This window comes from Dermacentor variabilis, chromosome 4, assembly GCF_050947875.1.
Source record: "Dermacentor variabilis isolate Ectoservices chromosome 4, ASM5094787v1, whole genome shotgun sequence".
In the NCBI taxonomy this organism is placed as follows: domain Eukaryota; kingdom Metazoa; phylum Arthropoda; class Arachnida; order Ixodida; family Ixodidae; genus Dermacentor; species Dermacentor variabilis.
Window position 1 is genome coordinate 64,164,126 of NC_134571.1, and position 72,089 is coordinate 64,236,214.

The 72,089-nt window shown below is 44.7% G+C and overlaps 1 protein-coding gene across 1 annotated transcript; it reads right to left on the reverse strand.

Annotated features, from left to right (window-relative positions):
- Window positions 1-5,880: 5,880 nt before the first annotated feature.
- Window positions 5,881-20,973, reverse strand: LOC142577791 (cholinesterase-like). Its single transcript, XM_075687243.1, has 5 exons — window positions 20,826-20,973; window positions 17,629-18,136; window positions 10,692-11,270; window positions 7,267-7,900; window positions 5,881-6,082 (listed from the first exon to the last, which is right to left on the reverse strand). The coding sequence occupies exons 2-5, from the start codon at window positions 18,125-18,127 to the stop codon at window positions 5,914-5,916; spliced, it is 1,881 nt and encodes a 626-aa protein (XP_075543358.1). The 5' UTR covers window positions 18,128-18,136; window positions 20,826-20,973; the 3' UTR covers window positions 5,881-5,913.
- Window positions 20,974-72,089: the final 51,116 nt, after the last annotated feature.

The window sequence follows — 72,089 nt, forward strand, 5'->3', positions numbered from 1 at the left end:
AAGTTGGTGGACACGCCTGTAACGCGAGCATTTAGATACGTTGACGACTACTTAATTGGTATGCAGAAATATAGCTGTATGCATTTTCATGACGCGGTCGAAGAAATTTTGGACTTGTTCATTAACTCATCGGGAGGACTTCAGTTCACGTATGAATTGCCAATTAACAGCCGCATTCAGTTTCTCGATATTAATCTCTGTTTTTCTTTGGTCGAGCATGTATGCGGGAGATACCATCCCAGATCTAAGAAAACCTTTGTGCGCTACGACAGCGCACACTCTAAATTGATTAAAAGACGCATAGCAACCACGTGCATTAAGGCAGCGCTGAGTAAGTCATGCGAGCGTGACGGCGATCAAAGTTTCTTTAAATCAGATAGCGCGATTATAGAACGCAGGCTTTCCCAGTTCTGTGATCACTTCAGTATGTGAAGCCATCTTGCAGCGAGAGAAAATAATAGGTTTCGAAACATCACAAGAATAAAAGAATAAAGACAAAGAGACAAGCTCAGGTGGTGCAATACCTGCACAAGTTGTCACACAATCTAGCGAAAATTTCCAATAGACATAATATTAATTTGCTTTTCAGTGCCCCGTGTAATCTGTCCTCGATATGTAATCGTATGAAAGCGCGCGAAAGGCTCCTGTGCACCACAAATCATAAATCCCGTTTCACTGACTGCAGGCGCAACGTTGTCTGTCAGATACCGCTGACCTGTGTAAAAACTTAAATAGGTCAAACGGGACAGTGTTTCTATGAAAGAGCTCGTCAGCACAGCAATAACCTAAAGAATGACTGTGGGAGTCATTTAGTCGGACATTGCAACAAGTGTCACTGCACTCCCATATTTGCAAAAACAAAATTCATAGCGAAAGGGAAACTTAAGAGGGAAAGGGAAATAATAGAGGCTTACTACATTAGAAAGCAAGGAGATGAATGTCTAAGCGCTCCCTCTCTTGACTTGTCGGGAAAAGAAATAGGTTTTTCGGATGAAAGGCTATGATGCTGTTGATTTGCAGATGTTTTTGCGACTGGTGTACACACTCCTATGCTGAAAATGGTATACATGGCAGGAGAATTTCAAATAAACTTCCAGCTGGCAGTCAGCGCTTGTCCGTGGTATTTGTTTCCTCGTGTCCTTGTTTTATTCGCGCTGGTTTACCTCAGTTCTACATTATGTAAGGGCATAATAATTATAAGAAATCTGATAGTGAGGAAGACGCATGGTCTTCGAAATGACATCGATTTCAAAGGCAATAATTTTTGAAATATATTCGGCAGTTGTGAGAAGGATGCAATTAATATTAGGGAAAATTAACCTGGTACAAAATCGGTACTTATTACGAATTGTGTGTCGCGGTAAAAGCCGCTTTTCTATCTCTATACTTCTTTGTTTCTGAAATTGTTTAAAATGTTTGCCTAAGAACCTCGGATAGGTTGCCTCACTGCGGAACAATAATACCATTTAATGAGACTTACTAATAATGGTTTATTAATAATACGCGTTGTGTCTCTCTCGACCTTCTTGTGTGACTTCTTTGTGTTAGTGATATTGACAGTTGTGCATGAACAACTCCAGCCGGAAGAAGAGGGTTTTCATTCGAAGCAACCATTCAACCATTCCATATTTTCATCCGATATACAAAAAAACGTGAATTTTTATGAGATCGCAAATGTTTCATAACGGATTACAAGGTGTGGGATAATGGGGGAATGTAGGATAACTACACAGAGTTGTCTTACACAGACAAGATGTATGCACATGGAGAGCAAGAAACGTACGCCACTTTGTGCGTCGCGATGCCCAGTGAAGTGTTCTGCAGCATGCAAGTGAAATTTCTAGCCATACAAAGTCAGTGACTGATCAAAATACATCGATATTATTCATGACGCTCGACATATGCCCGTGCAGGTGATACAAGAAGAAATACGCAACATAATTGAAACCTGATAGTGTGTCGTTTCGCCTAAACAAATTTTGTGAGGAAACCGCATTTGCATTGCAATGTCCTTTTATGTATTCTCCCCAGTTGCTTAAGTGGAGCAAAACCAAGAATAATTTTACAGCTTTACCTGGCTATGATGCAGTCCGGAAGGTAGGTGAGGCACCGAGCCGGTCCTTCACCCTTTTCCGCCTTCATTCGAGAGCCGTGACTTGTTCATTGGAGGTGCTGCACCTTCGTTAATTGTACCCAATAACAAATGCACCTCCGGTCTCACTCGCGGCACGACGAGGCATTCGTGAACTATAACCGCTAGGTGAAAGAAGGGGTACTTACAGCCATTAAATATGATGATGACAACAGCTGTTTGATCTCCATTAATAATCATCATCAGCAGCAGCAGCCTATTTTGATGTAGTAATTCTGCGGAAACCCGCAAGGTGGAGAGAAGTAATTAATAGGAGGAAATAAGACGTCCACCCAAGCGTAGCGAAGTGCTACAAAGAAAACACATACCGGTTCCTCGAAACAAAAGCCTTGCAGATGAAGAAAAATTCGTCCTGGTCTGGTAGTCGAACCCGGGACCACCGCCTTTCTGGAGCAGCCGCTCTACCATCTGAGCTAACCAGGGGGCTAGCAGATGGAAGGGCGAAGTCGAATTTGTCGACAACTCGAAGCAAATGCAAGAGTTTGGCGTAAAAGTTTTGCGGAAACCCGCAAGGTGGAGAGAAGTAATTAATAAGGGGAAATGATACGTCCACCCAAGCGTAGCTAAGTGCTACAAAGGTACACTGTATGCAGGACGAATGCTTATACCAGCGGTCTCCAATTACGCTTGTCTTGCGCTAGCCAATTGCAACACCACCCTGTGAATTTCCTAATTTCACCACCACACCTAATTCTCCGCCGCCCATGACTGCGCTTCTCTTTCCTTGGCACTCATTCTGTAACTCTAATGGTCAATCTACCTTACGCATTGCATGGTCGGCTCAGTCTCATTTTTCCCCCTTACTGGCAACCAGAATATCGGTTGCCCATAGATATTATTACGGACCGCGAAATGTCCATCCTTTGCGTACTTGTGACTTATATTAACTTGGGTAGCTTTTGTTGCCAGCTTCATCTTGCTTTAACTTTCCTTTTCTTTTAACCTCCCTGCCTTTCCTCTTCATTCTCTCTCTCTTTCCTTTTCTTATTATACTCCGCTTCATGCATAGCAAGCAAAGCGGCGGATGTTACGTAAGCAGTGCATTCATAGTAGTCTGACTGCGCACGCGTTTGGCGGTGTTGTTATTTTGAATACGCCCCGCTTTCTACGTAATAACTAATTCCCATAATACAACAGCAAAATGCGGACATACTTTCGTGCCAATTTACTCGATTTCAGCACCTATGTGCTCGCCGCATGTGTTGAAGCTAACCCAGTTTGTTAGCGCCAAAACATAAGGCGAGCCGCCAGACTGCCGTCTGTATACACACGGACAAACTGGGACAAGTTGCGTCAGCTGATCTCAAAGATGCCATTACTAGACTGTTTGTTAAAACTGGTGAGCGAGTATCGAGGACATCGACGGTGGAGCATAGACAGGTGATCTGTGGCCACCTTTTTCAAAATAAATTTGCTCTCTCTCTCTCTTGCGGATCCATGCATGTCGACGTCGTGGTTACAAAACGGCACACCGGTAGAAATGACTCAGTGACTGGGCGCTGTATACCCGCTTTGATGCAGCCATACGGTCGCATATTAAACGGGTTCTTCCCAAGAGATGGGCAGCCCTATGTGGTTTGTTGGATGCTGTAACTGGTTTTGGAAGCGTATGGTTCATGCCGAAGGCGCTCTGCGCTCCCGAAATCAGCAACGATCCAACTGTGGCATTGCGCATGGTCACTGGCCAGTTTACAAAAATTCTGGTGGAGGAACTTGCCAAACCTCCTATTTCCAGTCACACCACAAACGGCGGCCTTAATTTTAGGAGAAGTCAGAGTATCATACCTGCTTGCAACGGTCCTGCCATCGAGATAGACGAAGCAGATGGACGTTGCGCAGCTCCTCAAGAGCTGTGCCACGTCTTTAACAAAAATCTTAACAAATTTACTGTGCAGTCTAATTCACCGCCCGAGCCGTGTGTGAACCTTTCCTACAAGCGTGGGCCGATCGCATCTAACCAGAATCCCATTGGTCTTTACTGGTAGCGTAAATCACTTTGAACCGAAGATTGAATGTGCCATTCTTATATTGAAGGGAGCTACGTACATACCCACCAAAGCGGGCAATGCGTTTTGTTTGCTCGGGAAATGTTCGATGGTGTTCGCTGAACCTATTTAACATCATTTATCGTGGTCTTTATTTAGCCCGTCCTATTTACCCACCATGCTTCAGGGTCATCTGTTTGCGAGTGCGAAGCCGCATTGTCTTCTCTGTGGAGAGCTCGCAGTTGATGATGAACAAACTAAGCTAAATATGCGGATTTATAATTAATGATTATGCGAACTTCCTGAACGGCGTGTACTCGAAGCGACGCCTGCTGAAACGAGTGTGCGCTCTCTGTCAAAAATTTCACGTTACGATTGGATGCTTCGCTCTAGCCAATAAATATTGACACAACCAGTTCAGTGATATGCAGATACTGTATGGTTTCAAAACACGGACACAAGACTCAACTACAGGCGTCGTTTCATAGGTATTGTGAATGTCACTATATACAAAGCCCTGTACGTTGTTCAGGAAAAAACGCATTACCGTTCACCGTCACCGCCCGCTGCAGTCTTTGCGAGTACTGCGCAATTTGCGCTGCAAACGTACCGGCTGTTGGTTGAAGACCGAAAGGTGAGGGTAAGCGATCAATGTTAAACCAAATCACACAAGTTTGATATAACGGCGCGGCCATCTTGAGATAAGACATATTAAGCAACAGGTGTATTGTTTTCAGCCGTGCTTTACGATATCAGCACCTGTCAGTGAACCAAACTGAAAGAATGTGACAAACCTCGGAATGCATGCCGCTCAAGCAATTGTATCAATTTGTAGAGTTCCCAACAAGACGGCGTGCCGCCTCCGCTACAATTTTGGGTTCTCCCTTTTTCACTCTGCCTCATCAGTGACCGCGATGCTGTTGCAGCAAATATATCATGCGTCCAGCCACAAAACAATTTTGTGCTCAGCGAGAAATATATGATCTTTATAAGGGTGGCCGCACCTTTATCAATAATGGCCTAGGAGACAGAGAAAACCGTGGACCACGAGTGCGATAAGGACACTGCTGAACAAAAGGCGCAGCTTATTTTTTAAATACCTTCACAGCAAGAATTACTTCACTGACGAATTAGAAATCGTTAATGAAATTAAAATTATAATAAAGCAGCTCAAGTTTCCTTCTCTGGCTTTGGGGGAAAAAAACTAGGGACAATCACACATATTGCTGCAAGACCTAAGGGACAATCACAAACACATATTGCTGCAAGACCTATGCGTTACCATATGGTGCGCGGTAAAAATGCAGCATCTCGAACAGAAGACTCATGGAAAGGGAAAATGCAGGACGTGCGCTTGTTTGTGATGCTGTTACTTTTTTTTTTACAATGTACAACATGAACCAACTCGTCCGGTTTCACTCCGACTTACACTTCACGTAGAGCCACTTGCGTGCCAGATATTTGTTGCAACAATGCTGCTAACGGCAAAGGCACACATTGCCCGACTGACAATTTATGAACGCTTTGCGGTGTTGCAAAGTTTAGCCGCTATGTATACATACACATCAGTAGGCAGGGCCTTACCGAGCGCCTCACGGATCCGCCACTTCCAGAACACGTACTAAGACTGCTGCAGACCGGAGCACTTGCTGACTTGTGCACGTACACCCGTGGCGCTTTCGCCACCCTCTCGGTATCCTGAGCTAAACTATACAGCTGCCGCAGTAAGGAGAAAAGCCAGGAGACGAGAAGGAATTGATTTTTATAACGGTGCGCTTACAAACCGCCAGACAAAATCAGGGACACTATTTGCATCAGCATCCTGCAGGGTTCTGCGCGCCACTGGGCCTCAGCCCACACCACTGAACTGTTCAGCAGGACAACCTTCTTTTCGGCTTCCGTGAATGGAGGCCACTCTTCTGTAGCGGAAATGTGCCCCGGATTCCTGGAAACAGAATAAGGTAGTCCATCGTCACGTGTTTGCAGGTGGAAACATTGTATGCCTCCCCTGGCAGAATGACGGAATCTCGAAAAGAAAAATATATTATGAATTTTATTGCCGACCTTCAGCCGATCCTATATCCGCGAGCCGTTTCAGTTTATCGACAATGGCCGCATTTTAAAAGGTATCGGGCGCATTATGGGTCTTAAGCCCGCGCATTAGACAGGCAAATGCGACAACAACAGCTTTAGCAGTACTTTGGCTGCAGAGCTTCACTGTGCTAGAAAGCAGTCTTGATACCAAACTCATCGTCCATGTTTATCTCTACAAAAAAAAAAAAAACGTGCCTGAAGGTAGCCACGAGTTCTCGGGAAGCAATAACTGCCCTAGCTCGGGCTATATCAAGCAAAACCGGACAGATCAGATTATGGGGTTTTACCTACCAAAACAAAGATATATTTGTGAGCAACGCCATAGTGGGGGACTCCGGATTAATTTTTATCACTTGGGGTTCTTTAACGTGTAACTAAATATATAGTATACGTAACTAAAAAGCATAGTAGGGTGTGCATCCTTTCGCACAAACTCAGTTCTACACTCTTTCATACGAACACCTCACGTGACTGGAACCACCTTCCTGCCAATCTTGTTTCCATCACGGATCAAGCTTTGCTCAGACAATCCTTATTCCTATTTTTTCATTGTAACTAAGTGTGCCATACTGAGGGTCATTTTGTTTGTATCACGCTGTTTGTTTCTGGTTTTGTCGTTATTTCTTGTATTCTGGCTTAGTTTTTGTGTTACCGTTTCTCTTGTACAACTTTGTATAACTTACCGTTCCTTTGTAACCACTCCCCTCTACTATGCATTCGCGTTTGAAGGTATTCGGAATAAAATAAATAAATAGCTAGACTGTGCTACAAGCTGTGGGGAAAAAAGGGCCGTGTTCGCGCTGTAGTTACTTCGCAGTCAACACACGCGCGAACGTAGCTGCTCCCGCCCCGCGTTACTACATTTATGTGGCATTCTCGCTGCTGCGATGTCTTGGAAAGACTGGTGCACCAAGGATGTAAGCGAAATTTATCATGCAATGCACGATAAGTCACGGTGGTCGATAACGGCGGTCCCGGCACAGACGCGGGGCGTAAAGCGAACAGAACAAATGTTGGCAGCGCGTTCCGTCTTACCCTGAGCTCGCAAACGCCGCCACGTGACCCATCATGGTGTGGGACAGGCTGCTCTGGGCCGTCGTTAAACTCTGGTACGTCGGGTCACCCGACAGTAAGCGAAGGTCGTCCCCGTACGTGGCGACCCCGTCGCTGGCGGCGCGATCAGCAGCGTCCATCTTCTCCTCCGCCAAAACCATGAAGCGGACGTTCGCACCACCCTTCGTCGCTTCTGTAGCGTACTGCAGCATGGGGCACTGGAACGCCCCCTTCGTGAAGAGATCGTTCAGCCTCTCCAATTTCTCGAACCGCGATGCGCTTTCGTCGTCGAGGCCCAGGTAGGGGCCTAAATATTTCAGTACCTTCTCTTCCGGAAAGCCCATTTGGCGCGCCAGGAACTTGACGATGTCGCGCACCCCAATGTCCGTCAGGTTCTGCAATGCTATGCCGAGCGCCAGCACGCGGTCCGCCTCGTGAATAGTGTTCCCGAGCAACAGATCTTTGCCGGCGAAGAAGCTCCGGTCCTCCGGAAGTTTCCTGGCGTCGGCGAAAAAGAAAGGTCCGCCGTCAAGGTTTATCTGCGCCAACGAAAATCTTAACTTCAACATGTTCACCAGCTCCGCCGCTGGAAGGAGGGCCAGGCACCGGACGTATTCTGCAACGATAACGAAAGAGAATCACTGCATCAGCATTTCATGGACAGTGGCTGTGGTTTCTCGCGTGCCACACAGTAATTCAATAATTGTTCAACTACCATTTTCCATCTTCCGCGCCCGAAATTTCTCTTAGCTTGAACGTGTCCCCTTGCACGCGTTCTTGCGCTTTTCCCAAGGCAATTGAGTTTAAAAGACAGTCATTCCGAAGTCAGCTCGAAACTTCTTGTCTCAAATATCTCGAGTGGGCGACTCGCCGCGGCAGCGCAGTGGCTATGGCGCGGCGTTGCTGAGATAGAGGTCGCGGGTTCGATCCCAGACACGGCGGCCGCATTCCGAAGGGAGCGGACTGCGAAAAACGTTCGTGCACTATGTATTGGATGCACGTTAAGGAATCCAATCTGGTGGCTCAAATTAGTCCGCGACCACCGACTACGGCGTGCCTCGTAATTAGATCATGTTTGTGGCACAAAAACCTCGAAATTTCTTCAGCTAAAGCTGGCAGCAACAAAAGACTATCTGCCACGTGTTGTAGACGAGTAAATTGAAAGCATAGGGCACAGAGTAAGATAGACGACACTGATGCGCGTCCTCTTGTGAAAAAAAAAAAGAACTGAGTTCAATTCATATGCCCGATTCTTGTGGCCAAGCACTAATTGCGCACGCAACTGCTAACTCTGGGGGATGCCACAGGACTACTTAAATGTATTAAATGTGACGCTTCAGACTACGGTCGTGTTTACAAAATCTACATTGTCCAATATTCGTTATCGTGCTCTCTCCTTTCTTTGTTCCCACAAAAATAAAAATTGAATTTTTTGTTGCAGGGCATTTGTCGAAATGTATATTGTGCATTGTCGCATGACAGATTTGTTGACTTATTTATGCATGATGTGCATTCGTAATTACCATTCTTTCTTTTTCTTTCTGTTACAATTGTACCATACAACGTGTATCTTATATGTGCTATATGTGCATTGTTTCCCTTGTATGTATACTATATCTGTGTATTACGTTTGCCGATCATATTATTAGGACTATGACGACTCTACTGAACATGTAACACCTCACCTTATACTCGGCCAACAGCCTGTCACTGAGGGCCGCGGACTACGTCAAGTCATCAGAACGTTTTTCGAGGTCTTCAACAATATGGTGTTGAAATAAAGTGAATACATTTAAATAAACAGGAGCGCCTACTCGCAGGATAAGGCCTTCCAACTCGTGTCCCAACGAGCCAGCTGTCTTGTGGCGCAAATCATTGATGGCGTTGAAACTTGTTACTATGTATAGGGAAGACTACAAACAAAGCTGCGCAGGGTGATACGGGCTGCACTAGTTTTGAAGTGAGGGAAGCTTCGAGTAAAATTGAGTCTGAAGAATGACTGAGCAATATGAAAGAAAGTAAGTGGGTTGCGAGAGTGTTGAGGTATTTGTACACAAAAGACATCGACTAACAGTGGAGGAAAAGAACCTCGAAGCTTACCAGCAATTATGTGACCGGTATCGTAAGCAACATGACAGCAAAGAACGTCAAACGCAAAGTTAGAGAAGCTCAGAAAATCTCTAGGGTGGCGGCAATGGAAAAGAAACCTACTATGAGTAACTACATAAGAGGAACAAACGAAATCAGGAAAGAAAGAACTTACGACAACTCAAAGGAAAGCTGCTTATTTTTCAAGGCGAGATCAGGATGCCTTCGAATGCGTAGTTATAAAGCGAGGTACACTAAGGAAGAAGAAGCATGTGCTTGCTGCGGCAAAACTATAGGAAACTACGAAACATGCTTTATTAGAATGTGAAGATATCTATCCCGCTGTCGGTTGAGGGTCCTGTCTTCCTTGAAGTTCCTGGGTTTATGGGTAGCAGGGGGACAGTAAAGAGGTGCCCAATAGAGTTTAGCAAGAGGCGATTGTCGGTTTGGCGGCAGTAAATAGGGAGATCACAAACAACGCAAACGCACAAAGTCACCAGAAGTGATTCAGAAAGTTTGATGCTGGGAATTCGTTGTGTGTGTATGTTTTTTATAAAAAAAAGATAGGTAGGACACTAGGAGAAATAAGCACAAGAGCGTGATGGTGCAAACAATTATCCCGTTTCAAAGGAGACGCTCACTGCATCCACCATCTATCCAGCGCCCAGGAAGCTGCGTCCCTTGCAGCGGCGCAAGCGTGGCGCTGTATGTAGCGAGGCATAGTGGGCTTTCTGTTTGTTGACTAGTTCGTTTGTTGTAGGGACATGCGCGCATTTTTCGATGTTGCTCGCAGGGCGCTATGCATCTGCGCGCGCCAGCGGGTGCCACTGTCCCCTGGGGAAATCCCTTATTAAGCGTAAATATCACACTAGTGATGCCACGCATGCGAAGCCAATCAGTGCGAATGAAGTCGTCATTAGAAATCAAAATAGATGGGTTCATCCTTCTTGCAAATTAATCCGCGGTGGGCAGTAAACTTTTGTGGCGCATTAAACCCTTCGCACTTGACACATTTATGCAATAACGGAGACTGAGCACGTGTCGCACCTAGCGCTGATGTCCGAAAACGAGGGTGCATGACCTCACTTTCGCACAGTTGTTTGATCCCTTTATAACCAGCAGTAGCGAACGAGAGACCTTCGGGTATACGCAAATTTTCCGCATTAAGCTCAGAGAATAATTTATCGTTAAAGTGCCGAGAAAGGAACATACACACGCGAATGTTGTTATTCGTTTCCTCCCATAGCGTCTGCGCTGTGAAAGTGAAAGAATGCAAATTACCAATCAACATATCGAGGGCGCGGTAGCTGATAACTTGCCTGGAATGGACCGGCCAGCGGCGCAGGACGACCTGTTGCAGCAAAGTTCTCCGAGGAACTCGGTTTTGCGCACTCCTCTTTCTCCACTGTTATCCGGAGATAGGGCAAGCATGCTCTGCGACAGGATGACCGAACGGTTCGCATCGAACAGCTCAGGTCTGGCGAGCAAGGCGGAGACCACAAAGCCGCCACTCGAGTGACCCAAGGGCACCACGTTGCTGGCGTTGCCACCGAACGACGCGATGTGCTCCTTGGTCCAATGCCAGGCGAGCAGGATGTCTTCGACGCCCACGTTGTCCGGGCCGGTTCCGTTGCGGTGCAGGAAGCCGGGAGCGCCGAGCCGGAAGTTAGGGGACACGACGATCACGCGGCCATGGCTCGCCATGTTGCTCCAATCGAAGAGACCGTTCCAGCTGGCGGCGTGAAACATCCAGCCGCCCAGGAAAAACAGTACCGGCAGTGACTCCCCTTTCTCCATCGAGCAGCGGCTGGGAGCCCAGACGTTCAGGGTGAGGCAGTTGTCTGACATGACAGTGACCGACCGCAGTACCGGGACGTGTATTGACGGCTGCAAGCACGCTGCCGGAGAAAGGACAGGTTAAAGCGTTGTAATACTGTTGCACGTTGGTAGCTTTTCCGAGTGCTTTACTTTAGGGCGATCGCAATTACGGGGACACTCGCTTGAAGTAAATGAAAAAGAAACGAGCTAGGAATGAGCGTCACGTGACAATCATGCAGCCTTGAGATAAGAAAACAAAAAAAAGGAAATGTACGCCCTGTTCACGTGATACGCAAGAGGCATCTTCTGGTTGTCTTGCTTTGATTACGTCTACTGTAGTGTGTTTCAGTTTCACGTGCCAGTTTTTAAAATTCCCAAGAACATATGCACAGCAGCTCAACGTGCAATTAGACTAATATAACGAACCTTAAGGAGTGCGTAAAAAGGTTAGACCACCTCGGGCATTCCGTACGGGCTATGAGGCGAGCGCGCGGGCAGCTGCACTAACCGTGGTAGTAAGCGCAAGTGGCGCCTTGAAAATTGTGTGGTCGGGCGCCAGGGAATCTAGCCATCCTTCATACATGAAGACAACAGACTTGAAGCAGAGTGAGAAGCGTTTGGCCTTAAAAACCTTATGTTCCTTCTAGCATACTGGTAACTGTGATGGTATAGGCACCCCAAGGTTACCCTAAGCCCTAAGGGTTACCGTGTACTGAACAACACCCATGAATGGCCCGGCAGCAATGAAAGACCAAGTTCCCAAGAGCTTCACCCCGACAGGCCGTAGAAAAGGGACGGCGTAAGAGGAGGTTGACTGGCGGAGGCGAGTTGCCTGGCGTCACCCTCAGTTGTCAAGTTAAATCTAGTTTTCTGGGACTACTGTTTGGCGACTAACTGACCGCTTGCCTGGGTCGTTATCGAAGTCGACCAATCCCGACAATGCGGGCAAATCCTGAAGATTGTGAAGTCTGAAAAAGTGGCAGTTTTGCACGGAAAACAAGGCATTCTTAGCGAAAACAAATTATTAGTCATATCAGCAAGTAACGTTCGTAGTTTTGTACGCCATATAAAACGCATCGAATATAATATTACGTGACCTCCAGCACTAGAGCACTAGGCGGCCGTGAAAGCCGCACACGTGAAGCCACTAGCCATCTCGTCTCGCCCAAGTTTGCTCCAGCCGCACATGGTCTCCAAGACGCGCGCTCATCAGCGCACCGCCAAGTTCCCGTGGGGCAGAACTAGGCGGTGAGTCCTGTTTGTCGAAGTTCTGGCGTTCTCAAAGCAAATAAGTGTGTGTTACTGTTCGCTGAGAAAGTGCGGGAGAGAGAAGATGCACACAGTTTCAGCTCGCTCTACTCAAACCGGTGACTGTCTCGCACTCGTTATGTGGCTTTGGAACAACATGGGAGTCTACGCCATGTTGCCGCCGCGCGTGTTGCTGTTACTCTCGCAGGGACAAACTGCTGTCAGCGCGACACACCATCCGTCGCCCTCAGGTTTATGCAACCCCAAGATAGTGCAGTATAAAAATATGTTCCAGTCCATAAGGAAGTGCCCCATTGGCTACAGGGCACGTGGCACTCGTTATGTGCCGCTCTTCTGTGAAGCTGTTTGACGGCAACTTGGGCCACTGGATATCACAAGCACAAACAACACCATCCTCTTCACTCCGCATCAGTTCACAACAGGTCCCAAAATCAGTGATATGGTAGGAGATGGGAGAGCGTAGATGAGCGTGTATATATATATATATATATATATATATATATATATATATATATATATATATATATATATATATATATATATATATATATATATATATATATATATATATACGCCCACTGCGGGGCAAAGCCCTCTCCCATACTTCTCCAACTACCCCGGTCGTGTACTAATTGTAGCCATGTTGTCCCTCCAAACGTCTTAATGACATCCGCCCACCTAACTTTCTGCCGCCCCCTGCTACACTTCCCTTTCCTTGGAATCCACTCCGTAACCCTTAATGACCATCGGTTATCTTCCCTCCTCATTACATGTCCGGCCCATGCCCCCCCCCCCCATTTCTTTTTCTTGATTTCAACTAAGACGTCATTTACCCGCGTTTGTTCCCTCACCCAATCTGCTCTTTTCTTATCCCTTAACGTGACACCCATCATTCTTCTTTCCATAGCTCGTTGCGTCGTCCTCAATTTCAGCAGAACCCTTTTCGTAAGCCTCCAGGTTTCTGCCCCATACGTGAGTACTGGTAACACACAGCTGTTATACACTTTCCTCTTGAGGGACAGTGTCAACCTGCTGTTCATGATTTGAGAATGCCTGCTAAACGCATCCCAGCCCATTCCTTTTCTTCTGGTTATTTCAGTCTCATGATCCGGATCCGTGGTCACTACCTGCCCTAAGTAGATGTATTTCCTTACCACTTCCAGTGCCTCGCTACTTATCGTAAACTGCTGTTCTCTTCGAAGGCTGTTAAACATTAGTTTTCTGCAGATTAATTTTCAGACCCACCCTTCTGCTTTGCCTCTCCAGGTAAGTGAGCATGCATTGCAATTGGCCTCCTGAGTTACTAAGCAAGGAAATATCATCAGCGAATCGCAAGTTGCTGAGGTATTCTCCGTCAACTTTTATCCCCAATTCTTCCCACTCCAGGTCTCTGAATACCTCCTGTAAACATGCTGTGAATAGCATTAGAGAGATTGTATCTCCCTGTCTGACGCCTTTCTTTATTGGGATTTTGTTGCTTTGTGGAGTACTACGGTGGCTGTGGAGCCGCTATAGATATCTTCCAGTATTTTTACATATGGCTCATCCACACCCTGATTCCATAATGCCTTCATGACTGCTGAGGTTTCGACTGAATCAAACGCTTTTTCGTAATCAATGAAGGCTGTATATAAGGGTTGGTTATATTCCGCACATTTCTCTATCACCTCATTGATAGTGTGAATACGGTCTATTGTTGAGTAGCCTTTACGGAATCCTGCCTGGTCCTTTGGTTGACAGAAGTCTAAGGTATTCCTGATTCTATTTGCAATTACCTTAGTAAATACTTTGTAGGCAACGGACAGTAAGCTGATCGGTCTATAATTTTTCAATTCTTTGGCGTCCCCTTTCTTATGGATCAGGATTATGTTAGCGTTTTTCTAAGATTCCGGTACGCTCGAAGTCATGAGGCATTGCGTATACAGGGTGGCCAGTTTCTCTAGAACAATCTGCCCACCATCCTTCAACAAATCTGCTGTTACCTGATTCTCCCCAGCTGCCTTCCCCCTTTGCATAGCTCCCAAGGCTTTCTTTACTTCTTCCGGCGTTACCTGTGGGATTTCGAATTCTTCTAGACTATTCTCTCTTCCATTATCGTCGTGGGCACCACTGGTACTGTATAAAGCTCTATAGAACTCCTCAGCCACTTGAACTATCTCATCCATATTAGTAATGATATTGCCGGCTTTGTCTCTTAACGCATACATCTGATTCTTGCCAATTCCTAGTTTCTTCTTCACTGCTTTTAGGCTTCCTCCCTTCCTGAGAGCATGTTCAATTCTATCCATATTACACTTCCTTATGTCAGCTGTCTTACGCTTGTTGATTAACTTCGAAAGTTCGGCCAGTTCTATTCTAGCTGTAGGGTTAGGGGCTTTCATATATATATATAAATTATTTCTTATGGTGGTCGGCTACGGACCACCATCACTTGCCCTTCGCTGCTCGAAGAGGCAGGATGTGTATGGAGTGAGCTCCTGAACAGCACTTCGCATTCTGGTGAAGGCGATTTAAATCATAAATCCAGAACCTCAAAGTGGTGCTACGTAATAATCACGCATTTCTCTCGTATTATGCCCACAATCACATTCTTTGGGGGAGGGCGAGGGCTTACCCCCTCTCAGGTTGCTCCTACCACCGCCTTCACAACAGGAGCTGCTCAGAACGCCAGATTAAAGACTTACAACAAGCCCTCGTTGCCTGCGCCGAGAGGGTCGCTCGTCGTGAGAGGCCATTATATGGCTCGGGTCGGCCAGATCTTACCTGAGCAGAACTTTAATAAAGTTGTTACCAGCACCAATACCTATCGCATTTCTTCGCATTTACCGCTAAATCACCATTGATTTTTTTTCTTCCTTGGTAGATCCTCTAGGCGCGTTCATGCCGTGAGCCCAAGTGCCACCGCCGTGGTGTCAATCTATCAATACAACAATGTACGCGCGGCCCTCGCGTGGAGGGTTAGAAGCCACCCAGAGACGTGAGAGACATGCAGCGCGTTTCGCTGCGAAAACGACGAAGTGACATGAACTCATGGTGCGCTCAATCGGCTATGGAACGGATGCCAGAGCAGTGTTCTGCCTCCATTTGCTGGGATGGTCGTCGTGCGCAAAAAAATGCAATAGCGTTCGATCTCATCACCTGTGTGCACGTCACACTTTAGCATACTGTGGTCTGAGCAGAGAAAGCTACAAAACGCTGATCGTTTTTTTTCGTTCGCATCTCGTTCATCAGGGAGCTGCGAGGCCTGCCACGCCGGTGGCGGTACTCCTCATTGCGCCAGCGTTGCGAGACGCCTGGTAGTTGCCAGGGGGCCTGTTTCTGGTGCGTAGCAGAAGTTTCCTCGCGTCCTGTGTCGCGCCAGCATGTTGGCCCCGCGTATTTTTAGACCACCGTCTGAGGGGCTTTAGCGGCTACACTAATCCCTGCTGTAACTTTCAGTGCTTCGTCCTTTGGGCAACACTGTCCACTTATCTGTTTTTTTTTGTGAAGTTTGTTCTCAGATATGTACAGGTCACACGAGTGCTGCGCATATCATATAACGAAAAGGATATTCGCATGTTGCCTCATTGGCTATGTAGTTGTGCAGCTTCGCATGTGTTTGACTCCCGTCTGCCGCAGGCACATTGTTGGATAAATGCGAAAATGCTACTGGTGTACGCTGCTGGTGTACGTTGTAAGCGGCCATGGTTAACGTGGAGTGTTTGAATTCGGTGATCCTCAAGACTGTTTGTTGACCTGTGACGTAAACCACGGTTCTTTTCATTGGAAACGAAACATTTTTTTAGATATGCCGTGTTGGTGACTTCTCCCATCAATATCCGCACGAGATGGCCTGATCACGGGAGAAATAAAGAAAAGAAATATTTCGGCGCTACTGAAATTCAGCGAAGGTAACCCCACTTTCTCACTGAATCTGACACGTGCCGATTAGTAGAAGAGGATAATGAAAATCTCGATTCTCACCTGCGTGCAAAGCGCATCCTCAATGCATGGTTAGTCTATAGCGTAGAGCCTAAATTTAATGACAGTACAAAGAAGAGTCAACCATACACGTGGCTGTCCTAGCCAAGTATCGTGTCGCTCTTCTTTGTGCTCTCGCAAATTAGGCTGTAAGCTACGATATCTACGAATAAGCCAACAACCTCACACTAAACCGTTGTAGCAGCTCTATGCATTTTGTGCCAGCGAAAGATCAAGCCTTTCTGTTACGGCCAGTCGTCACAGTTTGCAAACAGCCCAAACGACGTTATTCACGCTGCTGATTCATCCAACATCCTGCGGCTGTAAGATCCCAGCGAAATATGTTTGCAGTGTGAGCTAGAGTTTTGGCACAAACTGCAAGCTCATTAAAGTTCAGAGACAGTAGCTGTGAAAAGGTAAAATGTAAATCCGGTTGAGCGTGGTCTAGTAACTCTTTGTTGTTTATGTAAAGTACGCAGCACATAATTAAAAATAACGCATGTCTTTGTTGTAATTTGCACGGCCCGAACACTCCAGTACGAGCTGAGTAGGTATAATAACTTTAGTATTGAATATGTCACCACAATTTTTTCTTTTATATTTGTCTGAAACGGTTGTAGTTTTGAGCAAGTCTGACAATAAAGAGAACACGAGTAGCTGGCATCGCTTGTAGGCGCCAGCATACCTAAGTTAATTTCATTTATGTTCCCTTTAAGAACCTCGTGGTGTTAGGTAAAACGAGGCACCGATTTATTTTTCAATAGCTCTGAAAATTAGGACAGTAAAAAAAAAAGGAAACAGTCGGAAATGCAAGATTACATGTTATCATTAATTATATGTTACTAGCCAAAGAGTTCTTTAATTCGCTATATATCATACAATGCTTACTTAACAACATTAACAAACATTAAAACTACAACATACAGCAATTTTCACAGTATTCGAGGTACGCGCACAGAGCACCTCCCGGGTGACTTTTTTTCTTTTTTTGTGTGCGATATGATGTGCTAGATTTCCCGTAATTTCTGGCCGTTTGTGGACACGACACGACTGACTGGAAGGGAGGGACATTCATATTGAGTTTCAACATTTCGTTGTGGACAGATAATAAAGAAAACGAAACGAATGGGAATATTCACGCGGGTGAGAAAAGTGCTCCTATGCGGTACTATAGCATCGATAATCGAGGAATACATTGACCGTGCGTACCAGGACCTTGCTTCACCGCCGCAAAAGGAGAGCGTAGCTTGGTGACCTTAGTGTCGAGCTCGAAGCGCCGGCCTCCCGTCGTGCCCTCGCCGAAGGGGATACCGCGAAAGACGCGCGCGCGCTGCCCATTGCTGGTCTCGACGGCGACTCCCCTGATTTCGCCCAGCGAGGTTTTCACCAACAGCTGCTCCTCGGTGTCAGAACAGGTCCCTGGCCGGTGCGCCTCTTGACCGCGCAGCAGTAGCCTGAGGACGATCAGCACGGGTAAGAATGCCGCAGCGACCAGGCAGAGTATGAGAATATGTCGAGTCCCAAACTTTGGACTATTGTCTGCTTCGGAGGCCCGGCCAGAGCCGTCGGTGGTCCTAGATTTAGCCAAGGGAGAAGCCGTCGGCGCGGAGGCAAGGGCGGCACTGGGATTTGGCATAGTGGCGGTGCGGGTGATTTCTCGCGAGTTGACTGCTGAACCGGCGTGCTTATGACCAGGTGACGGCTGCATCGCTTCAGGCTGCAAGGAAGAAATATTGGTGCAGTGATGCAGCTTAAAGGCCGCTGCAGGCGGCGCGCTGCAGCAACAGTTGTTCCCGATGAGCATAAAGTGATATCAAAAGTAACAAATTCTTGCAGAACCTGTCATAGTTAACTTTCGCAAAGTGGAGACCGCGTTACCTTTCGCAAGGATAGGTGGTAATTTACTATGAAAGTTACGCATGAAAAGCCTTTTCAGAGTGTCACCTGTGAATTCTCAAATATACAGCGCTGTAAAAATGTCAACGTAGGCCCATGCAATCGTTGCTGTCGCCAGTACACCAGTTTTCCCAGCTAACACGGACCACGTATAAAAAAAATTTCACCGACGATTACGATACTTCTTAATGCGAATTTCTAGCGCAGCTGCTTAGGTGTGTTGAATTCGCGATATATTATGGCAAAGAATTTGATTCTGAAGGAAAAGGTGCTCTCGGCAGCAGCGCTGAGCCTCAGCTCGGGCAGCTCATTTAGCAGCAGCAGCAGAGGAAGTATTGATGCCGGTTGCGTCGCTCATTTTTTCAGAAAGAATGCATGAACAGGGGAACGCGTGGCTCGTGCGGAGTGCATTTTTCATCGGCGGCATCGCGGCCGGCGAAGTAGCGCATGCGCAGTGGGTCTGAAGCCCACACCAGCGCTTTGTTTCCGCGCTGGCCGCATGCTTGGTCGTGCCGTCACTCCGCTCTCTTCCTCACCCATACCCTCCTCCACTTTCCGCCTCCTCGTTGCGCTGCATCCTCCTCTTCGCTTTTGGCCTCGCGTCTTTCACCCACCCGCTGCGCTCCACGTTCGCTTTTATCTTTCACTATGCTCGTTCGCTCGGTTACACCGCCGACGCCGCTGGTGCCGACGCTCGCTGCAGGAACGGGCGCATAAGAGCTGCTCTCAAAAAAACGCGCAGCTTTCTGTGCGAATGAAACTGCTTGTTGTTAGCGACCTCCTGAACAAACCGCCTCTAATTCTTGATTCTTGTCTGTTCTTAGTATAAGAACATTAGCTATTACTGAGAAATATTTGAAATTCGTAACTTTTGGATAACAATGCCAATGCAAGGAAACTTGTTGAGTATATATTGACAAAAGATCACATTCTGTTGTTTTTGACACGTTACCATCTGCGCAGCTCTTATTTCCGTCGTAAAAGGGAAGCCCGCAAAACCATTAAAATGTCGCTGCTTGCATGTGTACAGGCAGCAGTGGCTTACATTTAAGCACGATAAAAATCACTGCCCGAGCACTCCGTACAGATGGTTAAACAGCGAAGCTGAAACGTGCTGCAACGGTGTTTATCACTGGGGTATTCCAGACGGTTCATTAAATGACGGCTTGGTAGGCTGCCGGATCCTCGGTACGCAGTTCCTGCTTGCGCTCGGCTGCACGAGCCTGTTCTTGTGCCCGGACTGCAGCGTCGGCACGGCATAGACGAGTTTGTTCCCGGTTCTGCTCGCGGCGTTGCTGATCTAAAGCTGCCTGCTCCTCAGGAGTACTTGCAACGCGTGGCCTACCCATTTCGCAGCCGGAAAGAAACTGCTGCGCGCCGGGTCGACTGCGACTGAGAGCAACGGCTTCACTACTGACTAAGCCAATCGCGCGCTTCTCTTTTTCGAGCGTGCGCATAAAGATGCGCCGGAGGAGCTTTCGGCGTACAGACGACCGACAGACGGACGGATGGACGGACGAATCTTCTAGCCATATACAGCTTCGCTGTAAAAGAGCTAGACGATGGGTAACACATTGCAAAAGTGGTTTGTTTGAACGTGATCTACAACGTTCGCAGTTACATTTTTGGCCATAAGTTGATAATCTCAATGTTGTTAAACAAGGAGCACTAGTGTCTACCCTAATAGGAATACAAGAAATACGGCCGCGTTCTCCAGGAGCTTACTAACACCGTATGAGCGAGGGTGGCTTCTTTTTTTAAAATTTAAGACATGGTTCAAGTTTGCGGGGAGACCCTGGATAATGCGAATGGTAAGAACTCTCTAGGCACTCATATTCTATTCAATCGTGAAACCACAGTACGCCGTCGACTAACACTGACCTAACCAAACAAGTTCTGAGTGAGTGCGCACGCACTCCGCAAGCTCGCGGTTTCACTTTCGTTAACGTATTTAAGTGCGCTTCAAGCAGTTGAAACGAGAACGTAGCCACGAGTTCAATTTAGCCTACGGAAATGAGAGAATACGCACATAAAATACTAATGACATACATTCAGATGGTCCCTATCACGCCCTGACTCCAATTGCAACGATGGCGGAACCCACTCCATAGATGAGTGCCAGGGAAACCAAGCACGAGCCTTTTCCGACCAAGCGTTTGCCAGAGCGATCGGAGGCGAGAAGCGGGAACGCGTAAGCGTTTCTTCTGTTGTGAACAAACAAGTCACGCGGCTTCCAAACGCACCCTACCACTACCGCCACGGCAGGCTCCCCGGAAGCTGCAGGAGCCATGTGACCGGGACTCACAGAGATCTCGGCCGCCATCGCAGGTCGAAGGTGAGAGCCCCTGCGAGCCTCCCAACTGTAGCGCGGCGCTGTGCAATAACTATGCCACTGTGTTCCGACCGCTCAATTTTGCTAAGTCTAATGTAACGAGCGCCGCCACGAGCGTGCTAGAGCACTCGCAAACGACAACCCCAATGTCTTATAACGACGTAAAATCGTTGCTTACGCTGCTCTCGTTCCGAGCTCCGAGTCCAGGTGCTAGAAACCTTTGGCAGGTGGAAGGGCTGTTTGGTGGAGCGGACGCAGTAGTCTGGCCGAGCAGGGCGAAAAGCGGCGGACCTGCGAACAGTAGCCGTTGTGAGCGAACGTTCTTCTGTTAGGACTCGTCACGAGCGGCCGCTGACACGCGCTCCTTATGCAGCGCCCGGCGTGTCTCCACGCGATTAGTACGACGAAAAAGTTGAAGATCCGACCCATAAATATGTTGCCATCCAATACCTTTTCTTTGGATCAATAAGATTAAACTCTGAATACAAAATATTAAACCTCCTTTTCTTTCAGCAAAATTGAATTACAATTGGCTTATTTTTTTATGGTTAAGGGGGCAGAATGTTCATTTTCATAAAATCGTGCAGGCTCTCCAATCTTTATCTTTCAATTGTAACTTGCCAATTACAAAAGCTTCACCTCTTAGTTTACTAGCCCACCACCACCAAAGGTAAAATTTGGCTCGTATTTCCGTAAAGCGTTAAACGTAGTTGGCAGACAGGCACTCATCATCGTGGGCGACATTAACGCACCACGCGCGGTCTGGGGTTACATTATCGAGAACGTTCAAGGCCACAACCTGTGGAACGACGTGCACACGAGGGGCTCACGCTAATAACTAACCCGCAAGACCCTACTAGAATGGGCCTCCACAGAGGCACTACGCCGGACCTGACATTCATAAAGAACATAGCCAGCCCAAAATGGGCCAACACGAAAGTAAATCTAGGCAGCAATCACTACATTGTGAACACAATACTACAACCCGGCCTGCGTAAAAAGGAAGGCAGGAAAATAACGCTAACGGAGTGGGACACCTTTCGTAAGCTCCGCGAGGAAGATGCGACACAAACCATCGAAGACAGAAGTGGCCAGAGACACACCAGCGTAGCGTGCAGAAAGCCACCAAAAATGTTCCTGAAGATGTGGGCATGGAGGAAATGGGTAGCAAACTCCGACGCCTGTGGGGGGCCAAACACATCTTGCAAAGGAGCTGGAAAGGTCAAAAGCAGAACCGGCGCCCAGGAAAGAGAATCGTCGAGCTCGACAGAGAAATAGAAGACCACGCGAATCGGCTATCTCAGCAGCAGTGGGAAGCCATGTACACTCTCATGGACAGACGGTTCGGAATGATCAAAACTTGAAACATACTCCGAGGTTTCTTCGACCCAGAAGGTACGGAAACGACACAAGGACAAAACCTCCAACATATACTGCAAGCTATGCAGGTACAGATGCAGAGCTCCTACGAAATGTACGCTAGGTATACGTAGGAGGTGCAACAAAGACTCGACTAGCAGAGTACCAAGGGAAGGGTAACGTCGACCTCGACACCCCCATAACGGAGGAAGAGATTCCATACGAATTCGGACGACTTAATCCGAAGTCCGACCCAGGTCCCGACGGTGTAAAAAATAAAACACTTCGCAACTTAGACGACGAATCCGTCGCTGCTCTCACAAAGTAAATAAACGAATATTGGGAGAAGGGACCATACCCCAGCAATAGAAAACCGCCCAAATCATACTAATACCCAAACCGGAAAAAAAGCCACACATAAAAAAATCTCAGGCCCATCTCATTGGTGTCCTACATCGGAAAACTCATGGAAAAAGTACTTCTAACGCCTTTCGCCAGATACATGGATGACAACGGGCTAAACCCACACACCATAATCGGCTTTCTACCAAAACTCTCGACGCAACACACCATTCTGCAACTAAAGAACCAAATCTTCGGCGCTGAAGCACGCACCCTGGATACAAAAGCCACACTGTGTCTCGACCTAGAGAAGGCATTGGATAACGCCACACATGAGGCCATATTGCGCAACTTGCTAACCCTCCACGTAGGCCAAAGAGCATACGACTTCGTGAAAGATTTCCTCGCTAACCGTAACGCTATCATCATGGCAAGAGGCGCGAAACACGAACAAATAGAACTAGGCAAGAAATGAACAACTCAAGTGTCGGTGCTTTTCCCTTTCCAATTTAACGTGGCGAGGCTCGGCCTGCCCGGAGAGCTAGAACGTATCGAAGGACTTCAGCACACTATCACCCTATTGGTTACGAGTGGAAGCCACGGACACATCGAAGACAGTTTACAGCAAGCAAGTCAATACGGTAGAGAGGTACGTGAAGAAGGACCTAAAATGCTCTCCCCAAAAATCAGGGCTACTGCTCTACAGACCTACAAGCAGAGGATGCAAGCGCAATCAAGAACAACCCAACATAACAATCTCGACAGGTGGTCACCCAGTTCCCCAGGTAAAACACCTAAGAGTATTGGGACTCCGAATATCGGAGAACGGACATAACGGAGAAGCAATAAGAATATTGGATAACAGCACCCAGCAAACCATCAGATTGATTCGAAGAATCGCCAACAAGAACTATGGCATGAAAGGATACAGTCTAGTGCGGCTCATCCAAGCCTTCGTCGTCAGCCGTACAGTGTATGTGACCCCATGCTTACAAGCTGCGTATAAATAAAAGATAGACTGCATCATCGAAAAGGAATGCAAACAAGCCCTCGGCCTGTCGATCACCATGTCTAACGAGAAGTTCGAAGCGTTAGGAGTGTACAACCCACTTCACCATCCCATCGAGGCTCATACGATAACACAATACGAAAGACTCGCGCAAAGGAACACGGCAAGACACATGCTGGATATGCTCGGTATCACGTACGCTGGCTAAAGCGAGGATAAATACCACATCCCAAGAGAAACCGGAGACTGCGTCATCATATCCCCGTTATCCAGAAACATGGACCCTGAACATCACCGAGAGCGGAGGGATGCAAGAGCGTAAACGCTACACAAGAAGTGCGAAAACGACGCGGACGTGGTCTATGTAGACGCGTCGGAATATGCAGACGGTCGACACATGGCAGTTATCGCCTCAAATCAAGCGGAGCGCCAGCTTGCCAGAGACACCATTAAAACAGGAAATTCGAAAATCGTGGAAGAAGCGGCCATAACGCTGGCGCTCGCCTTCACAACGGCCAGCGTCGTAATGAGTGTCTCTAAAACCACGCTCCATAACTTCGCTAAGGGAAGGGTCTAGAAAGAAGCGCTAAAGATCCTGACTAAGTTTCGCGAGGAGCGTGACGTTCATCTCATATGGACGCCCGCCCACCCCTTCCTCCCGGGCAACGAAGCCGCCACACCCTAGTTCCACCCTAGTTCAAGAGTTTTCGAGCCGAGCAGGGGCAGGAACAACGTGGGGCACGAGTGTGGAGATAGACCGCGTAGTCAAATATAATCAAATTACAAAACATTACAGATTAGGGAGGCAGTATTATGCCCCCCCACACTCCTCATTAGCTAAACAGCAGGTGACAGGTTGGCACCTACTACAAACAAGTACCTTCCGAAACGCGATCGCTTGTTATCATAGTTACCCAGAACTCTATTGAGATATACGTAAAGACTGTAATCAGCAGGCGGACGTGATACACATAATCTGGGCTTGCGCCAACACAGTGCAAGGGCCAATCAACGCATACACGAAGGCGGAGCAGTGGAAGACCGCGCTGCTCAGCTCAGACGGCGAGGTCCACCTACTAGCCATCAGGGGCAAGCCGAAGATACCACTAGGACCCAAGGGCTCCTAGCCGCCATCTAAGGGAGGGACGATAAACACCACTGACACCAGTCGTTTTCAGTAAAAGTTATTTCATCACCTTATTTTACATTTCCTCTAACCTATCCAATTCTTGGCCAATTTCCCGGAGGGGATACATGCCATTGTAGATCACAAAGTTCCACATCTACATCTACTTCTAATAATTCTGCAATCTTGGAAAATTATCAATAGGTTGTTGCAGAAGTCTTTGTAACTCCACATAACTCCACCTGGTTAGCTTAAATAATTTGCACGCAACGTGAGGGCCGCTCACCGTATTTACGACTGTTTATATTTATAAAAAAATAAAGTATAAAAAGAAATGGATACAAAAAACGATTGTTCAGTTTTATTTGTGGTGCTTCTTCATTTTATAGGGGTTGGGGGGGGGGGGTATGTAATGAAATATTAAAATTATCACTTCCGTGAGAAAATACGAGACGGCTATGAGATCTTCGTTGACGGGATGTAACGCCCAATAATCCAGTATTCTGCGCTCTCCCTTGTACTTTTCACTAACTGGATTTACAACTGTGCACATCTAGAATACATATTTCAAGTCTGGTGGTGGCGCTGTCTCCTCAGAAGCAGATTACTTTGGTTGTTGCTGAGTCGTCTTTTGAAACCACAGCAAGCCACAAAGCATCATTTTGTTTAATAAGCATTATTATTTAATTATTTAAATAATTCATTTATTTGTGTTGTTTATGAGCGTATGGGAAAAGCATTTATTTAAAGCAAACCTGAAGAAGAAGAGCAGCAGGTGCTGCTCTTCTGTGTCCGCTTGGACGATGCATCATATACTAGGTAACGGCTTCCGCTCATCAGACCTTCTTGAAGGAGTGCTATAAATTATTTGACAGCAGTGACTCAGCAGTCAAGGTGCAGCACACGCTTCCCACACGTAAACGAGTCACACATATGCTGGAAAACATAATATTTTTTTTTAATTACTTGGTACTAAAGGTCACGATAAAATGGCAAACATGGAGTCGTCGGCATTGTCAGGGCGTCATGACACGGAACAACGTTTGCGCACGCCGTGTAGCGACTAGGCTATGTCTAATGACGTTACTCATTGAATATAATAATAATAAATTAATAAAGAAATGCACTGTGCTGGTTTATTCTGGCGGCACTCAGGTGTATCGACCGCAGCGATTGCCACAAGGGATCCAGCCAACGTATCATGACGTCATGACCCATCCACCTCTCGGGTACAAAAACCGAAACTGCGGCAGAATTCACAAATCTTCTCGTACGTAAGGACTCTTTCCCATAGGCCCGCAGATTACTAATAATACTGCTAATATTATTGCTGATGTTGCGTCCAGCATCTGGATAGGCTGGAATTTTCTCTTACGAACAATGCTAGCGTAACATATTTTCGTGGATATGGGCTCTAGTTCGTAGTATTCTAAATTATTGTGTGTGCTTCGGCATTCGTCGGTATATTTTGTTAGTGTGGGGCACTCAGACCATCAGTTAACGGAATAATATGGCCGCTCAAAAATGTGGCTTTCCATGATAATGAGCAAAATGAGAACACGGCGAAAGCAGGACCAACGTTTCGACAAGTGGACTTGTCTTCTTCAAGGCGACATATGCTTTCCTCGCTGCAGTATATATATAGGTAGGGTTCTTCTAAAGGGGAGATGTTGTAAGGCGGGTAGGTGCGTCAACGCGCGAAGGCGGTTAGCGGCGATGGTGTCGAATTGAGAATAAAGGAGTGTTGTGCACAAGGTCAGTGACGGGGCCGTCTGTGAATCACATGTCGACGGCCGCGTGTCAGCCGGTGTGTCAATGGCGTGCACAGCAGCCCTCTACTACCTGTTTCGCTGGTGGTCGTGGGCTATCGTGTCTCTAAAAGAGATAATAGAGGGAGCGGCAGAAATCGGTGTTCGTAAAAAAGAAAGAAATATAAAGCAAATACTGAAAAGGGAATAAATAAATAAACAAAAGAAAAAAGGGAGGAAAGGAAAAAGAAAAGAAAAGTAAAACACTAAGCAACCAAAGTAAGTGTTGTTGCCTAAAGCCTGAAGTTTAGCATAGCGAATAGGTGCTAAAGTTCCCTTTGAAACGTTAGGCTGTTTCTTCATTAATTCCGACTGTTTCTCCAGTCTTGAGGTTATAGACCGCCAGCTTTTATAACAAAATATTCTTATGCACTCCCAAACATGAACGACATCCTACCAAAATACCACCCAATATTATCAATTAACGAGCGTCTGAGAAAAGCATTCCCGAATGTACCAAGGGTTACCTGTCACCGCCACAGCAACATTAAAGACATCTTAGTGCACGAAAAGTCAGCCAACATCATTCCACCGTAATAAAAGTATGTTGTCGCCCCAGTTGCAAAACCTGCAGACACCTTCAAAGTGACATTAAAATTAAAAGCACCGTAAATAGTTATACACACGAAGTCAAATCTAACTTCACTTCTACAAGTTCGGATGTGATTTATATGCGTCAGTGTTCCTTGTGTCAGAAGTAATATATCGGTGAAACGGGACAATCAATGAACGTCAGATTAAACAGACATCGTGCGGGCACAGCTGAAAGCTTCCCTAAGTCGTCGCCGAGCATTACAACCAACCAGGCTATAACTTTGATGAACTGAAAGTCTACATCTTACAGTCAAATTGCCGTTCTCAACGAGAAAGAAAATACAGAGAATCATACCTTATCTATAAGTTCAAGGCATTGCAACCAATAGGCATAAACGTCTCAAAGGGAGCTTTAAGTTCACTGTGCTAAACTTCAATCTATAAGCAACAACACGTAGTTTGGTTGCTTAGTGTCTTTTTTTCTTTTTCCCCCTTTTCTCCCTTATTTATTTATTTATTTACTTATTTATCCATTTCAGTATATTATTTTAATTTTTTCTTTTCTTTCCTTTTCTTTCGCGAGCACCAGTTTCTGTGCCTCCTATATCTCAGCATTGGTATTTGTTGGGCGTGTTGGTAAACTGACTTGGAAAGCATATTTTGCGCCAGCGAACAAGAACAGAAGGGACGCGACAGCACAACAGACAGCTTTGTGGCGTCGTCTCCCTTCTGTCCTGGTTCGCTTGCACTAAATGGGCTTTCCAAGTTCTATTATCTCTTTCAGGGACACGATAGCCCACGACCACCAGCGAAACAGGTAGGAGGGGGTTGCTGTGCACGCCGTTGATACGCCGACTGACACATGACCGTTGACACGTGATTGACAGATGGCCGTGACACTGGCCTTGTGCATAGCCCTCGCCGCTAACACCCTTCACTCGTTGCCGCATCCATTCGCCTTACACCCTCTCCCCTCTAGGAGAACCCCTCCTATATATACTGTGGCGAGGAAAGCTTATGTCGCCTTGAAGAAGACAAGTCCACTTGTCGAAACGTTGGCTCTTGCTTTTACCTTGTTCTCAGTTTGCTACTTGTCTTGAATTTACATCTCCCGCCTTCCCCGTATTTTCCATGGGCTTTCCATGATGTATTACATACATCATTGTCCGCGTTCTCCTTTAACGACACTCAGTGGGGAGTGTCCATAGTAATGTGCGTATCATATTCCTGCTGCAGTAAATGTGTTCAGTACCTCAGGATCCAATAAATGAAGTCTCCTGATTCTTTTTTACAGCGTCAATTGCGCGTATTGCATAGAAGTGTAGCGGTCTACAGGCGCGGTCAACTACTTTTAGCTCACTTGTCAGGCCTTTGCTTTCTTTCTCCAGCATCCAAACCCGAAAAAAGAAAGAAACTGCGCGCACCGTGCTGATTTCATTGCATTTAAGGTATAACTACAACTCGCGGCCAAACCACATTTGTCCCAATATATGTTCTCGTTTCGTGTTCATTAATATCATTACTATTGTTATTTTGCACCCGTATTCTTATGACACCTTGGCAACGTTTTCAAACTTGAAGGATTTCACCAACGAAGTGGACGTGGCCGCCCCTTGTGAGGCAGGGCTTCAATTTGTTTCGATGGCGTTTGAGGTCATTCCGATGCCGTTAGGCAAAAATTGCTCTTCATTTGTAAACTTAAATGTATGCTTTGGTTTAGTTGGCACCTCGTATTGGTCTGATAATGTCAGAGCGTCCATATGTGACAGCTGGCTCAACAGTTATGGCCCTTTGCTGTTGAGCGCGCGGTCACGGATTCGATCCCAGACCGCTGTGGCCGTATTCTTGATGGGGGCGAAATGCAATTAATAATAATAATAATAATAATAATAATAATAATAATAATAATAATAATAATAATAATAATAATAATAATAATAATAATAATAATAATAATAATAATAATAATAATAATAATAATAATAATAATAATATGAAGAAGAACGCTCGCGTACTTGCACTAAGTTGCACGTTATTGAACCCCAGCTGGTCAAAATAAATCAGGAGTCCTTACTACAGAGCGCCTCAAATTCAGATCGTGGTTTTGGCTCGTAACACCCCAGAATTTCATTGAAATTTTTAATCGCGAACTTCATCTGCGCCCAGAGAACATAACTGTAAAAAATAAATAAATAAGAAATAAATGCAGCCTTCTAGTAGCTGAAGGCTACCAGTCTGGAATATGTGCGGGAAAGTGATTCGACGAAAAACCTGATTAGTGAACTTTTGTTAACTGGTCGAGTGTATATTTCAGTTTCTCGCGGAAGCATTGTCCCCCTATTTAGGTAATTCAGCTCAATGACTGGTACAGTGACATGTGCCGCAGGCGATCCTTGAATATCTTAATCCGATGAAGCATGTATACAGCGTGATGAAGAAAGGAAAGACATTACTCTCGCGATTCGTCTCTTTTCTTTCTTTTTTTTTTTGCCTCTATGCACGCCGCACATGAAGAGGCCCCTTGGAGAATTGACCCCCTGTTTCGATTCTCGTACAGCAAAATAACGGAAGCCGCTCGTAGCAAACCAAGAGAACGACCGTCTCTGAACCCCAGCTAAAGTTTATTACCCTCTTTTCAGCGAACTTAAGCTCTGAGCGGAAGCGGCGGGGGTAGAGGGTGAAGAAACTGCAAGAATGAGAAATACTTCATATGAAAGAACAAGAAACACTAGAAAACAAAATAAAGGCGTTTTAGCAATTCCGAAAACTGCCGTTCTGAGACTCAAGTCGTTATTCAACAAATTTACATAAGGTGGATTACGTAAAGCGTGCCCCTAAATCGTCTCTCTGTGCCTCTTAATCGACGCGTTTTGAGAACTTCGATCGCGAGGACATAGGAATTGTGCTTTCGCGTACTATATTTAAGATAAAAAGTTTTACCCTTTTCATTTTCGTCTTTCTGCCAATCAACGACCCCCCCCCCCCCCTTCCGCTTTTCCCACCCCGCAGACTGCAGTGAACATTATTCGCACGGTTTTCGCCACGTTCTTTTGGCAGTAATATATTAATTTGGGGGGGGGGAGGAGGGGATGTGCGAGGAGTAGAACCAGGCACATAATAATTATGCCCAATCTTCGCAGACTACTTATAAGGCTTTTCAAATGCAATTGCTAATATGATAACAGTAAAATTTTTGTAGCCGCAATATCAATGAGTTGACAACTTGACGCGGTCACTTCCCCGTTCAGAATGGTTCAGTACGAAAGAAACGTACATCGAAAGCAACTATTCCTAAATAGGTTCCAGTTTAGACATTATCTGTTGATACCTTGTTAGATAAAGCGCGGAAGAATACGCTTTATTATTTTCATAACTTGAGCAAAAAGAAATGCGATAACTGCATTGTGAAGTACATATTAAGGTATACCTATTTATGATGCGCCTGCGTATCAAGCAGGCTGCAGGAAGGTAATGCATTAAGAACTTTCTACAATGAAACATGCCGAGTTATTACAATTCTTGCGAGTTGTTTATGCCACATTTAGCTCAGGTAGTCACTCAGAAGTAGGCGGTAAATAAAGTGCATAGAACGGAACTTTGGGCAAATAGTTAGAAAGCCAATACGCACACCAAAATGCTAATGACAAAGTGAAACCATTCATCTTGTGTGCAAGTGTGACCGCGTCTTAAATATTGTTTTGTTCATCCCTGCTTTATCTTTTTCTTTTTTTGGAACTACCAGATAACATCAGTGCGCCAGAGGCTGCGGAAATGGCTCGAAATCAAAACTATCTTTACGAACGAAAAGAGAGGGCGAACCGCGAGCCTTCAGGCTTAACTTCTTCCTGCACTCGGCATGAATGGGAAACAGCAAATGAAAACGGAGTTGACTCATTTTTCTAAGGGGGGCAGAAGAAGAAGCCCTTGTTATTACGGTTAGTGCACGGCTACCTTTAGGCGACGGGCCATGACCGATCCAATTGCTCAGAACATTAAAAGCGTGCATCTGTTATTGAAACGCATTATTTCAGATTGTACATTTCTTATCATGCGATACTCTTGGTCCGCATTCACAAAGGGCTCTTACGCTGGAATCTCTAAGACCGAATTGCAGTCAATCCACCCAATTCAATTCCATTCAAGGGAATAATCATTACAGAGATGGCGGCGAGCCTATAGATAAGGCAAAAAGGGTTTACGAACTGAAAGGCTTTGTGAATTCGACTTCTGGAATTTTGCATGGATGTCATTTCTTGTCACTTTGGCTTACCCTTTATTTCTGTCATTTCCTGACGCTGTCCTTCAGACGCGTAACAAAGAGATGAACTCATTTTTAGCCAATGTCTCGGCTGCCATCAAACTCAACGACGCGTTCAGCCGCAGAACTGAATAGGTTGAACGATGCTTCCTCATTCGCGGTTAGTGAGTGGTTAAAAGGACTGTTAGCGCAGTCTAGTTTGTTTACTTAGGCGACGCATGGTGTCTCGCTGCTGGAAAAACATGGTTGTTTTCGAAACCAGCTAGAGGCAATACGCCGAAAACGCGATACGGCATACATTGTATGCCTAAGTTTTTACGTGGTGGGAAACGTTGTCGGGCCCATACGTATAGGTGCAGTAGATGATTCTGGCCGAGCTGGTATTTGCTACCACTAGATCATCACGCAAGAACGAGCCTTACATTCTGCCATAAGCACTTCAAGGCGTACGTGAATGGTTACTTTCTCGACCCATCTTAATGCTCAGCGCAAGCGAGACGAGTGAGATTGAAGAATGCCGATTTATGGAACACAGAAGTTGGATTCCCGTTAGAACACCTCGCTGGGGTGCAAGAGAGAAAATAATTTTCATTATTGTCCCGCGTATGACTCTGACTCACTATACCTATATTTAAGGCACTAAAAACAACACACAGAACACAAGAGAGGACAACGGGACAGAGCACTCACACGCGCTCTGTCCCGATGTCCCCTCTTCAGTGCTGTGCGTTGTTTTCTGGCGCCTTGAATATAGGTATAATGAATCGATACCAACTTGCGCAGCAAGAAGTTCTATTAAAAAAGATGACTCTGAAATGTCTATTCCTTTATTATTCTTTATTATCATTTTTTTTTTTTTACAGCGAAGCTGAATATAGCTACCCTCCGGCGGTGGTGGACATTCGTGCGCCTACGCGTAGCGTCGACACGAAAGAATGTTCATCTCCAGTCTCTCGCAAATGCTTTGTAGCTCTCAATCTAATGTAGGTATCTCAAAAAACTGCATGCTGAAATTGGCCTCTAGGGGGACCCTATCAATGCGCCGAGTTTCATTTCAATGCCGCTATTAGTTAGTCACAGGGAAGTTGTAAACCTTACAGAATTTCCGTCTGCTGTCAATGCATGGGCGTCTACGAAAGGGAGTCTGGGAACAGAAAATGGCTGTGACTCTTGTATTATCAAAAATCTCCCGAAACAAATTACTCGAAAATTAGCCCCGAGGACGAATTTAACATTACGCCGTGCATGTACTTTTCGCAATTAAACAGTTCACAGTTATGTTGTAAATATTGTGAAATTCTCGTCTGCCATGCGGCGGTACTTGCACACACTATTTAATAAACGAGTAAGAATGAATTGCTCCGCAGTCAAAATATGTAATCGTTGTCTGTGACCTTCAACAACAATAACAACAATGAAGACGACGACAACATCAATAATATAATAATAATAATGCCTATATATACATAGATGCGTAGATTGAGGTAAAACACACCACAGCTTCGCTGCTCGTCCATTTCCACAGAGCGGAAGGGCTGATGATTGTTTTTATAATATATTCTCTGACAGTCCCCGCCTATAGCGCTGCAAAACGTTTCCGTTAAGCTGAATTAACAGCGCTGTTTTACGTCTTAACACGTGTTACTCGGGTTGCATGGTCTTCTAAGCTGTCGGAAGCTACCATGAGTATAGCCTGAAGGACTCTGGTATAGCCTAGACTTGGCTAAATATGCAGCTGTTTGAAAGTCGCGATGCGCCGTTGTGCGTGAGAGGCTATGGCGCTGTGTTGCTGAGAGCAACGTGGAGAGTTCGGGCCTAAATTCATGTCTCGAATGGTTGCAATCGAATGCAGTGGAATGTTATAAGTGTGCTGCACTGAGATTACGGCTTACGTTCAAGAGCGGAAGAAAGAGAAAATAGGTGGAGTTTCAGTCGAGACGCATGGTTCAGGTGTCATAACCAAAAAAGCTACTAAACCTGAATTCACGCTGTGCCGTACACAGTTAATGAAATGCCTCCAGTCAAACAGCAAAATTAACTGTGTGCTTTAATGCAAAACCCCTAATGCTTTCTATGTGTGCATGGACGAATCTAGGCTGATGAAGTGATCACTGGAAGATCAATGCGCATGATCACTACAAATGATAACTAAACGTTTGATTTTAAAAAATTAACAATCTAATGTGGTTCGCTGGCACTTAGTGTCCCTCCCTATGCAAATTTAGCATTGTCTCCTCAACTATCGCTTACGTTAACATGAAGCAAGCAATTTCATTCCGCAGTCTTTCGAAATTGATGCATAGAAAACGTTTATAGATAAAACAAAACAAACAAAGTAAAAGCAGGTTTTGTACAGAAGGAGGGAATAAACCAACTAAAGGGAATGACTAAATAAAACAAAGGAAAGGGAATTAGACTATGGAATTTCAAAAACGCCCAATCTGGAAGCTATGGAGGCCGAGAGAAGGGCACGGTCACCTTTTGATGTCGTTGAAGCGGCTTTCACTCGAGTAGCTTCGTCACCCGTTCACGCTGGCAGTGCGTTTTTGCAGTTCATTCCTCCTAATGGCCTCAAACGAGGTTCTTTTTTGGGCTTCCTAGTTACGGCAACCTACTTCGACTCTCACGCGCGACTGCAGCTTGAGGTAGAACAAGCTGAAGGTACGTGGCGGCCGTTCTCTAAATTGAAGGTTCAGAAGTCTCATTTGGCAGGATCTTACGCCTGGATATAAGCGCCCGTACTTTGCTCGTCCGAATGCTCGGCACGTGGCTAAGAGGAAGAGCGGCTCAAGCTCAGGCAACTGATCTTTTGGTTTCTGCTGTATATTATACAGGGACCGCTGCTGTGGGATCTCGAAATCCTTGGATTAGAATGGAGTCTGCAATTGCGGAGTCATTGCGTGTGTCGTAATGGGTTCAGATTACATGTATGTCGATACGGGCGCATGGAGCATCTAACTTTTAGCCCACCACTGTTTTCTGAGCAGTACAAGTACAACGTTCAGGTGCACCTTGCTCGTCAATAAGAATTAACATCCTTGATGGTTGTGCGCGCGACGCTTGTTAGCGCTCGCTATTTAAGATGCTTGCAAAAAGTTACTTCAAGGCACCAAAGAAGACAGGTAGGTCGGCATGAGTGTTAACAGAAACTGTGGATAAGCCGTTAGCAGAGCATAGCCATCGAAGCTGTGGAAGAGATCCGAAGCCTAAAACAGCCGCTTTTGGCAAGTACGACCCACGGGCTAATAACACGAAGGCGGTCCAAAAAAATGAAAAAAAAAACATCAAAAAACAAACCGAAGGTAACATAGCACCTAAATTATAAAGAGGACATAGAGGACAAAAAACAGATCCGTTAAGATATAAAACAGATAACAAGGTCAAGATTCACAGCGGCGGATGGTTCACAGTTTGGTAACCTAGCTGTGTACGACGTTGATGAAAGTGCAAATTTTTATTCTTGTTGACGCCTCTACAGTCCCCATTAGGGTTACTCATAACTTCATCACTGATTGTGCTATGTCAACTAGCTATACATACGCTATGATAGCGGCTACAACACTCTAAGAACAGTTTACACCCTTTGGCGTGCCCCTTCTGCCACACACTAATAATCGTCATCTGCCTTGATGCGTTTCCTTTCTTTATCGCTGCGAGCCCGGAACTTTCCAGTAACGAACGGCACGCGCGTTATCAGAAGGGGCACTCCAAAGGGTGTAAACTGTTCTATGCTGATAACGCGCGTACCGTTCGTTACTGGAAAGTTCGGGCTCGCAGCGTTAAAGAAAGGAAACGCATCAAGGCAGATGACGATTATCGTTGTGTGGCAGAAGGGGCACGCCAAAGGGCGTAAACTGTTCTTAGAGTAAAGAAATCAGCGCTAACAAATTTAATTGTTCATATAGAAAACAAATATGTGTTTCTAATGGTTATTGTGCTTAACTGTATGTATTTGGAAGCTATTGCTGCATAGACTTGGCAATCTATCAATCTATATTTTGCTACAGCTGACATCCTCGGGGTGGCATGACCAGCCAAGCGGCGATGCTGCTGATGCTGCTGCTGATGAAGACGGTGCGCCCTTAAAGTATGCCCGTATTCCCAAAAGAGAATGGGCCAAAAATTGTGTGATCGTACACGTAGTTTTCAACTTAGGAAAAATAAACGTGAGAAGGTAAAAAAAAAACGATTAACACAGCATAGCGTAATTCGAAAAGTTGACCGGATGAATGGAAAGTGGAGGCGCAACGCTGCTTTTCTTTCTTTCTCGCCGCCATAAGTTCAGTAAAATCTAGAATAAATTGATAATTGATGGAGAGTTTAATGGATTGAAATCTATATTGCGGGAACGTGCACCTTTATTTTAAGCACTCACGGCAGCCGCAAATTATAAAATGAGCAAACATAACACGATTTAAAGAAAAATGAAGTCAGCACTTATATAAGCGGACGCTATCACAATTAACAAAAAAAAAATGTATTCCTCATTGTTACCGAAAACAGCGCGTAATTGGAAACACGCTTTTCATGAAGAAAAGACCTGCGTCTACATCTGCTGGGCATGTCTTATATTTATCTATTTTGACCCTTAAGACGTTTCGCGGCGTCTCTTATCTTCAGTATTTTATAAAGTTAGCCCTTCAACTACTGAATCGTTGTTCCGCAAATATATGCGCGACCGCCTTCGAAAAGTATGAACTAGATCCGATTTCGTTCAAACTTCTAAGCGCCTTGTTCGGAGCGCCAGCGAAGGGATGGTGCTGACTGCAGGCACTTATTGAGTAGAATGGTGCCACACGATAGCTATATTTATTTGTGTTGGGCGTGTCTCAGTTTCTTGAGGTTCACATGTAAACGCAATCATTTCCTTAATAAAAAGAATAATGAGACTTGTTCCGTAACGACTGGAAGCATGCACAAGCCAAATAAGCCATTTTGTAACAATTTAATTACTAGTTACAGTTTTCTAATCAGCCTGCGGTGTGGACAAAATCAATGTCAGTAAGTATACTTTTCGGCCTGTATTCGAGTCAAAAGTTCTCAGTGGTGAAGCAGGAAGAGAACGTATTGAAGCAAATAAAAGGTATGTAATTTATGCGATTTTATTTCGTCTCTGAGCATCCTCCTCAATAAAGACTCATGCCCTTGAAAGTGCAAATTTTCTTATTGAACTGTTCGGAACTTTGGTGCTAAACTTTGTCAGCTTCTCATTGCTTTCTTTTTTTAAATGGCTGTATACAGCAAAAATACTTACGCCAATCGAAGGTTTCTTAACCTTTTCTCGATTTTAACTGGTTTAGGCTGAAAATGCTAAAGCTAGTAACACGAAAGTACCATGTAAACTGCTGGACAGCATGAAAAATACCTGACAGAGGCTTTGCTTTAGGAAAAAGAGAGACATATATTTTTCTAATATCTCTTCCTGGCGTTGCGAACACATTTGTTAGCTTTATTTTATCTTTCGTGCACATCGCTGCTAACCGTTGCGAAATTCACGCTTCTTCCTTCCCTGCTGAATATATGTGGCTACCTGTGACGCACACTTTCTGCGACGCTCTTTAAAACAGTTCTAGTTTGGTGTGACAAAACAATCAGTAATAGCTCAATTATTATTTGCTCAACCCAGAAACATTACAAGTGCGCAAGTTATAAGCCACTGCTTACATGCAGAAAAAAAAAGGTTATTGGCTTCAAAGGGCCATCTCCTTTTTACCCCTTGTACAAGGTCAAGCAACATTCGACACTCGTCTAACATTTCCTCGCGCGCAACGGCACCAGCATTGCGTACCCTCTGGATGCTAGCCGGTTTACTGCAGCACATTTGTGAGCGCCACCACATCAGAAGCGCGCAAGAGTTCCATGCCCAGCCAAATGAAACTGGAAGGAACCTCGCCGTCTCCATTCTCAGAGAAGCCGCCATTTGGCGTTCTGCGTTCTGCAGTGGTGAATTCAGTGCAGCTCTTTCACCGCCCTTTATTGAGTTGCGCGTCAGGTTGTCCCCTCGGACGAAAAAGATTGCGTGAACGGATATTGTCTCTCGCGGCGAGTGACTCAGACCATGGGGGTAGGAAATGGGGATGCCGCCGCATCGACAGGCTTCCGTCGTCTGCAGGAAAAGAAAAGCAGTGCAAGCCACATCTGAATAACAGAGAAACAACATTGACGTGCCTACTGACACGGAAGGAAACAGCCGGAAATGGCTTTCGGAGCACAATGTACTGCACGTTTCTGAAGGTCCGCTAATCTGCCACGCGCGGGCCGTGCATGCACCCTCAATAGCAGGACAGCATGATTAGGCCAAAATAAATGGCGGCCCCAACGGTGACGGCGCAAACGCGCCTCGAAAGCCTGCATAACTGCTATCGCTATAATAACACGCATCAACGTGTTACGGTCGCGCAAGTTTGCAAGTTAAAAAGATGCGTCGAGGCTGATCAGTGCGGTATACGCACGCGCCTTGTACTCTTGCGTATCTGAACCGCGAACAGCAAATAACCTTATGATAGCGTGTTGTACAGAGCACATATTGCGCCAGAAATTTAAAAAAAAAATTCGTTTATTCTTCAATAAATCGCGTAAAAATACTTCGTCACTCGCACAGCCATCGTTATCATGAGGATGTCTCTATATGTGAACCTACGACCCATCACTGGGAATTAACTCCTCGGATTCAATAAGACACAATCTTCTTCGACAGCAGAAATAATGAGTCCACTGAGGGAATCCACATACGTACGCAGAGACAGGACGAAAGAAGTCTCTTCGGCGCAATGCAATGCGAAATTGAATGCCCGTATTTTAAAGACTCGTCCGTGAATCATGCGAATGGCCTTCATATCGCCTAACTATGCGTTCATCTAATTCCATAATAAAGCCGAGTGCGTATCCATGCGTTACCGACTGCTCAAACGTTACGGTAAGGTTTCGCGCTTGGTGACGCCTATGCGGGCTACATGGAGGATGCAACTCATATGTCTTCCTTATAAGCCATAAGAGCCTAAAGCTCTGCGAGTTAATCCATGAGATTCATAAGATCCTTTTCATTTGAAACCCCACTTCATTATGCAGCTTCAGTACTGTATTCATATTCCTACAATATTTTGAATATGAAGCATTGGGACTTTCGAAGTTGACAAAATCAGTCAGAAGTTTGAAATTAAATTGTGGATATGCGTGTCGACGAGGCGCAGCATTCGGGATGGCCCATGCCCAAGTTAGGCGAACACAGCAAAAGCGCGTCGCTCTCTGTCACGTGAGCAGTAAGGCGTGTTCAGCCCCTGCACTGAATAAGGCACGCACATGGTAAATATCTGCACAATGATAGATGGCTAGATTGTAGATCTGTTCAGCTAAAGCGAATGCGAATACTACGCCCTGCGTTGAAGTAAGCGTTTCTTGCCGCTACAGAACAGGAATGTTTATGTTTAGGCCCTAAACTTTTTCTTTGCTTTCAGCACTCAGGACAAAACCACTTAAGGTGGGTGTTCGAATTTCTAACTGGAGTTTTCTCATATCGATGAATGTGAGATGAAAAAAACGTTCGGCCGACGTTCACTGTGCCACACGTAACCGTAAAACTGGACAATGTCTCTGTAGATAAAAAAAGAATGGCCAAGAAGCCTCGACTCATTTCTTTGTTAGGAAGCATGTAGAGTGAGGGTTGAATAGAAGGACGCATGAATACCTTCTCATTGCTGCTATGCGTATGCTGTGAAACAAAATGTGTATATCTATATATATATATATATATATGTATTCTAGATGGCGATTTTACCCTTGCCGATGGTGAAACTTGTGGCAGACTCGAAAATGAGTACGCGCGCATGCTACCTTGATTTCAAAAGTTATCAAGCTTGTGCCCGCGTCCTGATGAAGCTCGAACAAGAAACAGCTCGCGTGAAATATCCTTTTTTCTTTTCTTCACAAATATGCCCATCAAGCATAAGAAAGATGGCGAAACCTTAAGGTGACGTGCGTAGTATCGTTTCCTAATTGGTTGTGTTTCTGAGAAAACAGGAAAGCTAATCAAAAGAGTTGGATTCGCTCAAGAAATTCCCTCGAAGGTGCCTTTATTTCTTTGCAATCGTACGAAATATCTGATCCGAGTTTTTTTATTTCGAAGCGAAGAAGAAAATAAAGATACGGTGCCCTCGATCGCAATAATAAGAAATGTAAAATATTGAATTCATTCTGCTTCAAGAGTTTTAAGCACCGGCCTCGAACAAGAAAAGTACGCCTTCTACAATAATTGTGTTTGCATAAATTATGGCTCACTGCGCTTAACGACTCATGAACAACGTAGGTATAATGCCCAAAAGGCCCATATAATATACGGAATCACGGGCGCCTTTCAATAAAGAACCAAGAAAAATTTATACTATCTGCCATGAAATACGACGTTGTGCGGGCTTTACAGCGACTATGAGTTTCAAGGTGGAATAAGTTTTTCTTGCACGATAAAAAGTCATTGATCTTGTTAACAAAACACGCGTATGAGCCCTCCAGTATCGAGGCTGAAAAAAGAAAGAAAAATGAAGAGGCGCATGTAAGACACTTCCATTGCGTCAATTTTGGAGCATATAGCACGGCCTCTTTCACCGTCAAGCGCATAAACAATGAGCGGGTTTCGTTGACTATAGAGAAGGCTATTACAATATCTCGCATATAATGTGCTGCGGCTTGCTGTAGTAGGCTATCTTAATGACCATGCGGGGACCATCGTTGATCGGTTTATCGCGGTTATGAACCATTCTCTTCCATATGCTAAAGCGATGAATGGCATTTGTTCAGCAAGTTCATTTTTCAATCGCATTTGGCAGCCTTTGTTCCAGAATAAAAGCTCTCAAGGTACTACATTTGCCGCAAACGTTGCCAGGCCAAAGCGCTCGCTGGCAGGCCAGCCTTAAAACTGCGCGTTGGCGCGGCGGTCCCTTGCAAGCGGTTGCCTTGACAATGTGCCTGTGTCCAGAGTTTTCTCTTTCGTTTGAATACAAGAAAGATAGATGAGCAAGTGCTAGAAAAGATAGCATTTTCGAATAACACTATATCGAGCCTCACACGAAAGCTCTTGCCTAAGTACTTCTTGCCCCCGGCAGGTCGTACCAATATACTTCATCCACATTTCCTGGCTCCTGTGGTTGGTGCCATCATGGCATTTTTTTTTATAACTGTTTCTTTCGCAGAAGAAGGCACTAGAAAAACACAATATATATATATATATATATATATATATATATATATATATATATATATATATATATATATATATATATATATATATATATATATATATTAGTGCAATAGGACAACTCGCTTACAAGGATAACGTTTCAGATATTCTCGCCCTTGGTTTAGAACGTGTGATCGTACAGTCGCGATCAAATTGAAGGTGATCGCTCGAGCGGCGACTGAAACTAGGAGCAGCGCCACATTACGTCATCGCCGTCAGTCGAGAGGGAAGCATCAGATAGCTCCCCTCTCTCTCTTTTGCTGTTCCCTGAGCAGCTGTCACTCCCGTCTCCCTTCACGAGACAACCTGCGAATTCATTTCGATTACCTTATCAGCTTTTGCACAGAGGCGTCATTGTTAGCCAAGATATGCATGAGACATCGACGCATACACATCATTGCCATGAAAGGGAAACAAACAAAAATGTTGCGAGTTAGTCTTGAGGGTGACGGTTGCAGCCTGGAAGAGCATAAAAGGGGAAGAAGGCAGCGAATTTTTATCTTCGCAGTTCCGAAATCGGCCGCTATGCTGCTTGGAAGGCCCGCCGGTCGATGCTCGCGCGATCACCTTCAAATTGATCGCGACTGTACGTTCTAGATTAAGCGGTGCATGTTGCATCACTTGAACAATAGTACAAGCACACCGGTGAACGAACAGCTCGCCATAGTGAGTCTGCCTTGTTAGATAAGGCTGAAACAGTCGGAAAGATTGTCACACCGATAGCGTTCCTTGAAGGCACCAACCATAGGTCGGCATACTCACTCTCGTGATTAAACGAGTGAATGCAGAGCTTGCGAAAATATTGTGGGTGAGCATGCTTTAGCAACCGCCTATATGCCGACCTATGGCGTCAACTTGACATCAAAAAATGAAGAGGAAAAACAAAAGGTTTGTGGTTCTGAAAGACATTCGTTCGAACACGGACACAATTATAACGAAAAGAGCAACATAAAGACTGTTCTTTAGTTGTGTTCCTGTTTGCGCGCCTGCCTTTCATTTCGATGAATCTTTACCAATTTGCTCAAGTGTCAGTTGTTCAAGTTTAACCTTTGATCGATACAATACGAGGGCAAATCACATCATGTTTAACAGAGAAGACGGGGAACCAAGGGGACCCATTTTTGTAAGTTACAACCATATAAAGCCAACAGATAATGAAGTCAAGGAAAGCATAGGAGATATTATTTGTAATTTCAAAAGGGCGGAAAGGATAAGGCAGCACCTCATGAAAGCGGACGAAAAAACAACTTGCCACAGTGGGGAGCCGAACCCACAACCTCCGCATCATGCATACCGCATGCCCAGTGTGTTCATAATCACTTATTTTGCACGAAACACAAATGTGATAACTGAGAATGAGTTTGCTTCGAAATGAGAAGTGGGGCTTATTAGGCATTAAAAAAATTCAGCGCTAACAGGACAAAGACAACAGAGAAGTACACGCGGGACTAATATGACTTTTATAGACTGTCGGAATAAATGCCATCAATTTCTCCCCAAAAGAGAGAGAGAGAGAAAGAGAGAAGAAGGAAAAGAAAGGAAAGGCAGGTAGAGTAACCAGAAGAAGATCTCCGGTTAGCTACCCCGCACGCGGGTTAGGGGAAGACGGTAATAAAGAGAAGGGAGGAGGAGGCGATTTTCTTCTCTTCTTCACGAGTTCTCGAAGCGAGAACATGCCAACAAATAGACAATGCGTTCTTTATGGACGGCATATGACTTTATTTGTATTGTCATTATCTAAAAAAGAAGCAAAATTTGGAGGACGCTTAAGCTTTGGCTTTAAGAGTGGAACGCAATAGCATCCAAAGATTCGTGACTCTTTCTCGCGCTTCCCGGCGACTGGAGCCTATGTAACCGTAATGTTTAACGGGAAACGCTGGCCGCGAACGCTAAGCCCGAAGGCGGGCTTTCCGAACGTCTGTTAGGGGTGTTCAAAGCGTCACGCAGGTGAACCCGCTGCTGGTCAAATTGAGTGAATGCTATGATAATATGCTCCACTGAAGCGTCGCTGTCATCCCAGGCACGTTCATCTTTTGATGCGGCACAAAAAGTGAAGGGTGTAGGCTACACCTAAGCGTAAACGATGGAGAAGCGTGTCGAAGGTACGATTAATCTTTTGTTTCGGTGAAGACCTCAGCAATATTCCAGTCTTCCGACAAGGAGCCCTAGCTGTTGACGAGTAGCCGCGTGTTGCCGCCGTATAGCGAGGCTTGGCGAGAATCTCTCCTCCTTGGAAGTCGTTCGCAATCAATTAATATGTGCCTGATTTTATTCATAGGCAGCAGTTCCCTTAACGTGCTTGCATTTGAATGTCTGTCCGTTTCGTGTGCATGGGAAGTGCTGTGATGAGCCGCAGGCCTTTGCGATGTAATTTTTCCCGACCTGGGTGCTGCTTGTCTTGATGATATGCTGGCGGTAGTTGTAGCCTTACAGTACACGTTGATGTTGTTGTAAGTTTTGGGAACGCTAGGCTTGGTCAGGTGCTAAGATATATTTTCACACCTATCAGTGAGCGCAAGCAAATCGTTCAAGCAGTCATTCAGAAGTGTGGAGATATAGTAACTGGCCAAGCCTAGCCTTCCCGAAACAACAACAACAACAATAACAAAGACGACGCCGTCGCGAGGACAACACCACCAACAATAGCAACAAAATAAAGCTCAAGGCAGTCGTCAACATAGGTGCAGATAATTTTTAAACAATCTTTATTGGAACTAGGTAGCTCCTGTTTTTAACGTGCTTATATCTAACGTGCAATTTCCGTCATATATGGGGGAGGTTGCCTGGACTCAGGCTTTTGTTATATCGTTACATTTAATGCAGAACAACGCCATTTCCTTCAACAGAGCCTTCGTTTATCGTAGCAACCGTGGGACCGCTTACCCACATTGCCTTCTCGCCTGGCCTTTACCAAGCCCACTGTACATTGGCGAGCTGATATATAAAACAGGAAATCAAAATACCGGCCAATGTCGCTGGGACATAGAGTGCATTACCATTTAGGTCAGTTGTTTTGGAAGTAAGCGACCACTGCTTTTATATAGGAGTATGTCTTCACTGCTTTCTGCAGCCACTAAAAGAAACAGAAAGAAAATTGGGGCGAGTTTTTCCCAGCAGGGTCACGGAGTGATGTGCAGGGCAAGTTTTGTTTCTCCTTCCTTTTTGTTATTACTTTCTTTAGAAAAACGGGAAAACACTCCAGCCGTTTCGCAACTCTATATATAGAGCAGGCGTTTCCATGCGGAGGAGAACGAAGACAATAGACATCTGGGTCCACGCATGCGCGTTGAAGACAAATGTGCCTCTTCAGCAGAGCTCGTCTGCAAGACGACCACTCCTCGTTAAAACGGGGAACTAAGGCATATAAGCACGCACCAATTTTGCGAATGGCCTCGTTCAGGAACGCAGTATCTCCGCTTTGGAAACCGCATAATGGGGCCTGCCGAACTTTCTGCCAGTTTGCGGGGCTCAGAGCTCCATCGTCTCGTCAATAGTTTTATTCCACACCGACACCGCTGTCACGCAGACCAGGCCATTGTCAACGAACCGAGACTCAAAGATAAAAATAAAGAGAAAGTACTCGTGCTCCTACTACCATTACAGAAAGGACGGAACCGAAAGCCCTTTAGGCACAGCAGATGGAACAAACGAAAGTGGCAAATTATATATATCCTTTTGCGAGCTTCCATTGTATTGTACTTCTGCGCAGAAACATTCCATGAAAGCAGCTCACTTCTCGAGTTTTCGCAATTTGAAAAGAGCTGAGAAACACGGTTCTACACATTTTACTCCGCGTCAGTATTTCGTGGCACTTCGTTTGTTTTACAATTTTTGTTGTTTACCTCGCGGCTATGCGCGCTACGCCATGTTTGAGTATGAAAGCCGCTGTTGGCGGGCCTGTTTGAACGGTTGAGGGAAATAAGCACGTTTCTTGGCTCGTAAGAAAGAAGAAAATACGAGGCACGTGTTCAATGGTGAAAGAAGCTGGCTGAAGAAGGCGGGGAAGAAGAAAGTTGACGAGAGTTTTTTCACGGTGCCTCTCTTTTTCAAAAAAGGACACGAGCTTAAATGCTTTTTGATTCGAAATTACATTTCTTTAACTCAAAACAGGGGGCGCTTTATAGTAATTTTCGAGGTACTATCATAAGGAGGATGAGTGGAGAACCAGCTGCTGTACTTTCTTGAGGAATTGGCACAAGGCAGTGGCTCTACAAAATGTTTGTTTAAGTTTCTCGGCTCTTTCCGTCCATTTCTTCTATTCCATCAGTGAAGAGATTTAATTATTATAAAGTCGACAGTTGATGTGCGCGAGTTCTTAATCTTGTAAAGCAATGACTTTAGTGCGTACAAAAGGTCCAGAGAATATATATTTAGGGCTGTGGGTGAAAGGAACTACAACTTTCGGGGGCGGCTGCTCTACCATATGAGTTAACCAGGACGCCAGCGAATGGCACAGCGAGTGCGAAATGATCGACAAATAAAGCCGAACTGGATTACAATTTTCTCCTTCAAAGGACATTCCTTCATCTTGCGGGCTTCTGCAAAGCTGATTTGTCAGAATTCAGTGGTGATTAGCAAGGTTTCCTTTTTTTGGCAGCTCGTCCGGTGAGACAGCCGGACGAGCTGGCCTGACGATGGCGGCACCAAAATGACGACAATGACTCCATAAGGACGACGGCCGTTATTATAGGCCTAGCGGAAATGCCGGACGCAGAGTGATGCGGACTGCAAACTGATGTTACTGCAAAGCATGACTGCATGACTGCAAAGTTTCGAGCATGTTAATAGTAACAGTTTAGTACCATTTTTTATTAAAGTTTATTTTTTTCTTCTTAACAACATTCTATAGCAATTTGTGTCCATTGTATTAACACAGATCTTATTTCCTTCCTATTTGTTATTTTCAATTCACTGTTATCAATTGCCTTATATTTTGACGCAGATAGCAAGAACCCTCAAAAGCAGATTAGAGCGAATACTTCTTTGATCACTATAATAATGCTACCAAAAGAGCACTTTTTGACCGTGAGCGAGCAGGCTGCCTAAGTTCTTGGTGCCGCCTTGCTGGCATGCCACATATCAAGGAATACATATTGCTCAGCAGTTCTCAACTCGCAACCGCTAGAATCTACTTTCTGTGTTCAGACAAGGGAGGTCTATTTCGCGGCCGGCTGCAGAAACCCCTCTCGTTGGCAGATTTATAACTGAACTGTCTGCCGTAAAATGAACCTGCTTGACTTGACCGCTGCACCCTATTTCAACGAATGATAACAATAAAGAAAACTCACGCACACTAAGCCAAACACTGCCTGCCTTTCGAATCCCTTATCACGTTGCCAAGCTTGCACCTTTTGTGAGATCTGTTTATAGCTCTGCAGCGTTGTTTCTTTTGTTATGCTTTGAACGAGGCTGCATAAGAAACATATGTCATGCCGAAGCGAGATGAAGGGAGGCTGTAGGGAGTATGGATCTGTTTGAACTTGAAATTGGAATTTTATTTATTTCTCATTCGTACAGAGTGGAGATGACAGGAGCACAGATGCAAAGCTACTGATTCGGCTTTACTCCGTCTGTGTCCGCTACTGCTAGCTGGAAACACGTAGCATGCAAAACGTGCATACACGGTAATTCGGTTTATACAGACGAAACATACGGCGTCACTTCGATAGCAGACGACAGGTCTCACAACCAAATTGCAACATAAGGTAGCTATGACCTTGTAACAAATGCCGATTAGTCAGATGCAATTATCGACTGCTCCTTGTATTTCCGCGCTCTCGGCCGTGACCTTTACACGGTCGAGACTCTTTTCCTTGCGTGCCAGAAGCTTTCGAGTTACATTTAGGCAGTAATGTTCACAAAAACAGATTGATTCATCGGATTTAATGTCCCATAGCAACACTGCAGCTATGACCGGTGTCGTAGCAAGAGGATACCGGATTAATTACGACCATCTAGGTTTCGTTAGCGTGAAACTTAGTCTAAACTCACGCACGTTATTCCAGTTTGCCGATATTGAAATTTGGCCGCCGCATCTGGGGAGCTCTCCGACTTATTCAGACCAATACGTTTCCCAACATACACAGACACAGCAAAATGTACCTACATACATATCGCGGCATTTGCCCCTGGTGCGGCGACAGACGCCCTACACTCTTTCACATCTCGTGGGGGTGCGGGGGCAAACCTCAACACTTAAAGACGCCTAGCACGTCATTTGGGCGGTGGGAGGTACAGCTGACCGGCTATACCCTGGCGGGACAAGAAGCTCTCGTCAACCAAGTACGTCGAGCAGCCATGGCCAGTGGAGTCCTGGAATGAGGACACCACCCACTTGACCTCAAGAGCAACAACCTCGATGGTCCAAACAAATGTTTTTTTCTCTCTCTCTCTCTCTCTCTCTCTCTGGGGACCGAATGCACGACTTCGTGCTCGACAGCAGAACACTATCCTCACTCCGCCACAGCGCCGGGTATGCGCAAAAAAGAACAACAGCAAAAAATACACGTAAACGCGTACGTATGACACATGTCACATTTTGTCAACCAAGTTTTCAAGTATTTCTGCTTATAAGCTTGCCTTGCTTCTCATACCGCCAATCAACTTAGTTCAGAATGTGCGCCGGTATATAGTACCCGTTCACAGGTGTTTTTTTTTTTATCACGCGCTTAAAGCATCGAAGATCACAAACAAATTTTCTCACTACCATTCTATACTGAAGCGTCTCTTATTCAGTTCGGTAATTGCATAGGTTTCCCATACAACTACTACGTAAATTACACGGAATTAATGTGGGATTCGTATAAATCGCGTAATATTTATACAGAATCATAGGAAAACCATTTGAAATTATTGGTATGGGATACGAAACGCTTATGTGAGGATACCCGTTATAACCTTTTAAATTACTTTGTGCTGAAGCATTTCGACACCCGTGGCCATCTTCTACTTTATAGCTTACGCATTCGTGTCTTTGTCTACCTAATGACATAACGGCGGCGTAGACGATACCTTCACCTCGCACGAATAAAGAAGTGCCGTAGCGCATGTGCCCCGAAAACACCAAACTTTTCCCTTGCGTATATGTGTATAATTTTGGTCGTATTCTTTCAACGGTTATGCATGTTAACTTTTCCCGAAGGTAAGCGCACAAAACGAGATATAACGCCGGGAGAGAAGACCAGCTGTTTGTATCTCATAGTACATATAATCTCAAATAATCTAAAGGAAACAAAGTAGACGAAGAGGGTCGAATATCAGGGAGACGTGTTCGGTCACGTCTTCTTCTGTGATCACTGTTATATTCTTGCGAGAGCTTGTAAATACAGTTGCGTGACGCTGTGTACATGGAGTAAATACAGTAGGCACACAGCCCGGCAGTGACTGGACAAGCATGGGAGACAAGAGCCCGAAGCGTTTAATTGTTTATTCGGTTTATTATCTCGTAAACGTGAAGCGCGCTTTCTATTATTAAAACAGTGTGCGGCACGATGAAACTGGCATTTGGTGGGCTGCAATCAGTATTGCTTCTCACAGATATTTTCGCACCTGACAACTGTCTCGACCGGCAGATGCCTTCTCTATAATTTTGGCTGTATAATGACGGGTGAGAAAAACGGTGCTTGCAAGTCATTCAGTGATATTAATTCTGTACGAACATTGACTCAAACAACGCAAGTCGTAAATCAATGTTACACGTCTAGGCGCACATCACCAAGCAACGGCACTGTATTCTGCATCCGTATGTTTGTTACGTCTAAACGTGTGCAAAATATGGACTACGGTAGCCCAAGTCAGCACTCAGCCATACTCCACAAAGTGTAAAAACTTCTTCAAGATGAACCTGAGACGATAAGACCAATTACGTGAAAGGACACTCTTAATGTTCGTATGTCACGAAAATAAGCATCGGAAACAACGGGTCTTCGGGGGCGTTTCGGTTTGACTACGTTTTATAGGCTGCACGACTCTACATTTACATTGCACTTCACATTTTAGCGTGTATCCACAAAGCTACCGAAAGCATCTGGTGGAGGTTTCTCAGATGTAAGGCTGTGACACTCATACTTAACATTCAAAACCTCTTTTTCTTTTTCCCGAGAATGACGTGAGCCGGTTAAAAATGACGGAAACCAAAATTATACATCCAAAGCTTCAGACCACGCAAGGACTTTCAGGTCTGGGCACGAAGGCTTCCTATGCTCGTGTGTGTTGTTTCTTATTGGGTTTGCCACACGCCTGAGTAGTTGGGGCCGAGATGGCGTCGATGAAGCTTCACAGAGCTGGCACGCACAAAAGAGCAAAAGAACGACATTGAGCTTGGCGCTGCATGCACTGAAGAGATTTTTTTGCTATCAAGCATCGGAGAGGCCGCCTTATGAAGACAAGCTGTCGACTTCTCGTCTACTATATTTGCACGTGTTTGCTTAGCTGAGCAAGTTATGTTCTCCCAAAGCTTAAGACTGACTTCCTGTAACATCGCGATCCTGCAAATAAAAAATAAACCCATTAACAAGTTAGCGTTTGTGAAAATTGCTGTGGCAAGCAGAAACGCCCGAGAGAAGTGGATACATCAACATCTGCGACGTTAATTTAAATGTATGAATAACTGCATTGTATGAATATTAACGCACTGCTAAATCATGCGCTCCCAGCGGACACACGCAAAAGCTCGATTGCGAATTGGCATTCCCGTCTAGCGAGCTGTCATCAGCTATTGAGTGTACTGACGCCTTGCCGTGTTGAGATGCTGCTCTCACGCCATCGCAAGATGTAAAGATGCCTTTGAAAGTGACTGCATGTAATTTAACACGAAAATTAGCTATATCAACTGAAAAAGAATCCAATATATCAGCGCGAGAGGGAGTGAACTGCGCTTAATTTTATAAGGTGTCACCATATTTTTCATTATCCACCAAATTTAATTATGGGGCAATCTGCCGCAAACCGTCATTATGTGGCTCCAGGAAGCGCATGGTTTGGAATGCAAAGACCAGGCAGAAATCCGGAGGAAGTTCAGCGGAAGACCTTTAAAATGGAGTCTCTGACGTAAAGTGCATAAGCAGAGTGCATGAAGGAATCGGTGGACATCAGAGTTTGTTAATTTGAATTTACGCCCAACGCGAAACTGCGACAATGTTTGTTTTGTAAAACGTCCTACTAACAAATTATAATACTTCAATGTGCTATGTAATATGTAAGTTTTCTCCGCTTTCGATTCATTAAAGGGTGCGGTTTATAAAACTGCGACATCATTGCGATTTATTACTGCATTACACAGTTGAAACCTGGCACATGAGATTTTCTTTCTTTAATGCCCAATTTTTTTTATACGCCAAATAATATAAAGTGCTTGCTACCGTCAGACTAACATTCTTTCTATTGAATGCAGCAAACACAATCAAAATTGGTGCCATTTTCGTCAAAGAAAACGATTTCTCTGTGATCATGTATTTAAATTGGTGTTCCGAGATAAAGACTGCCAGGTTTCCCCCTGAAGAAAAATGAAAGAGTGACAAAGTAAGCTTCATCTGTAAACAGTTCGAAATAAAGGTGGAGCCCTTATTCCAGGGCCCCTATAAGCTTGGCCGCCCAGTGGACCCGTTCCCCCAGCAGGCGCTGGTGATCCAGGATGGAAGCTAAGCCAGGGTGCGGAAACTCCCTATACCTCCTTTGGTATCCTCGGTCCCACACCGATACTCAGCGGCAGAACCGTTTCTACCAGTGGCGGTTGCCTGATATGCAACTGGGAAATTATTCACAAACAACACAATGCCTCCGTGACGTCACTGATGAGGTGAGAAGGTAGAGGGAGAGGGCGCGCCACCGGGAGGAGGAGGCTCGCCACGAAGCCCTCCTTTCCCACTGCGCATGCAAGCGGTTGTGTTCGTGCTCTCTTGCAGGTCAGCTGGCAGCGCGGCGACATTGGCCAAATTGCGGAAGAGAAACCGCTGAAGTGTGGCGTGTTTACGAAGTGATATCTTTCTGCCGCGTTTTCACTGGAAGCTTCTATTCATTCTTTAGAGCACTGGGACAGCGCTCGTACACAACAGTGCCAATCAATTATAATTCAAAGTATTTATATAGGCAACCGTCGTTAACTACCAATATTTCCGGGTAATATAACACATTTCGTCATTTCGTGAAAGTAGGCGCTTTGAAATTAAACATTTATGGGGTTTTACGTGCCAAAATCACTTTCTGATTATGAGGCACGCCGTAGTGGGGAACTCCGGAAATTTGGACCACCTGGGGTTTTTTAACGTGGACCTAAATCTAAGTACACGGGTGTTTTCGCATTTCGTCCCTATCGAAGTGCGGCCGCCGTGGCCGGGATTCGATCTCGCGGGCTTTGAAATTTGCAACTTGTGGTTAAGTTTAGGGCTACAGTTCAACTACTGCACAGATATAGTGAGGGGTAGCATAAAGAAGGTTACTTCCTGGAACCATCAATTGTTAATTTTATTCATGTGTTGTGAAAACTAAGGCTCGCCGATTTCTCAGTCAGCCAAAACTCAGTACAAGTAAGAGTTGAAAGTCTTGTTTTTATTTACACATTCCTTATTTGAAAAAGACTGCCTTCCGCGCCGTTCGAGAGTGTTAATTTGCAGAAGCAATTTTCATTCAAAACTTAAATCTGTTCATAATGAGCGAACATAGATTCCCGAAGATTCAAACAAATGCGAAAATTAACCATGACGGGCTGGTCACACGGAACTTGACTATCACGTATTTTATGGTGGCGACACATTTTGCGGCTTACTGAAAGAAGGTAGAGTACAATACATGTATCTCATTGACAATATGAGAAGTAAGGACTCACAGAACGTTAAACTGGCTACATGCATCTGCGTGTGCAGGAAGTATCCTATAATTGCTCTCATTATTTGAATTACATGCCGAATGAGGGAGCATATTTCTATAGCACTTGCAAGCGCGTATAATCTGCCTGTCGTTATACATTGCGTCATATTCATATATACAGAAAAGCACGGCGAGTATTAGAACACTACTTTGACACAACAGCAGCGAAACGAACCAACCAGTCATAAAAAATTGACTTAATAGCACTTTTCATCACAAGGGGGATTACCAGTTCGCACTTAAATAGCATTAAATATTCTATATTTGTATTATTGGTATCCTTAAATATATTTTGCTGAGAGAACATATAACATTGCGCCTCGTCTGTAATACAGGTAGTCAAAAACTTGCACCCACCGAAGCTGCGTCTAAAGTAATGTAAATTAGCAATAAAAACAAGCACGCACTCAAGCTCTTCAGTACAAGTATTTCACCCATCGACAGCAGATGGGCTGGCTTGATGAATGGGTCGAGCGACACTGCTCCTATGTAAGTCCACTCAGGCTTGCACAGAACTGGTTTACTCATGCAAAATTAATACCTGCGCAGAAAATAAAGTGAAATACTTATGCTTACCTGCTGTCATTAGGAAAGATGAAAAATTTCGCAGAACTGGAATTTCTGGTGTTAGAACACCACAGAACCGCGCAACACATGTAATGCCCCATTTAGACATCTTCGTCTAATGCTTGATTGACCTGGTTTCCTGCATCTTCCGCTCGTTGCACGCCTAATAAAGCTTCTCTGTCTCATCTTTCCCATCTTCATACTTTGGACGACAGCCGAAGCAGACGACCAAGCGAGAGCTGACTTGTGATATCGCTGAGCGAGTGGCAAGGGTGAGCGGAGGTAAGCTCGACGGACGCACAAAGACAACGACTTCCCGTTTCTCGGCCGATTTAAAATTCACCAAAAACAGAAATTAAAAAAAATAAGTTAGGATGTCCCTCAACAGCTTGGAGCACGCATGTTCCTTGAAACTGAAACTAGTTCCCGCCTCCCGGGGGTTGGCTTAGCAGCATGGCATTCCATTGGGATGGGGTAGGGTTTGGTATAGGCGGTATCGCAGGGTTCCGTTGGCCTTCCCATACTCTACGGTCAATGTTAGAGTAAGTGTCACCAAATGAGCATTCTTGGTGCTTTGGTTGGGGTACCAGCGATGTAGTATGGTTAAGGGTAGATAAGCGTTTCTCTGGAGCGTCAGATAATAACCTCCTCTCTGGTGAGCTTCTTATGCGGCGGCGGGAGGTTTTCGTGTCCGCGTCGATTGTAGCGTGTGATCTACGCGTACTAGGCCAGTGGGTGTCAATCACTCTTGGTCTGTTCTGTTTATGTCGCTTTTCCACAGCTTGGAGGGTGCTTGCTCGATCGACAGCGTGTGCGCACTGGTTACCAGGTGCAGACCCGTGCCCAGAGGTCCAAACTAATTTGACCGAATGGAGCTTAGCTTGGCGCTTCGCGAGTACATTGTGTGCGGGCTTGGATACACAGCCTGTCCGGTTGTTTGGGAGACCGTTATGACTGTAATATGTGGTCCGCTGTTGCCGATGGCTAGCGTGATGGCTGGCTATTCAGCTTTTGCTTGTCGGTTTGCTTTGACTGCGGCCGTGACCACTGTTTCGAGGTCCTGACTGATTGCGCGCATACCACTGCTTGTTTGTCAACGAATTCTGCAGCGCAAATTTATTATGGCATACATATGCCGTAAAATATTCGTTCAGCTTCCGTTCAGGAAGCTACAGGTTTGTCTCAGATTTTGATAATTTCTGATGATAGTCTATGCGTTTGGTCTACCGCCACACCTCAATGACTGATATATATATATTTGCGGCCTTCATCTTATTGCCATTTGTAGCTTCCAAGGGAGAGGATCATGTTTTCCTTTTGCTCATTAGAGAAAGTCATAGCGAATGGAACGAAACAAAACACACCTTTAAACCTTTGCACTGGCGTTGTTAATTCGCTTTTGTGGTGATGGGTATTGTGGCAAAAGAAAGGGAAAAAAGCATCTGTGCACTGACAACAGCTATCACAGCTTGTTTCCAAATAACACCAAACGCGGCGTGTTACTTTGGCTAGGGCGCGGCAGATAAGTAACTAGCTCGATCATGACGTTTTCCTGTATTTCCTTTATTTCGTTCTTGTTAACTAAAATAGAGATTGTTCGAGGGCGCTGCTTTATGATGCCGGTAGAAGCGCAGTCACATGGTATTTTCATATCTTGCGAGGTTTATTTATCAGTTGGAAAAAAATTACCACGCAATTAGTACGTCAATACCTCATTGACACTTTCATAATTAGGATACTATACATCTCAAGTCAGCTAATTCTTACAAAAGCCTTATCAAACCTCAGTAACGACAAAGTTACTGGCGGCTGCTCCACTGTACTGGCAAAAATATTGACTGGGTTTTATTCGAATAACACAGTTGCTCTTGTTTAAGACTTGGTGCTTGATAGTTCATTGGGACACCCTGTATATATTCATAACCTCTGCAAGTGACGATGTTTCTATACCTAATAAATATTGTAAATTATTTTTTTACATTAGTTGTTATCATTGCTTACTGGAAAGAGAAGCATTACTCATATACATATATACTCATACACATATAATTCTCGTGCATTTCAGGCGCCGTTGATAAATAACTCTGCCGAAGGGGTCACTGAAGTTTGCAGGTTTTTTTCAGCATCAAAAGAACACGTAAATATGTTTGAGGCGAAGTAAACAAACAGCAACATATTCATTCTCAAAGCATAGGCTATCCTGACCTGTAGAAATAATTGGTAATCGGCTGACTCCTTCCCTTTCAAAAATGCAATGATAATAATAATATTTGGGGTTTTACGTGCCAAAACCACTTTCTGATTATGAGGCACGCCGTAGTGGAGGACTCCGGATATTTTGACCACCTGGGGTTCTTTAACGTGCACCTAAATCTAAGCACACGGGTGTTTTCGCATTTCGCCCCCATCGAAATGCGACCGCCGTGGCCGGGATTCGATCCCGCGACCTCGTGCTCAGCAGCCCAACACAAAAAAAAAAATGCAATAAACGTTGTCCTGTGTATATTTAAATATAGTGCGTGTGTGCATTATGCTTGCAATGGAAATTTAAAACAATGCTAAAATAAGGAAATACGAATGAGGCAGTCGCCACTGGTGCCTCTAATGCGCTTGTACTCGAGTTGCCAGGATTTGCAGAAATAAAGCAAACGTAAGGTGATGCATTGATGCAGTAAGCTATTAGCCACAATACAATTTTAATTGAAAAGGTAAAGGAAGGTCAAAAGAAACCTCAAATGATGCATCTGCCAAAACTGTGGTAATGATGATTTACATGGGGGGGAGGGATAGGCTGCGGCATCCCCTCTGCCCCCTCCGCAAAACTCTGGAGAGGGTTCTGGCCCCGGAGACCCCGAGCCCGAACTGATCATAACTGATAACTGATAACTGAAAATGATAACTGTCCCCTTTCCCCTCTCGGCTGGTGAAATAAAAAATCGGAGATCCGGGAACCGCTGTCGTAACACGCGACCGCGCTGCCTGTAACGATGGTGGCAGCTGCCATGCCGAGATAATGACGCGAGCGCAGAAGCCGGAGGGCAGCGCGCGTGCGCAATGGCGACTAGACGAGCGGGCGTGGTCCTTGCCTGGGCTACGCAAATAAGAGAGATCGCTGACTTCCAAGTATTGTTCCATTGAAATCAAGCGCAACAACTGCACAGCACACCGCGCTGACACATCTTGAATTAACCAGCCAAGAAGGGATCGGCGAACAGTTATCATCTTTGCGAATGCCTCCACCCTGTTGTCAGACCAAACGCCGCACGCAATAGCCGCGTCACATCAGGGAGCTTTGCCCCAATCCCCACTCTATTGCATGCGTAATCATGCGAACGAGAATAAAAATTTGTAGTCTGATATGTCGGAGCGCAGAGACGCTAGAGGAATTCTTCCAACTGATACTGTGTAGAAACACGACTACCTCTAACTTTTCAATACAAATATACCCACTAACTGCAATCAAGAAAAGTTAATTATTAAAGTTTAGTTAATTCGGCTGCTGACAGCGATAATGCTCATCTCACTTTGTGTCCCCCTGGCCACATAACTCATATGCACAGGTGATCTTCGCGTGCCTCCCAGTGCCTAATTTTAAGATAACCTTCAAGCTTAATACTGAACACCCGGTATATACGAGGGTTATTGAACAAGTAATGGCCGCTTTGTCCTATCATATATATTATATATATATATATATATATATATATATATATATATATATATATATATATATATATATATATATATATTCGTTAGTAACTGTCTTTATTTGCGGGTTTATTTAGTACAATCCTACTTCTCTTTTCTACGCAATCACGGTTACTTTCTAAGCACTTTTCCCACTGCTGCACCAGTTTCTTTAGTCTCTCTGCACAGAAGTTCGCCGCCAGGGAATGAAACCACTCTACAGCGACGGTCTTGCATTTCTCGTCTTGAAACCGTTGTCCTCCAAGCCACCGTTTCAAGTGCAAGAAGAGGAAATAGCCACTTGGTGCAAGGTTCGGGAGTGTAGGGTTGGACGAGCATAAAGTCCCCAATGAAAATCGGGAATTTTCTCCTTGGTTCGGGCAGCGGTGTGAGGACGTGCGTTGTCATGGAGGCGGGACAATTCCAGACGACAGTTTCCCGCAACGTCAATTTTTGATCGCACGTCTCCGTTTGGTGAGCGTTCAGCAGTATACGTGAGCTGCAACTGTAGTCCCACTTTCCATGAAAACAACCAAAAGAACGCACGCCCTTTTTGTCTAAGAAAACGGTAGCCATCATTTTCCGACTGGAGTAAGGGGATTGCTTGAATTTTTTCGGTTTTGGTGCAGAGGAGTGGTGCCACTGCTTTGACTGTTGTTTCGTCTTTGCAGTGGCGTAGGACATCCAAATCTTGTGAACTGTAACCATATGCGAAATCAACTCATCTCCGTCTTGTCGGTACCGGTCCAAAAACGCCCGTCCACTCGACATTGTTTGCTGTTTGAGTTGATCGGTAAGCATATTTTTGGCAGCCGCCTTCCACACACTTTGTTATATCCTAGCTTTTCACTTACAATCGTGAAAATTGCAGTGCTTCCGACCAGATGAAATTTATCAGCCAGACCACTAACTGTGATTCCTCTATCTAATCGAAATTCCCCGTTCATTTGTTGGACAGTATCATTGGTCTGAATGTTGTGCCTGCCACCCTGCTCTTCATCGTGCACATTTTTGCGGCCATTTTTCAAGTCTTGACACAACTTTCTGACCTTTCCTTTACTGATCACTGCAGGTTCATAAACTAGGCATAAATCCGCATGAATATGCGAAGATGATGATCCTTTTGAATGCAAAAATCGAATTACAGTTCGCACTTCGAAACAGGCGGGAGCAACGATTTTTGCAGACATTGGCGTCTGCATTTCCCGAAAAACAGACGAGTACTGGGGGAAAACAATAACTTCATTACCTTCGCGAAGAATGATTCGATGGGGCTCCACAAATGCAACTTTATTCTGACTTGTAAATATTTAAATATAAGCAAACGTCCCTTAATTCTTGAATATATATATATATCTCTGTGCGTGTGTGTGTTACATTACTGCAGTCGACCGGCTTGGAGTTGTCTGCCGCCATGAAATGAAACTGAAAGGGCGAAGAACTGAAGGAAAGGAATAAATACCACTGCGTGTTTGTAGCCTGGGTTCACTTTATTGCTCTCCTGGCTATAACTTGCGAATGCTTCTTTTACCTCCAACTCGGTGTTTGAACTACGCAAAGTTTGTGTGTCAGTGCCTCAGCTTCTTGTATTTGTGCAGCTGATATCACCATCGGACATTTTACGCTTCTGGTTACAGCTCCCAGTGAAATAATGCGGCATTGTGTGCTAAACCTTAATCAACAAGTGTGCGTCCAGCACACTTCTCCCCCCGTAGAAAGAAGACATACTTCTAATACGATATTTAGAACACTTCCAGCTTGACTAGGCGTTGATGTGCGCTTTCGAGACGTCTTAAGAGCCCTTTTCAGAATTAGGTGTCGAATATTGATGCGAACATATGGTCACAAAATATCGAAAATTTTCAGCACAATGTTCAGAATAATCTATAAGAAGAAACCTTAAAGTTATCCTCTTGCGTGATTTTTAATCCCAAGATCAGAGACTCGCGATTCGCACCATTTAAGACGCAATTTGTGAATAGACTCAGACAAGATTCTCGCGCCATGTTCGGAGACAAGATTCTCGCGCCATGTTCCTTATGTGTCTGTGATGTGTCACGTGTCTGCCAACCTATGTGGCTGCTTGTGACTGACTGAACGAATTACTTTTGTGCATGTGTGTGCATGCGTGCAGTAAACGTTCCTAATTTCCATCTACAATCATCAAGTCCCACTCCTTTCTTCCCCCAGCGTAGCGCAGCCGACACTGCTTCTATCCCTTCTCCCCATTGTTTCCCCCACCCCACGATTCATCATCATCATCATTTATTATTCCCTTAAGGGCCCCATGTCGGGTATCACATAAGGGGGGGGGGGCGAAACAATAATACAAACATCGAAGGAATGGTCATGTACAAAGCTACAAAAAGCAACAACTGAGAAGACACTGCAAGAAAAGCACACAGGTTTTTGCATAATTAGTTGAAAATATGGGTGGTTAGTAACTCTCGAAATTTCGAAGGGTTTCGCTCTACAACAATGGATTCCGGAAGCGAGTTCCATTGTTCTATTGCAACGGGAAGGAAGGATTTGTTGGAAGCGTTTGTAGAACCATGAACGCGCCTGATACCTAAGAAATAAATAGACGATATGATGAGCGCACGGGTGGAAATAAAAGCGAGGGACGAAGGTCAGGAAAATTATAGTACAATTTATGCAGTAGGCAGGGTTGCGAAATTGTACGTCTTGATGCTAAAATGCACAGACTAATAGATTATTTCAAGTTGGTAACGCTGATGGTGTTGTCATAATTCCGTAAGATAAAACGGGAGGCACAATTTTGAGTAGCTTCTAAAGTGTCAATCAAGTACTTTTGATGCGGACTACAAATTGTAGACGCATATTCTAATTTGGTACGGATGAAAATTCCATATGCTAGTTGACGAATCGACGGAGGAGACAAGAATAGGGACCTTTTAATATAGTTAGGGAATCTTGAGGCATCGGCTGTTATTTGCAGAACGTGGTTCCACCAATTTAGTTTGTTAGGGATGATAATGCCAAAGTAGCGGTAACTGTCCACCTCAGATAAATTCCCAGAGCCTAAAGAGTATGGAAATTTAGATACAGAGCGTTTGCGTGATAGATGCATTAACTTGCATTTGGAAACATTTAGTTCCATCATCCAGCGTGAGTACCACTTGTCAATACAACTTAGGTAATTTTGCAGAATAGATTGATTAGTGTTAGTAGTGACACGACGGTAAATAACACATTCATCGGCGAATATACGCATTGTAGATTACATGTCTGTTGGGAGGTCGTTAATGTATATTAGAAAAAGGAGTGGTCCGAGGACGGATCCCTGTGGTACACCTGATATTACTTTGGTAGTATCTGAACAGCGACCGCCAACACAGGTGAACTGGAGACGATCTCTCAGGAAGCAGATGATCCATGATAGGATTAGTGGGTCGAGGTGAAGGCATGAAAGTTTGGATACTAGTCGATGATGAGGGACGCGATCGAAAGCCTGCAATCAGTCTGAAATTGATAACGTCAGTCCGCCTTGATAACCTCGCTCTCTTCCCCATATCGTTTCTCTGTTTTTCAAACTCAAAGAAGAAGACACGCCTCTATTGAATAATCTTTAACGCGAGCAGGTTTACCAAAGTAATGTTACTGGTAATGAAAAACCGGTACCAGCACTTAAAGGAAATTTTTCGAAGATTCAGGAAACAAACGGGCTGTGCATAACTTTACCAACCGCAACATGTGTAACAGCGCGAAACATGAGGAAGGGATGAAGATAGAGACCAAGTGAAAAGAGCGCCGACTTACAAGTCGGCGCTCTTTTTACTCGGTCTCTATCGTCGTTCCTTCCTAATGTTTCGCGCTGTTACACAAGTTGCGACGAACCAACTAGGCCAGCAAGGAACGATTCTTACCATCCGCCTGTTGGAACCAGCTGATAGCTCAAATGTGTGTTTATTTTTGTGTGCACATTTATTGGCAATAATAATCGATGGCAATATTAATGATATTAGCCACGCTGAGAAGCACCCAAATCAAATTAATCTGACATGCTCAATTTGCATTCAACTCATCGTATTAGGACTTAAAAGCGAGATACTGAAGTAAAAAAAAAACGTGCTTTGAAATTTGTTTCGGCATGCCCATACCAAGTAGATCTCCTGGAGTAACAGAAGAATGAAGCGATATGCGATATTTAGCATGTTAAACGTTTTAAACGACCCAGGTATGTAATGTTGTGTGAAATATGGTCAGGAATTTTGTCTTTGCGTGAGATCGAAGACAAGAATTTAGTAGTAGTGTATAGTAGTAGTAGTAGTAGTAGTAGTAGTAGTAGTAATAATAATAATAATAATAATAATAATAATAATAATAATAATAATAATAATAATAATAATAATAATAATAAATCTATTGTTCATTCAACGTGTTCCCGAACAACCCTAAGATCTGAATGCTGGTGCGAGGGTAATAATTAAATAAATTATAAATGCTAATACAAATACTATAAAAAGAAAAACGAAAAAGGAAACCACACTTATGAAAGGGCAGAGTTAACAACAACAAGAGCCAATGTGAATTCGCAACAGAAAGACGGAGAAAATAAACATACAGTGACGTTTCACTTCGTCAACGCCGGTGACGCGCGAGCGTATCGGTGCTATAGCGCACACAACGCTGTGGGCCCTCGGTGCGCCTGGACGCCTACACTGTCCGCGTCGCAGATCCTATTCAAGACAGGGCACGCGCGGCCGCGCCATACGCAGGAGCCACCGGAGTAGAAGGCCCTCGTGTAAGCATCACCTTACTGGCTTAATTAACTAGCATGGTGTCAGCGAGCGCAGGCCAACGTGAACAGTTAACACTCCATGACCGCGGACGCTCGCTGTCAAAACGCTGGCGTGAGTAACCGCGGCAGCAGCAGGGAGCGAAGTGACCCTTCAGCGCAAACTGAGGGGCGAGAACACTGCGCACGCAAAGCTACGAGCCGTCGGTCCACCTATACCGTGAACCCCCCCCCCCCCCCCCCCTTAAAGCAGACCGCTTTCAAGATAAAGTCCGTGCAAACGCGCGCAGCAGTTTCATGCGCGCGACGGAATACGGCGCGCTTCCTCCCGTGCAGCGAGCGAGATTGAGTCGCGATCGTCGGCTTACCGTCGCACTCATTCACCCGCACACACAGCGTACGGCGCGCGAGGACGATGCTATCCCAGTACGTCTATATCGGAAACAGTACTTGTAGCAACTTCCAGAGGAGGTTTTCAATTTTTCAGCAGATGAAGCGCCAATAATGACTGCACACTAGGAAGGAACAAAGAGAGGACAAGGCGCTACTTGCAACTGTTTATTGAAGTCAAAGGTGGCTGATTATATAGCCATGGGGAGAGGGGGGCGAAAAAAGTGGAACACTAATGCCCACGTGCGAGAACACTGAAGATATATATGAAGGGAATCGCGTTTAATCTAAATTGAAAACTTATCTAAGTTTTAGATTTTAAGTCAGATAAGTTTTAAATTTAGATTAAACGCGATTCCCTTCATACATATCTTCTCGCACATGCGCATTCACATAATCAGTGTTCCACTTTTTTCGCCCCCCCCCCTCTCCCCATGGCTATATAATCAGCCACCTTTGACTTCAATAAACAGTTGTAAGTAGCGTCTTGTCCTGTCTTTGTTCTTTCCTAGTGTGGCGTCACTATTGGCGCTTCATCTATTGAAAGCTGTGCACCAACTAGCCCCACAACGTGTTTTACCCAGAGGAGGTTAACCCGGCGTGCCTCTGCCTACCTTCCCCCTCCGTGACGCTCCGCCTTGTTTGTCCTTGCCGCTTTCGCTCATCGTTACCTACACCTGCCTCTAGGTGGCGCTACCTTGCTACTCGCCTGCTTGGTGGCGCAACCCACAACGCCGTTCAAAAGGGGACGCTCATAACATCCATCCATCCGCCATCCATCCACCCATCCATTCATCCGCTTCACCTTCAGACTCGTTCCTCGTTCGCTTGCTTCGCGGCTTCAGACCAACACCACCGATCTGAAGACCTGCAGTTATGCTTGCGCGTAAAAAACGGGCACTGCGTGAGACTCAATAAAAATAATTTAATCAATCTAGCTTTTAGAGTATGTCCAGGATAAAGAAAAGAGGTTTTAATACTGGCGCACAGGTAACCTAAGGAAAAGATAATGCACAACTTAAAAAAATAAGGAAACTATGCATGTACCGAGAATCCATTTGGGCATAATAGTGGCACACAACAAAGGACAAGGAAAGTTGCTAAAGCGAGCTCTTTTCTATCGACTAAGGTAAGGAAAACCGAAAGTGAACAGAAGAATAGTGAGAAAGTACAATGAAAAGATAAACTGCGCAGCTAATGGTACAAACGTAAGGGAAAGCGAATGAAAAAGGGGGAAAGGATTCAAGTAAAATACATGCCAAGCAATGCATGGAGAACATTAAATGCACGAGAAAAATAAAGCCGTTGAAACATGAGATCAATCACCAGGCAAACTCAAGATGTACTAAATCACCCTCGGCGAAAGAGAGAACGTATACCGAGGAAAACAAAGCTCACAACAATACGAAGCTGTCAACATAATGAAAAGAGCGACTGATGAAAAATATCGACACCAGCGAATTGCTTATTAAACATATTTTTAATTCTATGCGTAGCACAGTGTTTGCTGTGACAAGGAGGAACGAAGAATTCATGTTTCGGAAATTAACAGCGCTAAACAAACAAGGAAGGAGGAAAAGAAGAACTCGACACACTGCCAGTGTCGTGCTGTTCTTTTCATTCGTCCTTGTCTGTATAGCGCTGTTAATTTCCGAAACATGAATTACCACCAAATCTCTTGAGTTTCTCTTCTGGAACGAAGATTTCTCGGTGCACCCTTGTGACCTTCTGCGGAATACGAAGCGTGGCATAATTGAGTTGCTCAGCACAGTTCAGGTTTCCGTGAAGGAGCTTATAGGAAAACAGTAAGTCTGCGGGAATACGTCGGTAGGTAAAGGACGGTAGTGAAGGTAAAGTACAACCGCTACAAGATGGACAAATGACAGCGTAAAAATGATGGCCGTATATTGCTACGCACCTTTCCTGAACTCGTTCTAATGTATCATTGTTGAATTTCGAAGTTCAATATTCCGCAACACCCAGGATGTGTATTGGAATTGGAAAAGTCATGTAGCCTAATGCAGCGTTGGGAAAGGAGCGAGAGATTTGAATTCACGTATGAGGAGGCAAACAGAACCTAGAGAGCGCAGAACAGGCATAATAATGCTTTCAGTATGAGATGAAAAGCTTAACAAGGCATTAAAGGGTACACTGAGATCATTGACGTCAGCAGCTCTACTCATCGGGAAAGAATCCACAGAATAAGAAAACACAATTATTTCGGTATTGCGAGTAACCGTAATAATTTTGGACTTGACCAGACTTAAGAACAGGGAAAACACTAGCGGTTTTCCAGATGCGCGGAAATACGGAATAATTACGAAAGTTCCTAAAAGCACATGCGAATACCGCTACAAATATATTACCGTAAGCTTTTAAAGTGGTAGAGAGATTGCCATTTGGCCCACAAGAGAATGAGGGTTTCAAAAGTCACATGCATTCATGACTGAGCTTGTCATCGAATAATATCGAACAAGGAATCGTAACTGAAGACTGCTGCGGACAGGTGCTATCTTTGATATCAGAATTTGTATATATTGCAGAAAAAATGTGCGGCGAGACAGTCAGAAATCACTGAGACATCTACGTCATTTGAGCCAAGCAGGCGAAAAGGGTCTCCGCGTTTACTGAAGCTATTCCGGATATATTTACGAATATCAGTCTGCCGTTCAGAGACGCACTTTTTCAGGAACTCTGTATACGAATGGTCAGCAAACCGGTCACTCGTCTGGCTGACCTTGCTTCCATTCTTATCCTTGCTTTCTCTATATCTATATACATATACGAATCGTGACCTCACTAGAAAAGATGTTTGCCAAGTGTTCGAAAAAGGCTCCAATCATTATTTTGGCAACCTTTAGCTTTTCTGTGCACATAATTTTTATGCTTCAAGGCATTTACCGGTGCAAATGAAAACCAGTGGGGATATTTTGAGCACTTATATTAAGGTACGCGATGGTGTATGCCATCCACACATGCCATCAAGGATGAGCTCCAGGATTATGTGAGCCTGCTGTTCAGCATCCAATATGTCGTTAGCCTGACATCAATCGACGCTGGAAAAGAAGTGGCATAGAGCAAAGTGGTCCACATGCTTGAAAGCAAAGCGAGGACATCTGGTGCTGCCGGTGGAGGACACAAAATCAGTTATTTCTAGTGGCTGATAAAACTTCTCGGGCGGAACAGTCGGAATGTCGGAACAGGACATCTGTACATCTTTTCTATTCGTAAGGCTTCGGTCTATCATGTTACCAAATAAATTCATGATCGAGTTAGAATGAAAACAATGTTACTAGTATTTGTTCAGTTAATTATTTAATTAATAAAATCTGTTTTATGGTATCCTGGAACAGCTATGGAGCCTTCACACGGGTATACTTAAAAAGTAATGCGCAAGACAGCATCTACTGAGAAGAAAAATGTGGTAGACAAAACAATGGGAGAAAGAGAAACAAATAGAAAAACAAAAAACAAGCAGGCCGGCCGTAAGAGGGAGTTAATTATAGAACACGTTTATTTACATATATGCAATATATATGAAATTAACTGAAATATGTCAATATAGGCAGAATATGGACTATGAATTACATTTTTTTGGAGCTGAGCCATAGGATATTCTCTAATGCAACAAGGCGGTGCACAAAACGTGGACTGCTCCTGCTATACTTTTGCGGCATGGAAAATTGCCCATGGACAAGAAGTTTTAGGCAATGTATAATGCCGTGGACCGACATATAGCGGAACCAAAAGTCTAATTTATTGCGTCTTGATCTTAGAGGTGTGAGTTGAGGCATATTGCAGAAGGCGGAACTATGGTCGCGACAACGGCAAAAGCGGTGCTCGAAAATAGATATAAATGTATTCTGGACTCGTTCAATGAGGTCAGAATTAAATTTCCATGTTCAGCACCAAACGACAGAGGCATTTCCTATAGTAATGGAAGGCGCAAAGTAGAATGCAACTTCATAAAGCGACAAGGAAGTGGAAGTCAAGCGACGTACCACAAACAACATGAATAGCGCGGAGGGCACGTTGTTTCTGATATCTAGTCTGTGAAGTGAAGCTTAGCGTTTGGTCGAAGTAGACACCAATATCTTTCAATTTCATAGACCCTGGGCAGTGAGCATCCTGAAGGGGTTATGAAAATTACACATGGCGCATTTTTCACGTCTAACTTAATGCCATAGTTTTGGAAAATTTCAGAGTAGCCTATTGTCTCTGCGCCATTTCGACAGTAAAAAAAAACATGCTTTTTTTTAGATATCAGTGCAGTCGCAAATACAGTTGAGAATCTTAAATACCTATAGGTCGTCAGTGTATAGAAGGAATGAACAGTGTTGAATTGCTGACGAAATTGCATTTATATATAGTAGGAAGAGAAGAGGGCCAAGAACAGATCGTTGAGAAACAACGCTAGTGACCTCATAGCCATCAGGGAGCTCTGTCTATTATTGCCAACGAAGCACGAACTATTGCTTAGCGAACTGGAAACCAGGAAATGCAATGCGGATTCCAACACTTCGGACGCAGTGTCGGGGATAGATATAGGCCGTAAGTTAGTAACTACATTTTAGCACCCCATTTGCGTACGGGCAATACACGTACTACCTTCCAGGCGCTACAAAGCGTAATAGACTTTAGGGAACGGTTGAAGATGCTTGTTTGAACAAGCACAATCATGCTTCATGACGTCTGAAGTAATTTGGAAGGGATATCACCAGCGCCACAAGAAAGGGAAGGTTTGAGGCGCTTCATACACGTGCAAAGAAAATCTTAATTGACTGATGGCGTTCACACCGTACCATAGAGATAATGAAGGTTCTTTGGGATAGAAGCATTCTTTCCACTAAATAATAATAATAATAATAATAATAATAATAATAATAATAATAATAATAATAATAATAATAATAATAATAATAATAATAATAATAATAATAATAATAATAATAATAATTGAGGCGGTGGTGGTGCATTTCAATATCTGGGGCTTGCCGGTCCCAGCGACCGCATCCCGACATGGTACAAGGAAAACGCGCTCGTGTATTGTTCTTTGGGCGCACGTTATATAACTCCGGGTGGTTAAACTAATCCTTAAGCCTCGACAATGGTGTTCTCTATTGCCCACTGGGTGTCACTTCGGAAATTTGATCACAAAGTTCAGTCTTGTTGAATGTGGGCTTCCTTGTGTTGACTCTTTCATACGTTTACCATTGATATAACCTCTCTCTGCTGATCTTCAAGGATTCAGGATCAGTCAGGTAAGTCTGGTCTCGCTTTCTTTTGAATGCTATAGTTAATACTTCTTGGAAATGCGATTTTCGTTCCAAGTTTTTACTCACTGCTTTTCCGAACCTTGTGAGTCGTTTCTTTATAAAGAGAAAATTTGCGCTCGTTAGTGGATTCAAATTGAAACTTGAAAGGCACCAAACAGAACAAGGGCAGAATGGGACTGCGCTTCTTCGCGTTCTTTCCTGCTCTGTTCGTTCTATTTTGCGCTGTTTGAACTTACCCAATGTCGTTTCTTTCCTATCAGCGAACCTCACGCGAAAGTGATAGTACAGTCTTTCTATATTCCTGGTCAACACTGAAATAATATCAGTGCTTCGCCCCAAATTTTGATGTCGTTAAGGTCTCAATGCTAGTCCAAGTAACAAGCGAGTCGAAGACGTCCTGAACGAGAGAAACCTTCTGAGAATGCAAATGAACAAGAACGTCCCGGTTTACAAATATTGAATCCACTCATCGTTCTGAATTATGGTTATCCAGTACCGTACAAAGCACTCCAACGAAATTCAATTGATACAGCCGCCTAACTAGAGCTTGCGTGATGAACTAGGGGTATGAGCGAAAAAAGCGTTGCGGCGTACCAAGTCTGTCGCAGTTCATCTTAGAAAACTTGCCTTGCCTGATGTCTACTACGTGAAAGTCCATCTCAGCGTTTGTCATTATCTTGCAGCCGTGAGAATGGAGATTTTGTTATGTTTGCGAAATCATGATTAGTACTGATATTGTGAAAGAAGTCAGTTAACCACTAGGAAGATAACCAATCGATAAGTATGATTTCTTTCTAACGCACACCTGTGGAAGTGAGAATACGCCAACTTGTGGCTTAAGAAATTTCTTTTCTCGTTTACATAACGTTCGTACCACTAACCCAATAGAACCTTCGATGAAGTAGCGTATCTTTGGCTAATTGCTTTGCAGTCCACATTGCCAAGACGGTTCATGAAGTTATGAAGTAGAAAATAGTCGCAACGTCCATGATCGAAGGCGATTGTCATGAAGTTTTAGTGGAGGCATTTCTTTCTCGTCTAGAAAAACAGTCGCATTTGAAACCATTTTTTCACCTATCAGCGGGCGGAGACGCCTACATTGCATACCTCTCAAAGGGCGATGGCGGCGTAAGAAACAAACAAGGAAAAAGACCTGACCAAAAAATGTCTGGTAATTTTTACGCCGCCCTAACTGACCTGCTTTTGAATATTTGTGAAGAGCGATTGATGGTTCTGAAATAGTTTCTTTGTTTTTTTCCTCTGTCTGCGTTGATACAGAACTGGCAGTTGCAGAAAATATATTCTCAAAACTTCTTATGCGCAATTACCAGAAGGCAGCGAACGCAACCGGACGTACATAACACGAGCTGTATGTCCTATTTTTTTTTATTAGAATGCGGATGTTTCGTCAAGCATTTACAACGTTAAACTCTCTTCTCTTATTGCATTCAGGCAAGGAATATTTCGAAATTTCAGACGATTTGTGAACACGTGTGGCGAGAAAAAAAAGATTGTTTCTTTTTTGGTTGTGTTGGAAGCGAATAATTAAGTACTACTTTTTTCCTCTTTTTGGCAACCTTAAGATTACCCTTGTATGATGCTTAAGTTCCTGTCTGTGCAAATATTTAGCATTAGTTATTCAGTGGTAAGACGTACGTATCATGATAAGCACCGGCATAAGTTTTTGACAACCGCATACCTTCAATTCCGTCGTCGTAAATTCTTACTTCCAGTTATGTGCCTGCCGAGAAGTGGATGTTTAAGCTTTATATCATGACAGTGCACGGAATACCGAGAGCCGAGAGCGGGAAGGCGACGGCTCCGAGAGCCGTCGCCTTCGCGTTACCTTAAGTAGCCGTATTCAACGCGACAGGGTCTCCATAAAAACCGCACATCTCACCTGGGAATCGAAAGCAAGATGCTGTGCCAAGTCATTACCCGTTGAGTGCAACCAGATCGTTCCAACTTTGATGACCTCATAATACCGCTGGCCTGAAGCGAGCCTAACCCGAAATGGCCAGGGCTTTCTGTCGGGCACGAGGAGCGAACTGGATCTGGTCATCTTGGTGCTCGAGAAGGGCATATTTTACTTACGTATACAAGGCCAGCAATAAAGACTAAGAGATCGACCCGGTATTTTATGATACGGGACCCAAGATTTTACAGACAACGACAAGCCTTCCTGTTCATGTTATGCGTCGCTCTCTCAATCCGTAAAATGACAGATATTTTGGCATTGTATACGTTACCATGACGTACGGGGGAGAACCAAGCAGGATGTGCAGCGAGAACATGATTGTCATTTTGTGTTTCACTTCTAAGGTGCCATACGAAAGGCCGCATTTGTGGCGCCTTTCACTTGCGAGAAATGCGCCTGTCTGTTTCGCGCCTTCATCCATGTTTTGCTATAGCGCCAATGACCACGTGCGTCCGTTCTTATACAACTGGGAATTGCGACTCGCCGTATTGTGCGGGCACTGCAGAAACCGTTCTCAGGTTTCCTTTCAGTTGTTTTATAAATATACCTAACCCCGACCTCCTCGGAATTTATTTCGACGCAGGCAGGGCTGCCTTTCGCGAAAGAAAACGTTGCAACACGGTTACAAATAATTCTGCAATCAACACTTGTCTAAAATCTAGCACAAAGCGCAGCGATATTCTCGTCACGCTCATCCATCATTTCCAATAATTATTTTACCACTGCAGGGAATAAGTCATTGTGGTCTAAACGTATGATCTTATTTTTTCTTTTTTATCTCTGGCACACCAGCACGTCAGCGACGAAGAATTAGTCTTTCACGCTACTTTCTAAAGCTAAAAGCTTGCCCTCCCTGAAAGGTAATGTATACGTGAAACCATGCTCATAAAACTACACTATATTTACAGGGCAAATACGCAGGACGGTTATCTGATAACAATTGTGCTCAATTATTTTAGTGCAACAGCAGTGATACGAACACTACAGGGACTCTATAACGTAAAGCTATTATAAACTTTTGCATTCCAATTCTTTAATCAGCTCTCCACGATTGGCCAAAAGTTTACGAGAGAAACCCATATTCGCCTGTCTCTCACGCGAATTCACAAAAACCGCGATTGCTCGCCATCTGATAGGACGTGTACACACTGATTACGCACAATTAAACGAACGAAAAAAAATTATTGCTGATTCATCGCCTTTTCGCCATTAGACCTCTGCTATTGGTCAAAAGGTTCTGGGCTGCTCCCATTTCACCTGTCTGTGACGCGACCTCACAAAACGGTGAATATTTCATACAAAACAAAAAGCAAGCTAGTAGGGCTATAAGTTTTTCTATTCTTTAACCTCTCCCTTCGTGTGGACTAGCATAATGTTCCATTCTTCCAATTCTCTGGTACACTTGAAGTCGTGAGGCGTTGAGTATAAAGGGCCGCAAGCATTTCAAGCATTATTCGTATTCCATTATTAGTATAAACCAAAAAGTTGACGCTCTGCTGCCTTTCACAAGCATGTACGAAGGGCCAGTCATGGATCATACATATACCCTTGAACCGGCAGCTCAACAGTATTGTTGAACTACTGTATCTCACTTAGTTTTTGAGGAAACATTTTCATATTCCATTTGCTATGTATTTGTGCAATATGAAGAATAACTAAAGGGATAAAAATTTAGGCCGAGTCTTTAGTTTCTTACCAGCTAAATGGTTAAGAATCCCTTAAATATTTCGCTTGTGCTAGAGACGTTTCCTAACTTCCAGGGAGGTGTTTTTACAACGAAGCTTTATATGGCTATGGATTGCACGCATTTTCGTTCCCCGTGAGCAAAAACTATCATCATCAATGGCTCATACCCCCGTAAAGATTCATCATCCCGTAAGCAAGCAAAAATGCAATGGCTCATATAGCCCTGCAAGGCAGAGGCTACAAGCGCTCAGCAGCTTTTCTAAGTATCTATAACGCATGCAACATACAGAACAATATGTCGAAAACTGTCATCATCAGTGGCTCATACCCCCATAACCAAGCAGAAAATGTTATCACTCAAAGCCCCGTATGGTTCATGGCTTCTTATTTCGCGGGAATTAGCTGCGACGACAGTACTGATTTCAATGTGAATGTGTCGGCACCGAAAAGGGAACGGTTCACGCGTTCCGCGTTGCAGACATATCGGTTGCGATGCCACACTGATCCGGCACAGCCGAACACCCAGTGGCATACGTGCATCGATTTGACATTATCAAAGAATGTGATTGCAGCTGCGAGTGAAATAATGACCCCCGATCTAGACAATAAAGGAATGTGCGTACCTTCCTTCACGATCACTACCGATCAAGACAATAAGTTAGTTCGTATTTTTGTTCAAAATTATGCGTCCCCTCCATGTCATGTGCTAAACAGCTTCGCTGGTCAACCATCTTCACAGAGTGGAATGAGTCATGATTTTTTATATCCAGCAAGAGTTGCCTTGCCTTCTGCGTCACACCAATATGTTCCTCTACGATTGGTGCCTCTACTGAAGCCTGGGAAGTCTGCGCTGGACCTTACATCGTACCGGCCCATTGCACTCGTGAATTGCATCGCTAAGGTCATGGAAAGGATGTTGCTGACACGTATGGAATTGTACCGCGAATACTATAACATTTACCCTGATGCTATGGCTGGTTTTCCACGCGAATGATCTTCAGTTGACAGCGTCATTGATCTCGTGACCTTCGTGCAACAACAAAAAGCTATGAAGTGTATCTCTGTGGCATTCTTCTTGGCTGTAAAAAGTGCCTACGACAACATAACCCATGAAGCCAGTCTCCAAACTATTGAGGCTGGAGAACTTGGAGGCCACGTCTTAAGGTGGATTAGAAGCTATTTCTCACAAAGAACTGTGTTGATCCGTACAGAGGATGGCCCGACAAGTAGCTATATCTCCAGTCGTGGTGTCCCACATTGCGGAGTGTTGAGCCCCACTCTTTTCAATATCGTTCTAGTGGGGCTTGCCGAAACGCTACCACTGACTGCTAATGTCTCACTCTACGGTGATAATATTTGCATCTGTGCGTCCGGCGTGACAATGCCACAAGTGCGCGCCAGAATATACAAAGCGGAAACTTTTACAGCGGCATACCTTTGCCGACAAAGTGTGGCAATTTCTACAGAAAAATGTGCACTGGTGACACTTAATCGAAAAGCGATGCGTTTCTACCTTGCATGTATCGAGGGCCAGTCCATCGCGTACAAGAAAGCTCACATGTTCTTAGAAGTTATTGTGGATTGTGACCTCACCTGGAGTCAGCATGTCTCATACATGAAGAAAAAGCTCATTTGTATTGCGAATATGTTCGAATTCGTAGCTGGAAAATCATCCGCGTCAAATTGCAGCTATACACGGTACTTTCCCTCGCATTGTTGCAATACAGTCTTCCTGTTTTGTCCCACACATGCAAGACTAATCTCTTTGCACTACAGAGCGCACAAGCTCAAGCATTTCGGTCATGTCTTCCCCTCCCGAGGTGTTCTTCGACAGCTGCAACGATTGTCATTATACAGGAGCCCCAGATCACCACTCATATCGTCGGTGAGAGGCAAAGAGCACACATTTGACGCATTTTTCGGCTACCACCCCACCATTTAGCCGATTTGCCAGTGCGAAGACCACATGCTACATTCTGTGGTATTGTGACGAGACACCATGACTCGATACCATCTAGTTTTAAGCCTGCGAAACGCCCAACATCGTCATTTGGGTGTCTCCGGCAAATTTACGTCCGCCACTCAATTCCTAAGATTGTTAAGAAGGCAGACTTATCACCGCTAGCCTTGAAGCAGTTGTCTCTGCTTATTCTCAGCGATTCTTATTTTACCCGCATGCTCATTTACACAGATGATTCCACCAATTCAAACAGCTCTTTTGAAGCAGAAGGGTTTCCATCAGACGCCGCCTTTTTGCAGTTTAAATATTCGCACAATACAACGTCGACAGCAGCAGAACTTGCGGCTCTTCAAGGTGCAATCAAGTACGTGCTCCAGCAGCCGCCAAATCATTGGGACATTTTCTGTGATTCCAAAGCAGCCCTATAAACTCTGTTGTTTGCCCTACGTCGTGAGTTACACGAGCAGCTAGTGTACAAAATAAGGCACGCTCCTAATCACGCACTCAATAGTTTCAATAGTTGCCAAGCCATTGCGAAATTGTCGGCAATGATAGCACAGATGAAGCTGCGAGTTCGGATCACCAAAGACATCCGAATGTTCCTATAGTGC

Coding starts and splice junctions, on each gene's coding strand:
- LOC142577791 (XM_075687243.1), bottom strand. CDS start 18,127: ATGCAGCCGTCACCTGGTCATAAGCACGCCGGTTCAGCAGTCAACTCG. Junction 7,901..10,691: donor CGCTGGCCGGTCCATTCCAG/GCAAGTTATCAG, acceptor TTATCGTTGCAG/AATACGTCCGGTGCCTGGCC. Junction 6,083..7,266: donor GCGGCGTTTGCGAGCTCAGG/GTAAGACGGAAC, acceptor TTCTGTTTCCAG/GAATCCGGGGCACATTTCCG.